Source organism: Camellia sinensis, chromosome 7 (genome assembly GCF_055761805.1).
Source record: "Camellia sinensis isolate YWXY chromosome 7, ASM5576180v1, whole genome shotgun sequence".
In the NCBI taxonomy this organism is placed as follows: Eukaryota; Viridiplantae; Streptophyta; class Magnoliopsida; order Ericales; family Theaceae; genus Camellia; species Camellia sinensis.
In genome coordinates, this window is record NC_138967.1 from 16,154,637 (window position 1) to 16,226,725 (window position 72,089).

The window sequence follows — 72,089 nt, forward strand, 5'->3', positions numbered from 1 at the left end:
CATTTTAATGAAATGCTTCAATTTTTCTTCATTTGATTGTTGTTTACTTAATTCTCCTAAATCAAGCCACCAGTAAAAGTTCTCTTCATTGAGGCTGAAAGAACTAAAACACAATCATCTGATAATTGGTTGGCAATTAATTTTCTATAAGAACTGATTGATCCTTGTTGGCACGCTCACAATTACAATAATAACCTTCGAAAGCCAAAAAGTCAACATATATTTTTGGCACGCCCGGTGGGACAAATTGAAATGGTTAGACATAGGAGACAAGGAGAAAATGAACGCTTGGAAGAAGGCATGGAAGGAGAGGTAGAAATACCTAATCTAGAGGATAATGTAATAATACATCATGTGGAAATACCCATTTTATCAGAACCTATGGTTGAACAGACCAGTACTTCGGAACAAGTACCACATGTTCATAATATTGGACGAGGCCAAGGAATTGAACCATCCACTGTTTCATCTACTCAGCCAATGAATCCATGGGGAGGCCTAGTAGATGCCATGGGACAGCAGTTAATGAACACAATGGAAAGATGGGCAACATCCTTCTTGGATTGAATGAATGCTCATCAACCAACTAATGCAAGGCATATAGAGGAAAATTCAAATGTTCCTCAGTAAAGATTGGCTAGAGACAAACAGCCTATGCAGAGTAATGGGCATACTGATGGTCAAACTAGTAACCAAAATCATGAAAGACTGCCACTTCAGCCTTGGTATGAACCTATTTCGAGGCCTATAGCAGGTCAAAATGCCTCAGTGCTTAACAGTGAAGCTATGCAAATTGGTGGATCTGACCCAGTACAAGAAAATAGCATAAGAATGGTTCTAAATCCCATGTTCGAAACCATACCTGGCACGAGCGGGTTCACTAATCCTTTATTCAAATTTATACCCGGGGGGTTAGAAGGTTTTCCTACAACTGAAAGAGACACAACACCTGTTCCAGCACATTTCGCAGTCCTTTTGCAAGAAAAGCTCAAAGGGGTCACCCATACCCCCAACAGCAGCCGGCACCACGGGGACAACCAGTCCCAAATGTACCACCTTATAGACCAAGAGGACCCCAAGCACAAGGTTGTCCACCAAATCCTGTGTTTATTCCTCCAGTAATGGTTCAACAGGCACAAAATATGGTCCCTAGGGACCAAATTATTGATATTGTTAGAGAAATGTGTGGACCAATGGCTCGGGGGGTTCAAACTCCTGTGTACAGGAAACCATATCCAGAATGGGTGGATAGGGTACATGAATGCCCAAGAGGATTCAGGATACCAGACTTTGCCCTTTTTTATGAGAATAGAAACCAGTTAACAGTGGAGCATATTGCTAGGTTTGCTGCTCAATGTGGTGAATTTACCAATAATGATTACATAAAGTTAAGATTGTTCCCAAATTCTCTTACAGGGGCAGCCTTCGTATAGTATATTAACCGTACGCTTGGCTCCATTCAAACTTGGTAACAAATGGAAGAGACATTTCATGCCCAATTCTTCCAAACGGAGCCAGAAGTGTCCATGGCAGATTTGGCAAGGTTGAGCCAAAGGCCTGATGAAAAGGCTGCTCAATTTATTGCCAGATTTAAAGGGCATGAAACAAATGTAGGGTCATCCTACCAGAGCCAGAATTCGTGAGATTGGCTCAAAATGGCTTAGAGTTTAGGCTTCGAAAGAAGTTTGACTCAATTGAGTTTAGAGACTTAGTGGAACTAACTTATAAGGTGTCTAAGTATGAAGCATTATAAGAGGAAGAATAAGATCGAATTAATACATCATACAAGACATGTTATAGAGATCCTAATTATGAGATTGATGCAGCAGAGATTGTGGGGAAAGAACCTGTGATCTGTGAGGCATTAATTCATAAGGATATAACAATTGACCAGCAGTTTAAAAAGAAAGAACTTCATAGGAAATACTCTTTTGATTTAACAAAGGCAGATGACATTTTTGATCATATGCTTCCAGCCAACTTCCTTAAGTTACCAAACGGAGTCAAAATTCCATCTCCAGATGAACTTAAAGGAAAAGTGTATTGTAAATGACATAATTCTTGGTTTCACTCGACTAAAAACTGTATTGTTTTTCGAGACAGGATCCAAGAACAAATTCGGAAAGGAAGTTTAAAATTCACAGCTAAAGTAGAAAAGGCCATGGGGATCGATAGTAATCCATTCCCAGAAGTTGGAGAAAGTGTAGCTAATGTTGTTGTACCAGACTTCCAAAATTTATCTTCGAAGGAATTGGAAGAGGTCAATGTGCAAATGCATGTTGCCAGCCAGACTATTGTCAATAAAGACACTAGAAGTTCACCAGTTATTGGACAAGGCTCTACAAGTTAGGAAAAAGACTCTGATGAGGAAGCACTGGATGATGACTCTTTAGAGGCAGCAGTTATCCAAATAATGTGTCCCAGGTGTAGGTTGAGCTATAAGTGGCTGAAAGAGCTTCAAATTGATGGGAAACAATACTACAGGGATGTGCAGAGACGTCCTAAGCCAACCAGTGCTCATAACAAAAGGCCATATCCAACTGCTCCTAGGCAACAACCAATCATGGCTGGATCAACAGCTACTAGAATGCAATCCAAGGGTAAGAGGCCTTTACATGAGTCCAGACCTCCCAACTATTACAGAATGAAAGGCAATCATCCTGAAAGAAGGACTGAAGTAAGTTCAAGTTATGGGAGCAAAGCTAGAAATTGACCCCCTAGACCAGCCTCACACAAGATGGAAAGTGGCCACCTTCATGGAAGGCCTGAATTAGGCCCAAAACAAGGAGTCAGGGCTAGGAAATGGCATTCATAGACAGCTTCGAAATTGGCTTCGAATGAAGAAAGAGACAGCTCAGTGACTGAGTTGGTGGGTTCATGGGTACCTGGAGTCCTAGATTGGTTTGTCATGCAGAACAAACCTAGGGAGATATCTGCCTAAAGAAATGCTGTTAGAGATCAAGATAGGATGGTTAAACCTCCCCGGGTGGCTCCAAATAATTGGGTGTTACTAAAGCATCCAAAAACAAAGGAACCAAACATGGTCCCAGTAATTTCTAGATCACAAAGGAGGAAGATCCAGCGTAGGTACACTCAGTACCAGAAAGACCTGAAAGAAAGTGGAGAAAACTTTTCATTAGTCCAGATAGAGGGGCAGACAGAAGGAAAGAAAAATCCAAAGTTAGACCATAGTCCAAAATCAACTCTACAAGACAAAATGGGTTGCAGCAGAGAACAGTTGCCCAAAGTTCACTTTGAACTAAAAGTCAAAAAGAGGTCCAGTTTAACAGAATTGGAGAAGGCTTTGATGGAGAGTGATAGCGAGACAGAGAGAGAAGTTGGCCTAGGCCAAAAGAAAGAAATGGTTGAGGAAGAAATGTTCGAAGCCTTCATAGCTAAACAGACATTTTTGGTTGAAAAGCCAGCAGAAGCAGACCATTCGAAGGAGTTTGTTAGTAATGAAGTGCCAGAATGCAGCATGGAAGATGTTTCTGAAGTAGTTGAACAAGGTGGCCAAGAGGAGAAACAGGTACAACCAGCCATCCAATTTGGCTCGTTTCCTCCAGTATCAGTGAATATGGTACATATACTACCACATGAATTCCAAACTGGAGATGAGAACCAAGAGGGTCAAGAAATTGACCTAATTCTAGTCTCTAGCGAAGACTTACAAGTGAGTATGGTGCAAGATGAATCCGAAATGGCTGCCCCAATGGAAACTGAATACGAGAGTGAAGAAGAGGTGAGTATTAACTTCTCATATCCTTTTGAGTATCCCACAACGTCTATGACACAACATGTCAAGCCTTTGTATATCAAGGCTTTCTTCGATAGGATACAATTGAACCGAGTCTTGGTGGATAATGGGGCAGCAGTGAATCTGTTTCCAAAATCTTCCTTGAGGAAACTAGGAAAAAGGAATCCCAGGTCAATCTCAACCAGCACAACCATTGCTGGCTTTGTTGGAGATAAACAGATGGCTCGGGGAATTTTTCCCATCAGCCTGAGTGTGGGAACTAGGGACTGCATGGCGACATTATTTGTTATCGATAGCAATGCTAAGTACAATGCTTTACTTGGTAGAGATTGGATTCACACTAACAAGTATGTGCCTTCCTTTCTGCATCAGAAGATAATGATGGCCTTGGGCAATGGGGAGACAGAGGAAATCGATGCAGATCCTCAATCCTTCATAGCTTGTGCAGACTTCGCAGAGGCCAAATTGTATATTGAAGGAGTGACACCACTCAGTATACTGAGAAAACCTGATGGATTAGCCGAAGTGACGGCTGATGAGGAATTGGCGCACCTGAAGCACTTAGTCTAGGAAAGTGCTGATGAAGAGTTTGTCATTAAGGATGACAATGATGCCTGGTTGTAGGCCAAGAGATGAAACCCAAGAAGCAAGGTCTTTGGCTCTAATTAAGTTCTCAGTGTTGGATGTAAAATCAATAGTCAAGAAGGTTCAAAGGCAAGAAAGAGAAGCCATGATAATTGGCTGTAAGAAGGAACATCAACAGGTCAGATGCTTGGCCTTGGATAAATACTGTGCTTTGGATATTGAAATAAAAATCTAAGAGATACAGGAGGAGGATGCCTTGTGGACTGACTTTGTCTATGAGGAGGAGAGTAAGGATATCGAACCAAAGTAACTGGGAGCAGAACAAAGCAAGGAGATTGCTTCAAAGTCAGAAGGAATCAAACAAAAAGTATCAGTGAGTTCTCAGGTACAAGACCCCTTGGAAGAAGTGGACTTAGGGGAAGGTTTCATACAGCAGCCCACCTATATAAGTGCTTGTTTGAATGCTATTGACAGCGACCAGTTGTTGGTGGTCTTAAAGAGATACAAAGATTGTTTCGCATGGTCTTATAATGAACTAGTAGGATCGGATAGATCATTAGTGGAACATAGGCTTCCTATAAGGCCTAATTTCAAGCCATACAAGCAAAAACTAAGAATAATGAGTCCAGAAGTGATCCAGAAAGTTAAGGAGGAAATTCTTAGACTCCTCAAGGCAGGCTTTATTAGGATAGCTAAGTACGTTGAATGGCTATCCAATATTGTACCTGTAGTTAAGAAGAATGGTAAAATGAGGGTATGCATCGATTTCAGAAACTTGAATTTAGCGACCCCAAAAGATGAGTATCATATGCCTATAGTGGATTTGTTGGTAAACAATTCAGCAGGGCATCAAGTTTTATCAATGATGGATGGGCATTCTAGTTATAACCAAATCTGTATTGTAAAGGAGGATATCCACAAGACAGCATTCAGATGTCCTAGGAATATTGGCACATTCGAATGGGTCAAAATGCCATTTGGCCTGAAAAATGCCGGAGCTACATATCAGAGGGCTATAAACACTATCTTTCATGACCTCATTGGAGGGTATTTAGAGTGTTATATTGATGATATTGTAGTGAAATCCCAATCCATGAAGGAACATTTGTTCCACCTAGAAGCAGCTTTCGAAAGAATGAGAAAGTTTTAATCCTCTTAAATGTGCTTTTGGCATATCATCTGAAAATTTCTTGGGCTATGTAGTACACAAGAAAGGAATACAGATTGACCAGAATAAAGCCAAAGCCATCATTGAAGCTAGACCTCTATCAAGTAAGAAAGAATTACAAAAGTTCCTTGGACAGGTTAATTTCCTTCGAAGATTCATTTCTAATACTGCAGGAAAAACTAAAGTATTTTCTTCCTTGTTAAGGCTAAAAGATGAAGAGGAGTTTATGTGGACAGTAGAGCATCAAACTGCTTTCAAAGGAATCAAAGCCTATTTGGCCAACCCTCCAGTGCTGATGCCACCAAAGGGTGATAAGCCCTTGAAATTGTACATAGCTGTAGCAGAGGATTCATTGGGAGCTTTCTTAGCCCAAGACAATGAAGAAGGCAAGGAACAAACTGTTTATTACCTTAGTAGGTTTCTAAAATCTTGTGAATGTAAATACTCAACTGTAGAAAAGTTGTGCCTTGCATTGTATTTTGCTGCAATGAAATTAAGATACTATCTTTTGCTTACAACTGTTTTGGTAATTGCAACCACAGATTTGGTTAAATATATGTTATCTAGACCCATGTTGAGGGGAAGAATTGGCAAATAGATACTAGCTTTATCAGAATTTTATCTAGAATATGTCCTTCAAAAGGCAATAAAAGGACAAGTTTTAGCTAAATTTTTAGTAGACCATCCATGTCAAACAGAAAGCCAAGAGATAATGGAACTTGGTATGACTAGTGTTGAACCATGGCAAATGTGGTTCGATGGATCAAAAGCCAATGGTCTAATTGGAATTGGTGTAGTAATTAAGTCACCACAAGGAGTAGAAACCACATATGGTTTCAGAGTGGATGGAATTACTTGTTCTAATAATCAAGCTGAATATGAAGCTTTAATAATGGGACTGGAAATACTTATTGGATTACAAGCTCATGCAGTTGACATATTTGGAGATTCTCAATTGGTAGTTAACTAAGTGAAATGGATTTTCAAATGTCAAAGTATAAGTATGTTGCTATACTATGTTGTTGCATTACATCTGTTTTCTCAATTTCATATAGCAAATATAACTCATGTCCCAAGATTCTTGAATAATAAAGCTAATGATGTGGCTCAGAAAGCTTCGAATTTCAAGAGAATGGATAATACTCAAAGGGACATAAGTCAAATAACATATCAGAAATTAATACCACCCTTAAATAAAATGAATATGGTCCTAGAAATCAATCATAATGACTTACAAGAACAAGATTGGAGGCATCCAATAATGCAGTATCTGGCTGGTCCATCTTCGAAGACCAGCAGAAAAATTAAATTGCAATCTATGCAATACATAATGTATGGTAATGCTCTCTACAAAAGGGGGGAGATGGGTTATTGTTGGAATGTTTAGGCCCAAAGAAAGCATTGACAGCTATGGCTGAGGTTCATGAAGGCATCTGTGGTGCTCATCAGCCAGGTGTGAAGATGAGATAGCTGTTTCGAAGACATTCCTACTATTGGCCAACTATCCTTAAAGACTGCATAGAATATGCAAAAGGTTGCCAGGCATGCCAAAAGCATGGCACAATAAGGCACGTACCTATAACTGACCTGCATGCAGTTGTGAAGCCTTGGCCATTTAGAGGATGAGCCATGGATATGATGGCGAAAATACACACACCCTCTTCGAAGCATCATTGTTTCATCTTACTGGCTACTAATTACTTCACTAAGTGGGTCGAAGCTAAGCCATACAAGGCTGTAGACCAGACTGAAGTCATTGGATTCATTAAGGATTTAATCCATAGATTTGGTATCCCACAGACTATAACTGTTGATAATGAGACTGTATTTGATGGGAAGATGGTAAAGTCTTTTGTGGCAGAGTTTGGAATTAGCGTTGTTAATTCTACCCCCTATTATGCACAAGTCAATGGTCAAGCTGAATCATCTAATAAGTCTCTGAAAAAAAGAATATAGAAAGTTGTGGAAGACAATCCTAGGGATTGACATAACTTATTGTTGGATGTATTATGGGCTTATAGGACTTCTCCAAGGTCAAGCACAGGAATCACTCCTTATGCCTTAGTATATGGGCATGCTGCAGTGCAACCTGTGGAAATTAATGTTAAGTTCTTGAGGGTGAGATGCCAGGATCAGTTAGATCTTGAGCAATACCTTCAGAGTATGTGCTTGGAGTTAGAAAGTATAGATGAAGATAGAATTCTGGTATTAAATAGCATTCTTTTCCAAAAGAAGAAAGCAGCGAAAAACTATAATAAGAAAGTCAAACACATTGGCTTTAATGAAGGTGATTTGGTATGAAAGACAATACTCCCAATAGGGATTAAAAGCCATAAGTTTGGCAAATGGTCACCTAACTGGGAAAGACCATATCAAGTTCATAGAGTCCTGCCTTTTGGAGCATACCATTTGAGAAATTTGAATGGATATGTACAACCCAAAAAGATTAATGGCAGATATTTGAAGCATTATTATCCAACCGTGTAGGAAACACAAGGGATAGAATAAGTGCTAAATAAAAAAACATGAGAACACTTTAATGATAAATAAGAATTTATTTCATAAAGAGTCAAATACATGTAACCATAGATTGGCCCAAAAGTCAGTACAATGTTTAAATTGTTCTGTTACTATAGATGCTCTATTCTTCAGAGATGGAAACAATTGAATGGCAGTAGTCATTTCTTGCTTTCGATTAGCTAGCTCTTGATTAGTGATTTGCAGCTTGGTAGTAGTCTGATTCAAAGCTTGGTTAACTGCTGATAATTCTTCCTCAAGTTAAGCCTTTTTTTCCCAACAGTTGAGCTTGAAATTGAAAGATAGAGGAATGTTGTTCTTTTAGTTCTGACACTTCAGCATGAACTTTAGAAACAAAACACTGATCTCTCAGCAGCTTCTCCTCTACAGCCTTAGCAGCATGACAGATGCTGATGTAAAAATCTATGGTGGTGCTGCTTAAGATAAATGACTTGAAACAATCATACCGGATTGCTCAACAATCTTGCAGCACTGGAGGAAGCCATTTCTTATTATAGGCCTCTGTAAGGCTTCGAAAGGGATCCTCGAGAAGAATGTCAGTAGCTCCAGACAGCTGTCCAAGTCTATCGGAGGCAAGGAAGTCTTACTACTGGTGGAAGAGCTCTAAAAAATTTCTAGCAGAGAATCAGCCAGAACTAATGGCTCAGTCTCATTGCTAGCCATTGGAGAGGTGGAAGGTATGTCGAAGAGACTAGCTAGTCTAGCTTCGAAGATGTCCACCTCATCCGTGGACATGAAAGGTGCAGAAAGAGCTTTGGTGAAAGGAAGAAATGACTGCATAGGAATTAGAGGAGATGGTGGAGTATCCTTAGTAGTCTTTATAGTTTTTGCTACTAGTTGGTCAAGAGAAGAAGGACTGGAGCTAGACAAAGGTAATGGATGATGGATTGGAGAGCTACTAGTACCCTTAATGTGAGAGTCAGCTACCATCAAAGATGAAGTAGCAGTTGGAATTTCTTTAGGAAGAGGAGGAGAAACAGTGCTTGAGGGAGAATCAAATTGAGTAAAATCAAAAGACGAATGAGGGAGGAATGAAGTTAAGCCAAAGGGAAAAGGAGTAGGAATACTTGGCCGCAAAGAGGGTATGGTAAATATAGGCCTAGAAAGTGGCAGTATTATCTGAATAGATTTCACATTTTGCGATTGATCAACTTCGACCGAAACTGAAGGAGTCTTTATTTGGAGAATAGACTCAGTAGTGGTTGCTGCAAAAGAAGAAATACAAAGTAATGTCAAGTCTTAATGCCAAGAATTTGACAAGAGAATAAAAGAATAAAGGCATGAAAGAAGTTACTTGTTTCAGAAGTGATAGCAATGATGAGAGAGCTACGAAGGAAATAATCCTCAGCAATGTGCTGCCTTCTCGCAGTTTCCCTTTGGATTGCATCAGCAGCAGCAGCAGCAGCTTCATCTCTTAATAATTGCTGCTGCCGCCTCTTCTCAGCTCTTTGAAAAACAATTATTTCTTTGGAATGTTCCTTATCTACTACTTTGGCAACCGCCTCGTAAGTGGGGTCTTCGACCAAATCAGAAGGAGAGACACATCTTCTTTCTCTTTTTTCTCGGTAATGGTATTTCCTGCTCTTTCTCAATCTCTCTCTCTCTTCAATCTGGGATTCAGACTCTTCAGGAGTGAGTTCCTTTTCTACTGCTTTGCCAGCTGCCTCATGAGTAGGGTCTTCGACCAAATCAGAAGGAAAGACAGTCATCTTCTTTCTCTTTGTTCTTTGTAATGGTATTTCCTGCTCTTTCTCAATCTCTCTGTCTTCAGTATGAGATTCAGATTCTTCGGGAGTGAGTATTAGCTTCCTTTTCTTTTTCTGCTGTTGTTTGTCTTTGAGAGTAGCTAGAGTTTCAGCTCTCTTAGGAGATTCTTCTTGTGAAGACCCTACACCAAGAGATATGAATGTAAAGGAAACAAACAAAAAAGTCTAAAAGAAAAGAAACTTGAAAATACTTACCCTTTTTTGAAGCAGCTTTTGTAACTCTAGCAAGAGGGGGTGAGGCTGCAGGAATAGTCTTGACAGCTATGGAAAGAGAGGGAATGTTCTCGACTGTTGTTGGTTTAGCCATAAAAGACACTCCTAACCCTATCAGTAAATCATGATGGTGTATTGCTAGGCGTACTTCCATATTGGTTGTCCACCAGTTTTAAAATCTTTTCAAAGCCAAGCCAGAGGGAAGGAAGGGGACAAATTTGAACTCACTCAAATCTTTCAATAGTTTAAATGTTGCCTCTTCTAGTTTTGATTTGGATACTCTCAGGTCTCTGACTGTAAGATAGACATTCGAGAGGCTGTAAAGTGGAATGGGAATCCTTTGAGTAAACCCAAATTGCCTGGGAAACTGAGAAGGGCAGTATACCTCAGATATACACTTATAAGCTTGAGGGTTTAAAGTACCCATGAACAGCTCCCTCGGTAACAAAATGGAAGCCCACATATCTTTGTGGGGTGGGATGGAACACTCTTTATCAGCCAAGAATGTTTACAGCCAAGCTGGTCCTTTGTTGGCATCAAAGGGGCAGAAGAAGATGGCAGATGGAGAAATAGGAAGTTGATGAAAAAAGGTGAGGTGATAGGCAAAGGAAGCAGGATAAAGAGCAATTCTTGCATATTTTTCCCCATAAATGCTAGAATCTTGAACTAGGAATTTTAAGCATTTGGGATGTAAATTAGTAAAGTAAGCAAAGAGCGAGAGTTGGAGCACCCAAAGGGAACCTCCTTGGTTGATATCAAGAGGTTTCTCACAAAATTGGGAACAGACTCTATAAACATGGCCTAAGAGATAAGGGGCCAAGGCTATGAGTTTCTTCAAAATAAGGGCCTTCGCAAGTGGGGCGAACTTAGGCATGATCCGTTGAGATGATGTACAAAAGAGAAATTTACATAACCAGTACAAAATAAAGGAAAATAGTTCTCTATCTCTCACGGGGCCTTCCCTTTTATTTTCAGGCTTTACAAAATCACTGTAGGAGGAATTTAAGGGTGGAAAAGAAAACTTAACAGAAAGGTCCGGGTAGCTGGGTGTAAAAGGAGTACCAAGTGGTGAAAGCCCTAGGAGATGGCAGATATCAAGAACAGTGGGGGTCATCATGCCAAACTGAAACTGAAAAAAATTAAAAGCCATATTTCAAAAGCAAAGAGCAGTAGGAATCAAAAAAGGGTCTTCAGGAATGATAAACTTGGAAAGACGAAGGGCGTCGAGAATACAGAGTTCTTGCAGGTTACATTCTCTTGCAGGCACAACTCTGTCATTCCATTCCTCCCACTCAGCCCTCAATGTCGGCCAGCAACGGTGAGGTCGGGTCATTCTCCAATTTCCCCAGTCAAGCCCCTCTTCATAGAGAAGAAAATGGTCCTCTAAGCGAGGGTATAAAGCTGGAAGTTGAGCGGGAACTTCTCGAAAGATGGGACCTAAGACATATTCTTGTTTATCGCTATGGCGAGGAACAAAGAGGCGTCCGTCTATAGCACTTGACCCATCAGCTGTAAATTTGGCGATCTCTTCCTCAATACATCTCTTTAAAGCCATTGTTGGGCTTATACGATCGGCAGTTGGTACTTTCGGAGAAGAAGAATCCATTAGTGGAAAGCAGCAAGGAAGAGAGGGTTAATAGACGGGAAGGGTTTGTGGGTTGAGCAAACAAGTGATTTCAGAGCACGAAATAAAAAGGTTCTAAAAAACCTTTGTGTCTGGAAAATATATCGCGTAATTCGTAAAGAAGTACTAAAAATATAGATACAAAGAGTTTCTTTTAATATTGATACTTTTGAAGGGAAACACATCTCAGATGCTGATGTCAGCTTCGAAGTAAAATATTTGGCTTCGAAACCAAATTTTGGTGCCAAAGTCAAGTAACAACGGCTTCGAAATTGAGAAGCCTGCTTCGAAGCATATTCCACACCTAAGGATGTAAGAATGCTCAAGTATTTGTTTACTTCAAAGGGATTAAAGACCTGTTTTAGGTTTCTTAATGAGAGTAATATCTTTCGAAGCAAAACTTGAGATCCCTTAAGGATGAGAATTGTTGTTCGAAGTATCAAAACCAATAGTTGATTTGATAATATACAGAAAAGATTGATTTTTCGGACTAAAACTGTGCAGCCCTTGAGAGGGGCTTCCATATTTTTGAAAGTATGGACTGTTGTTCGAAGCAAAAATGGTCAATTTAAAATTCATTGATCGTACTAACCATGACCATATGTTGGATATGATTAAAACAAGCATTAAGGGGCAATGTTGATAAATTCGAAGCACTGATTCTAAATGGAAATCAGCAAAAAATTGTCAACTGTATTTCATGAATTGGAAAAATTCAGGTTGGTTTTTCAGTGTTTCATTTGAGATGATTGAATCCAGATTCGAAGGATAAGATTGTAGAGTTCGAAGCCCTAAATTTGCTTATAAAGACGAACAGAGATAAAGTCAAACCATGCCAAACAAAGAGAAAAGTCTCAGCTATATTGAAACAAAAGTAATTACATCAAAAGGCCCTCATTGGGTACAAATTCGAGTTCATAAAAGTAAGGAATAAAATAAATAACAAGATCATGGAATTTAGTCCAGCTATGGTCAATAAATTTTTGTTCCTTTTTTATTCTATCCTTTATTTTCTCCAGGTTTGGCTGTTGAAGTTGATGTGCTCTTACTTGATAAAAGAGTTCTTTAGCCTTTATTTCGAACGCTGTTTCTTTTAACCCTTGTTCCAGTTCGTCCATATCCAAGTCATCCCAGTACGCAGAGTCTTTATTCTTGAAATCATCATATTCTTCGGTGAGGTTCTCTGCTTCGTACTGGGTATGAATTCGAAGGGATGAAAGTTGGTTCAAAGATTGGGTGGTGGCCACAGAAGTTCGGTGCCAATGGAGAAGCAACGGGAGTTGGTCCAAAAACATTTAGAGTTCTGCTTGGGCGATGGGGTTGAGGACGTGACCCCGAGTCATAATATCACAAGCCCATCGAAGGTTCTTGAGAGGGATATCGTCTTCAAGAACATTGAAAGGCAAGTGAGAAAAGGCTGCAAGCAGAAGTTGGGCTTGCTTTCGCTGAGTTAGAGTACGAGAAGGTGGGGGCTTATAAGGAGGAAAAACCTTGTCCGTAGAAAGGGTAACCCTCAGTCTCTCTGTCCAACAGGGATTTTGTGGAGGAGAAGGTATAGAGGCTTCCATTTCGAAAGAAGAAGGAAACTGAGGAGCATTAACACAATCAAGCCAGTCAGAAGAGCAAAGTCTCGCCTTCTGGGCTAAGAACGATGGGTTATACCCTTGTGTCTCTTCTGGGCGCCGGGTAGCTTGTACTATCTTTGTAGGCATGGAGGATGTGTACCATGTTACAAGCAGATTGTCCTCTAAATTGCGTCGGCAGTCGATGGGAACGTAAGGATAAACCACCGATCTTCAAGCATCAGAAGGGAATTCTAGAGGATCAGTGAACTCGACAAAGTAATGATTAACTCACTCCCTTAACTCACATGCCTTAGGTTCCGACCAGCTTCTCCAGCCAGAAGCCCCAGAGGAAGAAGAAGCCACAGTCTCATCCCATGTAGAAGATTGTGGATTAGAAGAAGAACTTCCCATGTCCATATTTGCAAATTTCTGAATCAAAGGATTGTGGACAGTGTGTTCGTAGTCCAAGGGTTGATAATTTGCAAAAGCTTCCATGACTTGAATATAGAAAGGTGGGTAAAGGTGGCTAATCAATGCATGAAGATTCTTTCGAGGACGAACGGTATTATCAAACAACTCTTCATATGCTTGATCAAGATAAGAAAAGGTCTGTTTATCCATTGAATTGGACTTTTTGAATATTGAGATAGTGAGCTTGTTTAAGGGATCAAAGAGGAGTTAATGCAAAGGTTCATCATTGAATGGCGGTTGTGTTTCTAAAAATGCAAAGCCCATGCACGTTCTAAAACGTGGATAAAAGACCTTGATCCACTAATATCACCAAGTACTGGGTATATTAGTGCGGGGGGTAATGTTGGCTACATATTTTGTATAAGCCAATTACAATGCAACGCGTGGCAAAATAAGGGCAATACGGGAAGACTATTCAAGTTTTCGATTGTAATCGTACACGTGACAGTTAGTATTAGTTCTTACAAGATCTGCGTAGCACTGGATCAGCAAAGAGATGAAAAGTGATATGGTTTCAACGGTTACTCACATTCAAATTCAAAATTAAGAGGGAAGCGTAACTGCAAATGATGGCATAGTGGAGCTAACTATAAGACAACATGATCAACGATCATGGAGGAACGATTCGACGGTTAGAAGTGCAATTCGATGGTCATCCTTGAGAAGCATAAACAGCAGAGAAGGCCCCAGAAAAAATCCCTAGACTCAGATCTAAGAAACCAGTTTTTATCTATTTTATTTCCTTTTCAGTTTTACATTTCCTGTTCTTTGTATTTCTGTACTTTAAAATTTCTGTACTGCACTTCGTTCATAGGAGTAGATTCAAGTAGATTATTGCTGTAAACCTCTATGAGGTTGAGTTGGATCATTGTAAGTCTTTCATTTTAATGAAATGCTTCAATTTTTCTTCATTTGATTGTTGTTTACTTAATTCTCATAAATCAAGCTACCAGTAAAAGTCCTCTTCATTGAGGCTGAAAGAATTAAAACACAATCGTCTGATAATTGGTTGGCAATTAATTTTCTGTAAGGATTGATTGATCCTTGCTGGCACGCTCACAATTACAATAATAACCTTCGAAAGTCAAAAAGCCAACTATCCCAAACAACCTCCACTCTCTCATGGCCATGGCAACTCAAGCTTCCCTCTTTACCCCAACCCTCACCACCCCAAAATCCAGCGATTGCGTCCTCGTGCCCTGGAAGTAATCACTAGCTTTGTCTTTTCCTAGTGTCAAGCCTGGCAAATTCACTGTAACACCGCGACCCATTAGGGCCATGGCAGTAGAAGGAAATGTCGAGGCACCAGCGAAGGAGGCTCCAATGGGCTTCACCCCACCCCAATTGGACCCGAGCACCCCATCACTAATTTTTGGTGGTAGCACCGGAGGTCTACTTCGAAAGGCCCAAGTGAAGGAGTTCTATACGATCACTTGGGAGTCCCCTAAGGTGCAAATTTTTGATATGCCCACTGGTGGTGCAGCCATAATGAGACAAGGCCCAAACTTGCTCAAATTAGCTAGGAAAGAGCAGTGTTTGGCGCTTGGGACTAGGCTTAGGTCTAAGTACAAGATTAAGTACCAATTTTATAGGGTGTTCCCTAATGGAGAGGTGCAATATTTGCACCCTAAGGATGGAGTGTACCCAGAGAAGGTGAACCCTGGCCGACAAGGTGTTAGCCTGAATATGAGGTCGATCGTAAAGAATGCTAACCCAATTGAGGTCAAATTCGCCGAAAAACAAGTGTATGACTTGTGAATGTTGGAAGTGGGTTGTGGACATGAATATGTATTTGTGATTATATGTGATTATTTTTAGCGTTTATTTGTGGTTGTACTTTGTATTTCCTTCTTTGTTCTTTTCGTTTTTTCAAGAAACTAAATTATGATGCATGCATACGTTGAATTCTATAATTATTATGACACAAAAAAATAAATAAAAATTATGCAATTTGTGTTATGAATTTATAATAAAAGTCTCCAAATATATCCGGTCACATATATGTTATAAAAATTACGTCTGTTTCATTTGAAATTAACCGTAACGGCACTTTCATAATAATTTTAAAAAAAATTTGCCATGTAAATGTCAGCAAATGACACTTAGGTCCACTCATGGTGGGGTGGTAGACATCCACCCCTACCCATCTGTTGCCATCTCTAATTATTAAGGGTTTTAGTCTCTATCCCAAACATAATCAACTTTAAGTAAATTAATGATTATATTAAATTTAAAGGTAAATTATACAAATAATCTATATAGTTTACACGATGTGTTAATTTGATCTCTGTTATTTTAATTTGTTCGATTCTACCCTTTAATTTAACGGATTGTGTCATTTTTGTCAAATAAATAACAGTTGTTAAGTTTGGTAAATACAAAGTCAAACTACGTGTCAATTTGATTCATATAATTTACAAAATGTGTTAATTTGATCCTTATAAAAATTGAGTAAATTAAAATAACAGGAACCAAATTGACACATTGTGTAAACTATAGGGACCAAATTGACATATTATGTAGACTTTTCGTCCACCAAAATTAACTGTTATTTATTGGACTAAAATGACATAATATGTTAAATTAAGGGACAAAATCGAGTAAATTAAAATAATAGAGACCAAATTGACACACTGTGTAAACTATAAAAACCATTTGCATAATTTACCCTAAATTTAATTTGAGTCTCCTCAACTTTATTGAAGCTCAGCCTATCATTAGCTGCCACAAGCAAACAAATAAAACAAAATAGAACCTCTAATTAGAATAGGATAATATTAGAGATATTAAATTTTTTACTAAATAAATGATCAAATATTTCACATGATATGATTGAACCAAAGTCGTTAGCACAAAACATGTGATAATAATGATGTTTTGTTTTTAAAATAGAAAAATTACAAAGTCTTACCTTTTAAAATAATTACATATTCATGAAAAAAAAATTATGATTATAATTATTAAATTTGTAAAATTTATCATAAATCTATAAAAGCATCACTAATTCGTTATTTTCACCTTTAAAATATGAGTCAATTAATTAAATCATAACAAGAGTCCAAAGGTATGAGAGAGATATAACCATCCATCAACTTCACAACATTAAGATATGGACACAAGTCATTATTTACTCCATAGCCCTTAGAAAAAAATGATCGCGTATCTTTATCTGATACCCAGATGGAGGACACAATTAACAAGAATCGAAACCTACGTGCACAAGCCTTTTTTTTAACATTACTACATTAAGCTATTGAGAACATTATTGTAATGCAAGAAGAATTGACACGCCTTTTTTAACATTACATTAAGCTAAAGAGAACATTATTATAATGTAAGAAGAATTGACACGAAACTCTTAAGTTTTCTTTATTCGTAAATAAGTACATCTAAAAAACTTATTATTCTGCACATATATTATTACAACCATGCATATCACCTTTATAATAACACTACGCATTGATTAAAAAATATTTAAAAAAAATGTTTAAAATTTGAATAGTATGAATCTGATTTCATTCAATTCATAATATATTCAAATTCTAACACTTTTTTAAATATTTTTTTTAGGTGCGTAGCCGTTTGGAATTTGCTTAAACCCGAAGAGGTGCTGTAGCAAGAATGGCATCCAACTGGCCCTTGGTTCGATTGAGCCTTCGATCGTTGCCGTCTCCTGTGCCAAACCATATTTCTGGAATTGCTTGAGCCAAGTTGTTTACAGTCTCTAATGCATAATCGGCTTCTTTGATCTTCCCTGATTTTCCAACCTATACGACAACCAAACCAAAACATATGAGCACAAATATGATCAAGAGTGTAGTATTATCATGACTTGTGATGAAATTTGTATAAATAGAATTTTATGATTAAGGGGTTGTTTGGGGTGTCCTAAATATGTACATATTTTTACTTTTTATGAAATATGGATTGGGTATGGGGGTTGGGTTTGAAATGATGTGATAGAAAAGTGATGTGACTTAAATAAGATGATGTGACTTAAATAGGATAGTGACTTTTTGACTTTTTAAATTTTTTTGAGGATGCCAAACTTGACCTAAAAACGCATTACGTATAAAATATATATATATATATATATATATATATTTGAATTGAAAATGTCAAAACATAAGTGTATCACCAAAAGTTCTTTAAGGACTCATTGGGGAGTAAGTATTTTAATTAAAAAAATATCATAAGTTGTCACATCATTTTTTTTATTTTTTTATATATTTTTTTATAAAATATTATTAAAACAACTTGTTTTCAAACGAGACTTAAGTATAAAAATAAAAATAAAATAATGTCTTGAGTTCAAAAAAAGAAAAAAAAAAGAATAAGAGTTTGAGTAGATGGGATTCGTGCATATCATCTATTGACAACTCACATGTGTACATGTATAGTTTGTAGACTAATTTTTTAATTTTTGAAATGGTTTATTACTTTTCATATTATTAAAATTAGTTTATTTCAAATTTGAAATAAGGTGAATTTTTTCAAATTTTGCACAGGAATTCTCAATTTTAACTTTAATTTCTTTAGAGATATGACTTTCAGCAATGCAATATCTACCGAATTTGGTATCACCCCAATTGTTCGAATTTGTTTATGCTGATTGTTCAAATGATAGGATGACGACTGTTACAAATGAGAGTGAAGTCGATCCGATCGTTCGATTAACACATATTAAAGCGATTCGGCCGATAACAAATTTGGCACATAAATCATCTCACTGTAACTTATATTTTACTTCAATATAGGGTTTGTTTGGAGTGTCGTAAATAAGTGTACTTTTTATTTTTTTGAACTAAAAAGTTGAGAAAAAAAATATAGATGTTTGGGTTAACTTTTTGACTTTTTATGAAAAAATGTGTATTAAAAAATTGTATAAATTAGTTTATAGGAAAAAAATTAGGATTGAGAGTTGTGCAGCCGTCCTTTTTAACTTTTAGTAAATAGTGATAACTTTTTAAGTTTTTGAATAACTTTTTAACGTTTTGACTTTTTTTTAACTCGCCAAACTTAACCATAGTTTCAACTTATCTATCTTTATTCCTGACCTCCCCTGTCTATAATCTCCCAAACCTTTTCTATTCAAATAGAGTGGGGTCAAATACAATAAAATCTGATAATTGTACCATTTCATAGCGGTCTCATTAATTTGTAAAAAAAATTATCTATATAATATTTTTTAACTAAATGCCAAAAGTAGTCGTAGAGACATGAGTTTTAAATCAGTAGCTTAATATAAAATTTTACAAATAAAACATATTAACCTATTTTACCTTTTAATAAATTAAATTAGTTATAACTAATTTTTCAAACGAATGTAATTTTTATTTGATAAAAAAATATCTAATTAACGGGATAAGATAGTTGGAGAGTATTTAATAATTTTGCAAACAAATATGGTGCACTGGAAACAAATTATATTTATTTTTTGGTTGGTGTGTTTGGGCACTAAGGATCCTCTAGAAATTTTTTTTTCTAAATTTTTTTAAAATAGTATATTATATAGATGAGATTTAATGTTAAAAATTATTATAATTTGCCATTAAATCTCAACCATACAACACACCACTTCAAAAAAACTTAAAAAAAAAACAACCAACAGATCCTTGCTCGTGTTTGGGAAGCAAAGTTACGAGAACAGTTCGGAGACCCAAGGCTTTCCCAGCTGCAACATTCCGGACGCTATCATCAAGAAACAGCTGAAAAGGAACAAAACCATAACACGTCATTCAATCACAACCGTTGATCAAAGATCATCAACAACATAACAGTTATGGCAACAATTACAAAGAAACAGCATGTGCTTCGCGTCGTACCGTACGACAAGGATCGACCTCTGCGACGTCGATGGCGGTTTTAATGGCGTCCAATGAGGGTTTCAGAACTACGGGAAACTCATCAAGGCGAGTCGATTTCGAGAGGTTTGGATTCAGAGTCTCGAAGCATATGATCAGCTCGAAGCAGTCTCTGATTCCAAGTCGATCCAGTGCCTTCATCGCATGATTTCTATCCGAATTGGTAAAAACCTGTAAATGCAACATATAATCAATACACACACACACACACACACATATACATATATATATGAAAATCTATGTATAATGTATAGAACTTACGATTTTCCTTTGATTGATGCTGCGCAAAAGGTTTCGTAGTGGAGCGTCTGGTTTGATCGAATCGTACGGCAACCTTCCGTGCACGAAACTGTTTGAGAAACAGATTTTTAGTTGAATTGGTCAAAATTTTGGAAATCTGAAAACTTCATTGAATGAAGATCAAACGGTTCAAAGTTTGTGAAACTGCTTAATTCTGACCTGTGATAGTCGTCAGCGTCGATGTCATAGCCCAATGCCTGCAAAGAAAAAGCAAAATCAAACACAAATTAGTACTAGTTTGAAGAAATTAGCGAAATGAAGACTTTCAATTTAGTCAGTTAGCTTACTCGCAAACCGGCGAGAGTGCTTCCGTAAGTCTTGAAGAGCTCAACGCGGAGAGTCGAAGCTTGTGTCTCAGGGAATCCACATTTTTCGACGAGAAAATCTGCATATCACAATAGAAAGATTTCGAATTCCTGATTAAATATCTCATAGAGCTGATTTTTTTTTTTTTTTGAAATCAGAACTCAAACCTTCGATGTTTCGCTTGGTGGCTTGGCCAAGCCCCGCCTTGGAAGGATACAGAGTGTCATCCAAATCTGCGAGAAAAACGAGTCAGATGGACGATTAGAAGTTAACAAGAGTTATATATGCACTGTAATATCCATTATGTATTTGAATACAGAGAGAGAGAGAGAGAGAGAGAGAGAGGTACCGAAGAGGATGCAATCGAAGGGAGAAGTGGAGTCTCTGATTGATTTGCTGCAAGAATCCATGGATGAAGACGAAGAAGAAGAACTGCGAACTGAATTGAGAGAGAGAGAGAGAGAGAGAGAGAGAGAGATATAGAGGAGCTCAACGTAAAAGAGTTGGATATGAATGGAAATGGAGGGGGGCTTTGTAGGAGGGGGGAGGGAAGCCATTAATAGGGTGAGTGAGACAGGGAGATACGACGCGACGTGACGACGCGTAGAGCGAGATGAAGAGAAAGATAGATAGAGAGATGGTGGTTGGTGACTTATGAATCACGTGACTTGTCTAATATTTTTTTGGTTGTGACGAAAATGGCCCTCACTCGAATATAGACCTTCTATATATAAATTATATAAAATTTGTATACTAAATAATGTGACTGCTCAAGTGTGAATTTTTGGTTTTAATACAACACACTTATAGAATGGTAATATCATTCTTATAAAGTTCTTTATATTAATTTTATGTATAAGTAAATTTTTTCCACCTTGGATGGAATGTTTCCACTGTGAGAATTAAAATAATTATAATTCAGAAAGAAGAATACATCATGCCATGATGTTCAAACCTTAGAATCTTTATTCTTGAATGATCAAATCTTGAATATGTAAAAAGCCGAATCCGGATCCTCGGCCGCCCTACCCGGCAGCCCTACCCGGCAGTCCCCCAAAACGATGTCGTTTTGGGGTTTTTTTTTTTTTTTTTTTTTTTATTCTTTTCTTTTCTTTTTCTTCGTTTTTTCCGACGAGCCGCCATAACCAGAGGGGAGGGGAGAGGGAGAAGAGGGAGGGAGGAGGCTGCGAGCTTGCCATCGCAACTCGTCGCAGCAGCTGCACCGCCGTCGCCTTCGCCTCCGCCTCTGCCTCTACCGTCTCCTCCTCCTCCTCCTCCTCCTCCTCCCCCATTGGTTATGGCCCCCTCCAGTCCGGCCCTTCCCTTCCTCCTCCTCCTCCTCCTCCTCCCTCCTCCTTCCTCCCTCCCTCTTCCTCTCCTTCCTCCCTCTCTTCCTCTGCGTTTTTTTTTTTTTGAAAATATGCCCCCAAAACGACGTCGTTTTGGGGGCTACCGGGTAGGGCGGCCGAGAATCCGGACTCGTAAAAAGCCCACTCACAGAACACTTTTACAGAACCATATGGGAAAAGTGAAAGGGACAGAGTTTCAAGCCTATTCTATTTACAAAACAACGTCTGTGTTTGATGGCTATCACGGACATATATATAGATAGGCTTGGGCCCATATCCAAGTGTAACTCCTTATAACTTCCCACCATCAGGATAGTTGTAAAGTCTCATGAAACCACCATATGGGATAGTGAACAGACATGAGTTACCCATTAGTCATTAAACCAATTAATTAGTCATTAAACTAATTAAATATATATAATATAAATAAATAAATAAAACAAACATGTAGCATATGAGCCACTTTATGGATATTGTTACATTCTCCCACTTGGCACATATAACACATGTTGTTGACTGTCGGGTAACTAACAAACTGATGATGATCATAAAAATACCCAAACCTTAGATGTATAATACACGAATCATGGCAGTTATACTCTATCAATTAAGTATTTCCTTCCATGTATTACATTGTATCACACTCTCAACTCTATGTGGTGTCATTCTTTATAAATAGCTTTTAATAAGTTATTCTGGGTCCAATGATCCCTATGGATAAGTAGTCCCAATGGACTGCATAGCATCACAAATACTTTAGGTGCACAAAATGATGCTTTTCACTAATAATAATCAAAATGTCATGACAAAACAAAATAAAACAACAAGTAGAAAAATTATTGAGCTAACCAATCAGTCCCATGCCATCAACGTGTTTTGAAAACTCCTTTACAGAAAGACCTTTGGTCATGGGATCTGCAATCATCATATCGGTACTAATATGCTCAATGTTGACTTCTTGCTTCTTAACACGGTCTCGAATAGCAAGATACTTTATGTCAATATGCTTGCTTCAGCTACCACTTTTGTTGTTGTTAGAGAAGAAAACCGCAGCCGAATTATCACAGTAAACCTTTAATGGCCTAGAAATTGAATCCACAATTCGAAGCCCTTTGATAAAATTCCTTAACCAAATAGCCTGTGAGATTGCTTCAAAGTATGCTATAAACTCTCCTTCCATTGTTGACGATGCAATTATCATCTCTTTGGCACTCTTCCATGAAACAGCACCGCCTGCTAGCAGATAGACATATCCTAAAGTGGATTTTCTAGAATCTTGACAACCCGCAAAATCCGAGTCTGAATATCCAACCACCTCAAGACAGTTAACATGCTTGTAAGTAAGCATGTAGTCATTGGTTCCCTTTAAGTCTCATGATTTTCTTTGCAGCCTTCCAATGTTCCATTCCTGGATTACTTTGGTATCTTCCAAGCATCCCAACTGCAAATGCAATGTCAGGTTGTGTACAAACCAGAGCATGCATTAAACTGCCTACAACAGACGTATAGGAAATGCTAACCGTTTGTTCCTTTTTCCAAATCATTCTTCGGACATTGACTTAAATTGAATTTGTCACCCTTTAAAAGCGGCGCTGCATTAGGAGTGCAATCACTCATCTTGAATTTCTCCAAAACTCTTTCAATGTAGGCTTTATGAGATAGTCCTAATGTCCTTTTGGACCTATCTCTGTGAATCTCTATGCCAATGACATAAGAAGCTTCACTCATATCCTTTATTTCAAAATTTTGAGAAAAAAATTGTTTTGGTATCATGCAACAATCCCAAATCATTAGATGCAAGTAAAATGTCATCCACGTATAGAACTAGAAAAATGTACTTGCTCCCACTAACCTTAAGGTATATACAGTTGTCCACAACATTCTCCGTAAAACCATATGAAGTAATAACATTGTGGAACTTTAAATACCACTGTCAGGAAGCTTGTTTTAGTCCATATATGGATTTCTTGAGCTTGCAAACTAAGTGACTATCTTTATCAGAACAAAAACCTTCAGGTTGGTTCATGTATACTTCTTCCTCAAGATCCCCATTTAAAAATGATGTTTTCACATCCATTTGATGTAGCTCTAAATCAAAATGACCTACTAATGCCATGATAATTCGAAATGAATCCTTCTTAGAAATCGGAGAAAACGTATTATGATAATCGATGCCTTCTCTTTGAGTGAAACATTTAGCTTCGAGTCTAGCTTTATATCGTTCGACATTGCCATTTGAGTCTTTCTTGGTCTTATAGACCCATTTACAGCCAACCGCTTTAAATCCTTTAGGCTACTCGACAATTTCTCAAACTTGATTCTTAGCCACAGATTCCAACTCTTCCTTCATGGCATCATACCATAATTTAGAATCATCTCTATTCATGACATTGGAAAATAAAATAGGATCATCTTTAGGTCCGATGTCAAAATTAGACTCCATTGAGTATACAAAATAATCACCATAAATTGCTGACTTTTTAGCTCGTGAGAATCTTCTTAATTCTGTAGTCTCAATTGGGCTTGAGCTACAGCCTCTATGTTGACTTGTTCCTCTTGTGGTGGAAGTTCTTGAATTTGTTGATTTTCAAGGATATTAGGTTGATTATCCTGAAAGACAACCAATTCACCTATATTCACAGGTGTTGTGTTTGGATCTCGTGATTCCCTCCACTTTATCTTTCGAGGGTAACTCCCACTAGGGTCAACTTCTTCAATAAACTAAGCATTTCTGGCTTCAACAATTCTAAGTGAATTTGAAGGACAATAAAATCTGTAACCCTTGGAGTTTTTCGCATAGCCTATGAAAAAATCACTAACTGTTCTGGGGTCCAATTTCTTTAAATGTGGATTATACACCCTCACTTCAACTGGACAACCCCAAACGTGTAAGTGTCTTAAACTTGGCTTCCATCCTTTCCATAACTCAAACGGTGTTTTGGGAACAACCTTGGATGGAACCCTGTTTAAGATATAAACAGCGGTTTTCAAAACTTCACTCCATAAATTTATAGACACATTAAAATAACTAAGCATGCTTCTTACCATGTCCATAAGTGTTCGGTTCCTTCTTTCAGCAACACCATTTTGTTGTGGTGTGCGAGGCATTGAATATTGTGTAATAATGCCTTCTTCCTTAAGGAGCTTATCAAATGGACCTGGTAATTGTGCCAATTCTGTGTACCTCCCGTAATATTCTCCACCCCTGTCTGACCTCACAATTTTAATTTTCTTTTCTGTTTGTTTCTCTACCTCTGCTTTATAATCTTTAAAGGCATCAAATGTCTTGGCCTTATCAAACAAGAGGTAGAGATACATGTATCGTGTGAAGTCATCAATAAATGAGATAACATATCTCTGACCATTCAGACAAGGTGGAGTAAATGGTCCACAAATATCAGTGTGTATGATTCCAAGAATTTCCGCACTCCTTTTGGCAAGTTTACTGGTCTTGTTAGTCTGCTTTCCCTTTATGCAGTCCACACAAATACCAAAGTTGGTAAAATCAAGAATCAGGAGGACTTCATCATTAACCAACCTCTTTATTCTCTCAATGGAGGTATGTCTCAATCTCCTATGCCAAAGAATAGAGGAGGACTCATCAACAATATTACGCTTAATGCCAATATCACCATGCAAGATTAAAAGATTTTGTTCACAAACAGGATCCAGATTTAATTTGTACAAACCATTAATTAAAGTACCAAATTTTACAAAAATAGAGTCTTTAAACAAACTAAAATTTGCACCAACAAATTGAAATTCAAATCCAAACGGTACTAGTCTAGAAACAGAAATTAAGTTTTTTGAAAAGATAGAATGTAAAATGCGTTTTCAAGATCCAAAACAAAGCCATTTTTTAAAACAAGTCGGAAAGTTCCAATAGCTTCGACGTGCGAACGCATCCCATTGCCCGAATAGATGCCTTGTTCACTTCCCGTCGATTTCCTTAGGCTGAGAAAGCCTTGATTGGTATTAGCAATGTGAATTGTAGAACCTGAATCAATCCACCAATCATATTGATGAGAATTAACAAAATTAGATTCATAACACACAAGAGATATGGGATTACCTTTCTTCTCAAGCCATTTCTTATACTTGGGGCAGTCTATCTTTATGTGATCCTTTTTCTTGCAGAAGAAGCATGCGCCCTTATTGCCATGATTTTTAAACGGCACTTTACCAAGCTTATTCCATTTTTGATCACCTTTGCCCTTTTTCCATTGCCTTCCTTTATGTGTTGCTAAATGAGCACTTTTCACTTTTCCATGCTTTAATCTCTCCTCCTCTTGAACACACATGGTCAAAAGTTCATTGATAGACCATTTTTTCCTTCTGTGTGTTGTAAAAAATTTGGAATGCTCCATATTCCACAGGAAGAGAATTAAGTATGAAATTGACAAGGAATGACTCAGAAATCTCAATCTCTAAGGACTTAAAACGAGCTGCAATGTCCCTCATTTCCATAATGTGCTCATGCACACTCCTAGAATTGTTATGCTTTATTCCTGATAGTTTGTTCATTAGGGTACTTGCCAATGCTTTGTCAAAACTAACAAATTGCTCTTTAATAGCCCTCATGTAGTTCTTGACCTTATCAGATGGTGGGATTGAGCCCCTAATGCTCGGGCTAATATGTGACTTTATGAGCATTAGGCTTAAGTGATTGGATCGCTCCCACTTATCATAAGCACTCTTTTCTGTAGCGGAACTCTCGTCTGTGGGTTCAGGAGGTTCATCCACATGGAGTGCCAGATCGAGGTCCATGCACCCTAATGTTAGAAGGATTTTGTCTTTCCAGTCCGAAATATTATTATCGTTCAAGAATGGAATACGAGAAGACTCATTAGATAGTACAGAGGTAGAAATCGCTGCAATTATCAAGAACATTATTAATGCTTTGAAACAATAGCTATAGTCTGAATCAACCAATGTCAAATTCAGTAACAAATCTAAACCTTCCTGTGGGTAGAAGTCACTAAACTGTATTAGATTTGCTATTACTTTATAATAAGACTAATGGGTTCCGAAATATGTAAGGAAAAGAAAACTCATACCTGTGGGTTTAGAGTGTTCAATTCCTTTAATACCTAATCCATTATCTTATTCCAATTAAATTTCATAAATAATTACTTTCCTGTGGGACCAAGAAATTATTTATAAAATATAATTGCAATGTAAAAATTCCAAATTAATTTTTAACTTTATGTGATCAAAATACTGAGAATCACATCTTTATGTCTTAAGATGCTGTGGCTATTCTTAGAACAGAATAAAATTTTAAATATGGCATAATTTATTAATGTGAGCAAATCCTTATAGTCGCAGCAAATACATAATCTTTCAATGCACATAATGTATAATATATACAATCAGAGTAATATCACATGAAAAATCTCAAGACCAAATACATGTAATTCAACCTTATACTAGAATTTGCTTTAAAATTGGACCAAAATAAATTCCATAAGCCCAACACATAGTGTTAGGGGTGAGCAGCGGATATACCGATCCGCCAAAACCGACCGAACCAAACCGATCTGCCGTGTTTTGGACGGATGCGTGATGACGAGCGGACGGTTGCGGATTGATTTTCTCCAATCCGTCAATTTGGCGGACGGATGGCGGATTTGAGGTCCCTTTGGCCGCAACCGAACCGCCAAACCGCGAGCACCCTTAATAATTTATAAGATTTTATGTTTTCAATTTATTTAAATATTTTGTTTGTATTTTCAATTGAAAAACAGTTTAAATATTCAGTTGAAAAAAAGTTTTCAACTTGAATATATTTTTTGAATTGAAAAAAATAAACGTATTATTTATTTATATTTTTTGGTTTTTAAATCTAACTCTAAAAGTAATAAATAGAAAATATGATACATGCTGGTTGGTTTTTGTTTTCAAAAACATATATAAATGTAACAATACAGAGACATACAATCTCTACTACTGCTATGTTCATGGTTTTGGTGGTTTGAATTGTTTTACATATTGTAATATTTTATGTGGATAAGGCATGCTGTGATTGTAATATGTAGATGAGGCATGCAGTGATTTTGATATTCGAAAGTTTCAAACTTTCTTTCTTTGGATAAGGCATGCAGTAATTGTAATACTTTTTTAAGTCATTGACTGTAATACTTTTTTTTTTTTTTTTTTTGAGGAAGTGTACAAGTTGAACTATGTTGAAAATTTATAAAATTTCAAACCGCCAAACCGATTCGCATCCATCCGCCAAACCGCCAATCCGCTCAATCCACATCCACCGGATTGGCGGACGGATGCGGATTGATTTTCTCCAATCCGTCAATCTGGCGGACGGATGGCGGATTGGAGGTTCCATGGCCGCAACCGACCCGCGCCCACCCCTACATAGTGTATTCATACTCTTATTTCATATGAATTTTTAATGCATAAATAATTACTTTAATAGATGTAATAGAATATTACATTAGTTTAGATAACATGCCAATGAATCTCAAAAATTATAAAAACTAAAAGAACATGTTATAATTCACTGTATGAGATTCAATTGAATTTGCTTACTATTTAAACATGCAATGATAATAAACAAAATATCTTTAACAACATGTTAAAATTTCTTTATGAAAATTCTAGAAATAAATTCAAGTCTTTCATGCCTTTTTTTTTAAAATAAACCAAAGAAATCCAAATAAAAGTATGAGAATTTCTAGATTTTATACAAAATCAGATTAAATATTTGCTCTTTAAGGTGTGTCAAAAAAAATAGTTAATGACACACAACAAGTCTTCTAAATAAAATAGATTTAGAGTAGGAGAAAATCCTAAATAAATGTAAATACCACTAGCACAAATCACATGTATAGAATAGTGCAACAGTGCTTCCTTTTTCTTTACTAGTGATATTCAAAAGTTATGCAATACACATTACTCATTCTGATTCTACAATGATTCTGAATTGTTAAATTTTATGGTGTGAATTAATATACAAATATCACATGTATAGAATAGACTTGATTCGATTCACGAAATTGATAATAGTTTGATGTAAGAATTTGAAATAAAAACTAAACAACATAACAGAAGGTTGGCTCTGATATTAATTGTGAGAATTAAAATAATTATAATTCAAAAAGAAGAATACCTCTTGCCATGATGTTCAAACCTTTAAATCTTTATCCTTGAATGATCAAACCTTTAATGTGTAAAAAGCCAACTCACAAAACACTTTTACAGAATCATATGGGAAAAGTGAAAGGGACAGAGTTTCAAGCCTATTTTATTCACAAAACGTCTGTGTTTGATGGCTATCACAGACATATATATAACATCCCACCATCAGGGAAGTTGTAAAGTCGCATGAAACCACCCTATGGGATAGTGAATAGACATGAGTTACCCATTAGTCATTAAACCAATTAATTATATATAATAAATATGTATAATATAAATAAATAAATAAAACAAACATGTGGCATATGGGCCACTTTATGGATATTCTTATATCCACTTCTAAAACAAAACAAAAAAATAGTAATAGTAATAATAATAATGTTTGACATCCGAAAATATACATTTTAAAGGGTAAATTATAGTGCTGGTCTTTTAATTTGAGCAAAATGTCATTTTGATTATCATAATTTTAATTTAAACAATTTGAGTATTATATTTTTAATTTTGTGGTCTCTAATTTATTCGCCGTTAATATTGTAAAGAAAAAACAACAATGTTGATGGATCAAAGTGGAATTCAAAACTAGGTCTCTATAGTCCTTTTTGAATTCTAATATGGTTCCACAAGTTTTGCACTTGGTCTTTTTTTATTTACGACACATAAAAGAGTGATCACATTATAATAAAATTGAAAATATAGGGTTTAAATTATTCAAATTCAAACCATAGAGACTAAAATGACATTTTACTTAAATTATAAAGACTAATTATATAATTTACCCTTAAATTTACTTGCACTAATTTGGTAAGAGATTGAGAATTACTTGGCTAATTCTTAAAAATAATAATAATTGACATGCTTGTTCATACTATTGAAAATAAATTTAAAAATAATATTTTAGAGATCCTAAGCATCTTCCTTTCATAAATACTTAACCATTGTAAATTAGTATTGTCTTACTCATAAACTTTTTTCCTATGTCATTAGTAAAAATATTACGTAAATAACATTCCATGATATTCTAAAACTACTTCTAAAATATTAAAAAAAAAAAAAATTATTGAAAACAATAAAAATAAAAATGAAGGTGCAAGTTGGTATGAATTTTGATGTAAGTACAAAAATATGACTTTATTTGTATTAGAGTATAGGCTTCACTTGCACTTTCATATTTTTATTATTACCATCACTTTTTTTTTTTTTCATAATTTACATTTTCTCAAAAAATTATTATATAATCATTTTTTATACAAATTTGAAATGAAATAGAAGATGTTTATGAGGGGTGGTATAGTAAATTCATCAATAGGAGGATTTTAGCAGTGGGCACGAACGCGCTCCATCGAGTAAAGTTTGTGAATTTTGGCATGATTCATAGAATGTGGAAAGCGTGCGTGACTAATTACATTCCCTCCTTTTATTTATTTATTTTTATGTAGAACGTGCACCACATTATGCTAAAAAGAATCGGTAAATTATACTTTGATAGATTTTTTTATTGGGATATTTACCAATAAATTTTATCTTATAAATTTTTTTATCGATTTGTCTTAAGGTTATTTCTATTGTTTTGATTAGTCTTATTAGTGGGAAAATATCTTACCAGTTGATCCTATTTCCTTTGTTTAGTAACATTGAGTGGTCAATTATACCCTTCCGTGTGTGTGTCGTATGACATACATCATTCCAAGGTAAAAAATATATAGAGTCTTAGTTTACTTTAGTGATGTGTGGCACCCGTTGTGTGTGCCACGTGACACTCCAAGGCAAAAAGCATAAAGAGCCTTAGTGTACTTTGTTGATGTGTGACACCCATTGTGTGTGTCACATGGCACTCCAAGGCAAAAAGCATAAAGAGCCTTAATGTACTTTGTTGATGTGTGACATCCATTGTGTGTGCCACGTGACACTCTAAGGCAAAAAGCATAAAGAGCCTTAGTGTATTTTGTTGATGTGTGACACCCATTGTGTGTGTCACGTGACACTCTAAGGCAAAAAGCATAAAGAGTCTTAGTGTACTTTGTTGATATGTGACACCCATTGTGTGTGTCACATGACACTCCAAGGCAAAAAGCATAAAGAGCCTTAATGTACTTTGTTGATGTGTGACATCCATTGTGTGTGTCACGTGACATTCTAAGGCAAAAAGTATAAAGAGCCTTAGTGTACTTTGTTGATGTGTGACACCCATTGTGTGTGTCACGTGACACTCTAAGGCAAAAAGCATAAAGAGTCTTAGTGTACTTTGTTGATGTGTGACACCCACTGTGCGTGTCACGTGACACACCCTCATAAAAAGTCTTGGTGTACTTTGTTGATGTGTGACACCCATTGTGTGTGTCACGTGACACACCCTCATAAAGAGCATGCATCTAATAACATCTAAATGAGGGCATTAAGGTCCCTCAAAATATCCAAGAATTAAACGGTTTATTAGAAAAAAATTGGGACCAATTGGTTCATAAGTTTAACATTTGGGATTTATTTGTAAATCTCCCTTTTTTTATTTTGGTTTTTAAAATTTATTTATTTATTTATTTATTTTTGACTTTTTATATTTTAAATTTTTTTTCACTTTATTTTTAAACTTTTGTCTAAAATTAGACAAAAAATATCACAATAAATGTCACATAATATAAAAAATATGTTATTATATTAAAATTTAAATTTATATTAGAGTTGCGAGTCATATATAATAAAATATTTTTATATCACTTGACTGTTAATGTGTTATTTTCTATCTAATTTTTAATAAAAATTAACTTTAAGAATAAAGTGAAAAAAAAAATTAAAATATAAATAGTCAAAGTGAGAAAAAATAAATTTTAATGGCTAATGTAAAAAATTAGGTAACATAAAAGGGGCAAAATATAATTTATCCCAAAAGAAATGATGAACCATATCACTGATGACCACATGCTATTATAATTAGGGTTGTGTATTGTACAGTTTGGATAGTTTGGGAGTAAAATTATAAATTAAATGGCGGATTGACCAAATCGAGTTTGTATAGATTGGCGGATTGAAAAATATTCTTAACTAATTATTAATTATTTGTATAATATATAACACTAATTTGTATAATATTTTCATATATATATAACACAAGCTAATTTTACATAATATTTTTCATATATAACTATTAATTTGTAACAAATTTCACATCTTAAATCTCTATTACACTCATTCTTCCTTGATATTTCATTAGAGGTTAAAATATATATATATATATATATATATATATATATATATATATATTAACTATAGCGAAGTAGAGTGATTTCAAAAATGGATTATATATTTTAAAATTTAATCCGTGGTTAGCAGATAGAACGATACAGAGTGGTGCAGATCGGTGTAGTATTAACGAGTTGAACGATATTTTGTACAACCCTAATTATAACAATGTTTTAAAATCAGCAAAATGTGGTTTCTACCAAGTAAATTATTTTTTCAAAATAAAAATGCACATAAAAACAACTAAATCTATCCATTTTTTCTAATCGATTTTATTAGAAATATTTAAGATTTTGTTAATGTATGAGTTTAGGGTACATGATAAGAAAAGGGAAACTAGTGGGTTTTGTACTAATTAATGAAAAAGTTTATCATTACACACTACAATACTTGAAAAGTTTTTTTTTTTTATTAATTTATAAATATTTTCGTAAGTGTAAACTGACATGCAATTTCTCCATAAGAAAATGAGAGGGTAATTTATAAATAACTATTAGACCAAGCTACGATCCTATTCTGGGCCGGGCTAAAGGTCGGGGTAGGGATTTCGAGTAGCTCGGTCCCATTTTTACCATACTGGGATGAAGGGTTGACCGAGCTAACTGAAATTGGGATTGACGGCTGGTCGAGGTGTTTTTATAAAAAGGAGGCCGAGCTAGGTGTAGATCGGTCAATGCCCTCTACGTCATAGCTTAGTTAAGAGCATAACCAATATAAGCTAGCTTGGTTAAACCAGCCTAGACAAAGAAGAGAAGTATCTTACTTGGTTGGTGGTAAGTAGAGTGTTATCAGGATAGACACTCTTCACTAGGAGTGTGATTCCTAGCAGGACTCTGCTAAAGAGAGTTGGAATCCTACTAGGATTGTGCCAGGTGGAATCTATAAATACACATGACAGGACCTATGTACAGGTATCACAATCTTTACTCTCTAAAACACAGAGCTTTTTGTCTATTGTCTATTTGCTGACTTAGGCATCGGAGAGGTATTCGACATATACCCGCCGGCTAGCTCACGTTTGTGTTTTCAAGAAACAAAGCGACAACGTTTAGAGGAGGGCAAACTTGATCAACAGGATAATACGAGAAGATTATTTCGTGCTTGTACAATTGGCGCCGTCTGTGGGAAGAGCACAAAGAACAAAACCTTTTGATCGAGTTTTCCTCTCTAGTTGAAATCAATAGCGCACAATGAAGACTTGCCGCAATCTACTATTGACGGGCAAACCCCGGAGGGGGGTGGGAGGCGCGAAGGTTTACCTTCTATCCCACCCATGGCCGAATTAGAACCCCCGCGACGGAACTCCCGGAGGGACACACGAGAGAGGCAGGGCACTAGTTCCCGTCGCTCTCAAAGTCCTGAAAGACAGAGGTGGAGGTTGGATCCTCAAGTTCTGGAGGATCGCGTGAGGGAGCAAGATGAGTTAATAAGAAGGATGGGGGCAGACATGGAGACAATGAAGTGCTAGATCAAGGAAAAAGGGATGGCGATAGAAGAAGGGCGCAAAGGCAACACGGCCTCTTACCACTCGGAAGATCGTGACAGATATGTCACACCATCGCAAGCAGAAAGTAGGAGCCTTAGAACAGGCGACACTCAATCACGGACTTCTAGGACTCGTTACTCCAGGTCTGAAAGAATGAGGACTGAAAGGTCGTATATAGAGGAAAATAACTATCGGCCCTCGCACACGCACCAAATGACATCTAGGCACACGGAGTTGCCTAGGTTAGCGGACCTATGAACAATGCTCAAAGAGAGGGCTCGATGGAAGGAGGACACCAGGGCTCGCGACCCTCGCAGGGTTTCAGCCCTACAGCGGTTGGCCCCTAGGACGCATGGGAGTGTCAAGGTAGGGATGCCAGTGCCGCGCTTTGCTTACGAACCAGCAGATAAAGTATTACCAAGGTTACAAAGCTCGCCGTTTATTCTGGCAATTGAGAACGTACCACTACCCTCAGGCTTCCACCAGCCCAAATTCACCACTTATGAGGGGAAGTCAGACCCTTACATGCACTTAAGCCACTTTCGCCAGGTTATGGCAGTACACCAGCGAAACGAGGCTCTAATGTGCATCCTATTTCCATCCAGCCTTGGTGACCTAGGTTTAACATGGTTCAAAAGGCTGCCAGAAGGCAGCATAGCCTCGTGGGCACAATTAGCTAAAGCATTTTTGACTAGATTCAGAACGAATACCAAGACGCCAGTGGAGATTGACTAGCTACTTTCCATTGACATGGGTGAGAAGGAAACATTGAGGTCTTACAACAGTTGATATTAGGAGACTTTTAACCAGATTGGGGATTGCCCTATAAATCTCGCCATCACGCAGTATAAACGAGGTTTACCGGTCGGTAACAGGTTGAGGGATTCCATGACGATGATGCCACCCCTCACGATAGAGGCCCTAATGGAGAGAGTACATCAGCATATCCGAGTAGAAGAAGATAGTGCCTGCGCAAAAGCAAATCTGGCACAACGGCGATGCCAGATAAAAAGACTACAACAAAAGTCAAGCAACCAAGCAAAAAGGGGCGAGACAGACGAGCGAATAGAGAGGACCCCCAAACAAGGAATTTAAGAGTCCGCACTGCCATTACCACAGTATTCAATAAACCTATCTACTGGATTCTTAGTGAGATACGCAATGAGCCCTTCGTTCGATGGCCAGCCAAATTGGGGGAAGCACAAAAAGGTTATGATGAGAGGCACCGTTGCATATTCCATGATGAGAAGGGGCACCGCACTAAAAATTGCACACCATTAAGGTAACATCTGGAGGAGTTAGTGGCTGCTGGACACCTGGACCAGTATATAGAAGGGGGAACACAGCTAGCCCTCCAGGACTTCAACAAACTAAACGGGATGCCGATCGACGGCCCACCTCAAGGCGTAATGAACGTTATACATGGTATTGTCGAACCTGAACGGGTATGCGAGCTCAGAGGGATGATAAAAAAGGCTGAGCACTTGAGAGAGGTATTTTGTGCACAACCTACCATCAAAAAGGGCAGAATAGAGGCCACGAACATCATATCCTTTTTAGACAGGGATCTAGCAAAGCTACATTGCCCTCACAATAACGCACTGGTGGTCACTTTGCACGTCATGAATTTCGACATCAAACGGATACTGATTGACCAAGGAAGATTATGCGAGATAATGTACTACGAGACCTTTAAACAACTGAAATTGGAGGACAAGGACTTGGCACCTGCGACATCTCCCCTCGCTGGTTTCAACTCAATGCCAGAATGGCCAGTGGGCAAGATAATCCTCCCAGTCTAGGCAGGAACAATGACACAACAGGTGGAATTTTGGGTATTGAAGGTCCCTTCCACCTACAACATAATCTTGGGAAGAACATGGCTGCATGCCATACGCTCGGTGGCATTAACCTACCATCAGGCATTGTGGTTCCCTAACGAAACCGGCGTGATTGAAGAAGTCTTAGGAGACCAAATCATGTTGAAACAGTGTTTCTTCACTGTAAACGGTAGCCGTGCTGCAAAAGGGTTTGTTTAGATGGTGGAGGAGCCAGAAAGCAATGAACTGTTTGCAGATGTCGGCAAAGCAGCAGAACAGAAGGCAGTGGAAGACTTGGTTAAGGTGAGGATAGATGAAGAGAACCCAGAAAAGTTCTTTTTTCTCGGCTCGTCTTTGTCCAGCACTGAGAGGATAAAGGTCATGGAATTCTTAACCTCTAACATCGAAGTGTTTGCATGGACACCATACGACATGCCTGGCATTGACCTAAATTTCATCTGCCATCAATTTAATGTCCACCAAATTGCAAGGCCAATCATTCAGCGAACTCGCCGATTGGCACTCCACCACGCAGAGATAGTGGACAAAGAAGTAGGAAACCTGCTGGAGGCAGGAGCCATCAGAGAAGTATACTATCCCAGGTGGATGCCGAGCTGCTTTTGAACAAGTCAAGAAATACTTACAGAACCCACCCGTGTTGTCACCGCCAGAACCGGGAAGACCGTTGATATTGTACCTTTCGGTAACCGAGACCACAATGGGCTGCATGCTCGCGCAAGAATCAGGGGACAAAGTGGAGAGAGCCATCTACTATCTGAGCAAGAAGATACTAGAGTATGAGACTCGCTACACACCGTTGGAGAAGGCTTGTTTAGCTTTGGTATGGGCTACCAGGAAGCTGCGGCACTACCTGTTAGCTCACTCCGTAATGTTGGTTTCACGACTCGATCCCATCAAATATCTTTTCGAGAAACCGACACTTACGGGTAGGCTAGCTCGTTGGTTGCTGTTGCTTTCCAAATTCGATCTGAAATATGTGACGCGCAAGTCAGTCAAAGGAAGAGCAGTAGCAGAATTCTTAGCCGACCATCCAGTTGAAGGGGGCGAAGCAATTGAGTACTTATTCCCAGATGAGGCCATTTTGCATATCGACGATGAAACTTGGACGATGTACTTTGACGGAGCGTCAAACCAGTACGGGTATGGAATAGGGGTGTTACTGATAGCACTCGACAATTTCCGTATCCCTCTAGCATTCAAACTTCGATTCAAAGTCTTGAACAACGAAGCAGAATATGAGGCATGCATTGCCGGTCTAGAAGCAGCCCTAGAACTAGAGGCAAGACGGTTGGACGTCATCGGGGACTCGAACCTTGTTATGTCTCAAGCAAAAGGAGACAGGAAAGTCAAAGAAGAAAAAATGATGATGTATCACCGGACCTTGGACTTGTTAATTCCTCGGTTTGAGAAGCTAAATTTTGCTCATCTACTAAGAGAGAACAACAGGTTCGTAGATTCTTTAGCAACTCTATCTTCCATGATAGACATCCCGTCCGGAGTCCGGATGCGTCCAGTCATCATTGACCAGAAATTTGCGCCAGCCTACGAGTCGATCGCCGCCATAGATGAGGTTCAGGACGAAAACCCCTGGTATTACGACATTTGGAACTTCTTGGAGAAGGAAATGTATCCACCGAAGGCAAACGCCAAGGATAAAAGGACAATCAGAAGAATGGCCGTTCAGTTCATCATCTGCGGGGGTAAGCTGTATAAGAGAGGTCACCTGGGAATGCATAAGCTATGTGTAGAAGTTGAGGAATCAAAGCGCCTGATGGAGGCCATCCACGGAGTAGAATGTGGAGCACATATGAATGGGGTAATGCTAGCGCGGAAGATCCTCAGACAGGGTTACTACTGGTCCACCATGGAGGAAGATTGTATCGGCTTTGTTCGGCGATGCCACAAATGTCAGATCCATGCAAATCGCATGAACATTCTGCCGTCGAAGCTGTACAATATGACTTCGCCATGGCCATTTTCAGTTTGGGGAATCGATGTGATCGAGGCTGTTACCCTGAAGGGGTCGAATGGGCATGAGTTCATCCTGGTCGCGATAGATTACTTTACGAAGTGGGTCAAGGACCAATCTTATGCGGTGTTGAAGGCTTCACATGTTGCGAAATTCATCAAAAACAACATCATCTGCCGCTTTGGGGTCCCAAACGAGATTATTTCAGACAATGGTTCCCATTTCAAGAAGGAGGTGATTGATTTGTTAAAGAAATACAATGTGGCTTTTCATAAGTCGTCCACATACCGGCCGCAGACCAACGGAGCAGTTGAGGCTGCCAACAAGAACATCAAGCACATACTGCAGAAGATGGTGGAAACCTACCGGGACTGGCCAGATAAGTTGCCGTTTGCCCTGTAGGGCTACCGGACTTCAATTAGAACTTCTACTGGGGCGACTCCGTATTCATTAGTATATGGGATGGAGGCCGTTCTACCTATCAAAATTGAGGTTCCGTCATTGTGAGTATTGGCTGAGTGTCAAATAGCTGAAGCAGATTGGCAGCAGAGCAGATTCGAGGAACTCGTGTTCATTGATGAGAGAAGACTGAAAGCATTGTACCATGTTCAAGTTTATCAGCGCAGAATTGCCCGGGCTTTCAACAAGAAAGTTAAGTCCAGAAATCTTAAAGAAGGAGATTTGGTACTCAAGGATAACCGAGCCCCCATCCATGACCCAAGGGGCAAGTTCAGACCCAATTGGACTGGTCCCTACATCATCAAGTCAATCTGGTCAGGTGGAGCTGTGGTTCTAATGGACCTAGATGGCTTGGAGTTCTCGCAACCAATCAACATGGACAAGTTGAAGAAATATTACCCCTGAGAGGCTCGCTAGGCCGAAAACCCGAAAGGGCGACCTAGGTAAAAGTTAGAGCATTAAAAAAAATTGAAAAATATAAAAACTGAGCTCGCAAGGTTGAAAACTCGCAAAGGACGGCCTTGGCAAAAGTTAGAGCGTAAAAGGAGAGTGAAAATACTCGAGTGAACCTGAGCCTGAACTACGTAAGGCTTGATTCCCATCTTTGGGATGCGTAGGCAACTTCATCCTGGAGTTCAGCCATAAACACTTCCCCGATCAACTTTGTCCATTTGATCGTCTCGGCCATCTTTGTCTATTCAGCATTCAAGGGTTCGGTTATGATCTCCGGTGCAGTGCTCTTCAGACTAGGGGCAACTTTCCGTTGCTGCGCAGTGCTGCGGTACTCTTCAGACTAGGGGTAACTTTCCAGTTGTTGGGATCCGGAGTTGTGCACCTCAGTGACAGATTTCAGACATGTCCAGTTCTGATCCATATCGAAAATGGTTTTGAAAAGTTTTAATAAAAGTTGACTTTGTTCAAAATTAATCTTTTTACGACTTAGACCATTTTTGGACCAAAGTGGAGAATTTTCAGTACCCACAACCTTCAATTTCATTGATTTCAATACAAAGTTCTCCTGCTCTTGCATACAAATTGAAGTTGCTTTTTATTACATTCATAAAGAAAACTTGAAAGTTCTAATAAAGCAATAAATCCGGGGCATGGCTAAGTCAGATGTTCTTGCGCCCCCTCCCAGAGCTGGTCGAAGCCTCTGATACCAAAGTGGGCCCTTCCTGTGCCTCTTCATTGAGCCAATCCAAGCACTCATCAGATAAGGTGCAACTGAAAGTGGGAGCAGGGGCCAGGAGCTCTCTAATCCTCCATGCTGTGGCATACCGGGCAAGTTGTGCACCTCGAACTGGGAATGCAGCAGGATACTCTATCCCATCTGGCGGGCAAGTCTGATCATGACCAAACTGGCGCCAGAACCGGAATAGAAAGTAGAACACACAGTGAGTCAGACCAATCAACTGGATCCCGGTCTGCCGGGACATGCTATAGCTCATTGCCGGGAGATTGAGCCAAGGACAGCACCAAGCAATGCGATTTACAGACAAATCGCACATCCAGTCGAACCACCATCCCTCATCAAGGGCATCGACTAGTCGTTGTCGGAAGAAGTAGCCGCGAACTGAGTAGGCTGGGCAAGAGTCCACAACCTGCAATTTATCCATCAACCATACCTGGAGAGGGATGAAAAATGAGATAATAAAGAATAGAGAGATGTACGATGAGAGAAAAGTAAGAAAAGGGTTTTGTGAGGAAAACCGAGCCTGAGGGCCGAGTGATGTGAGCAATGTATATGTGAGAAAGGGTGAGAAACATTACCTGTAGCAGTAGTGGACTCCCCGCCAATCTGGTCGTCTCTCGGTGATAGAAAGCATCCAAGCCCATCAGCGTCTCGGCCAATGTCATGGCAATGCAGCTCTTTCCTTCTTTCAAGCCTTGAGCAACTTCAATCAGACGAATGCTAGATCCGCTAAAGCCCGGGGCAAGCAAAAAGTGAGATAGTATGCACAAACAAAGGGCGTGTTGCCGAAAACCTTGCCAATGATGGTCGCCGCGGTTACCGACATCGGAAAACCGATAGATCAAGCTGGGAATGTCCAACATTCCGTCATAAATCAGAGATCGAGCGTCACGCATAGTGAGTCCACACATTCGCCCTAAGGCTTGGACATGGCCAAAATTAAGATAGGGTAGGATTTCCTCGTCACGCTCAGATTCCAGTAAAACTCAAAAATCTTCAAAGGTAGGACACACTTCTTGCCTGCTAAAGTTAAAGACATGTGTCACCAGATTCCAAAACCTTACCGCCACATGGAGAAACGGGAGGTGTAACGAGGTACGACCCAGAGTGAATAGTGCGTTTATGCCGAAACCCCAGAAATTCAGCTTTTTCGAGCCATCCAAGTTGTTAATCTAAGTTGTGAGATTTTGGGCAAGAAGCGCTTCCATTTGGGGCAAATCAGTGTTGAATTGGGAAGAACCACGAAGCTGAGGCCTTTTTGTAGAAGATAAGGTTGAGTAAAGGACAGATGTCAGCATTCTGCTGATTCTGACAGTTCATGGCCGGCCGGCCAAATATAGTGCCGACCGGCCACCACTTTTGGCTGATTGATCAAAGTTTCTGGCCGATGGCCATTTCTCACGGCCGATGGCCTTTATCTCTGGCCGGTGGTCTTCCTCTTTGTTCTCTGAGCTGTTTATGCTGAGGATTGGGGAATTCCACCACCTCCAATGCCCTCCGGTGATCAATTCTTGCGGAGTCACGCCTATTTGCTTATCGAGTTGTTGTACATTTGCTTATTGAGTTGTATGTCACTCTCTTCAAGTCTTTGATTTGCTTATCGAGTTGTACTCACACTTGGTTAGTTATATCGAGTCTCTCTGTTTTGCTTATCGAGTTGTAAATCGGCTCACTACTTGATTATTACGATGCGAATGCTCTATTTTCAAAACGAATCTCATCTCATTGTTATGTGATACCATGCGATGCAATGCATAGAATGTACAAATGCAACACCTTTTTGAACAAAATAGCAGTTTCATTCCCATCACATGCTTTACAAAAATGTGCAGTTTTGAGAAAAAGTAAAACCTGCCTGAGGCAGTGCAATGTGCTTAGACTACCAGTAAAAAGGAAAGTAAAGCAAAAAGAAGGAGCAAGGCAGCAAAGTATCAGGATTGATGTCGGTAACCCCTCCCTTGTGGTCAATACATCTCTCGCGTCCTTGTTTGGATCAATTGTATGGTTCGGCACCTTCATTTCTCGAGGCAGTGCAAGGTGCTGCCTTCGAAACATTCATAGATCTCCGAGTTGACCTCAAGTTGTGTTTTCTATGAACAATGCTCTGTACATACGAGAAACATCCCTTCCCGTATCCTTTATGTATCTTGTGAACTTCACGAATCCTTTCAATCATACTGTGTTGCAGTACTTTGCATTTCAACATCATGAAAAGCTCGTCTTTGTTCAATTTCAAGTTCCTATACACATTGCGTGCATACGTGCATTGCTTTACTTACATGTGTTCAATTTCAAGTTTCTATACACATTGCGTGCATACGTGCATTGCTTTACTTACATGTGTTCAATTTCAAGTTCCTATACACATTGCGTGCATACGTGCATTGCTTTACTTACATGTGTTCAATTTCAAGTTCCTATACACATTGCGTGCATACGTGCATTGCTTTACTTACATGTGTTCAATTTCAAGTTCCTATACACATTGCGTGCATACGTGCATTGCTTTACTTACATGTTCAATTTCAAGTTTCTATGCACATTGCGTGCATACGTGCATTGCTTTACTTACATGTGTTCAATTTCAAGTTTCTATACACATTGCGTGCATACGTGCATTGCTTTACTTACATGTATTCAATTTCAAATTCCTATACACATTGCTTGCGTAGACCGCATGCTTTACTTACATGTGTTCAATTTCAAGTTCCTTTTTATACATATTGCTTGCGTAGACCGCATGCTTTACTTACATGTGTTCAAGCTCCTTTTTATATACATTGCTTGCGTAGACTGCATGCTTTACTTACATGTGTTCAATTTCAAGTTCCTTTTTATACACATTGCTTGCGTAGACCGTGTGCTTTACTTACATGTGTTCAAGCTCCTTTTTATACACATTGCTTGCGTAGACCGCATACTTTACTTACATGTGTTCAAATTTATTCATACGCATTGTGCACGTTGTCACGTGTTCTTTACTTATATGTGTTTGTGCTTTCACAGCATTGTTACGCGCCCCACTCGACTTGCGTTGTCACGCACCTTCGATTGCATTATTAAGCATGTTGCTAACAATATTGTACCTGTTAAGTTTGCTTTCTTTGCAGGCACGATATTGTATGTACGGTTCATTTGAGGCTGGTGCAACCAGACGAACCAGACAGGTACCGTATTCTCCGAGTAAGACGTATCGAGAATTGCATAATTCTCTTACATCCTTTCTGCATTGTAGTGTAGTTTGGTGTATGCTAGCTTAAAACTGTCGCATGTTATGCTTCGTTACAGCTTTCTTTGCATGACCATAAGTTATGCTCGGCTTGGTGCATTGTCTTGCATTCTACCCCTGCCCTCGGGCACATATCTTTATCTGCAGCTTGTATGCCTTGTCTAAGTCTTCGGTTTGATCAAAAATGGGTCGTCTCTGGACTTTGACAATCACTCCCGTCATTGTTATGACTTTCGAGTTCTGTCAAAGAGGGGCAACTGTAGACACCCTATTTTTGACCGTCCTCAAGACTTGGACGTCACCGCTCGAACACTCGGTGATTACTCATGTTTGTGTTTCGTTTTGAGTTCCCGGAGGTCTCGGCTACGCGCTTTGCCTTAGGATCTCTCAACTCGACTGTTCTGTGTTTGGTTTTGCACCAAACAGTTGTGTTTTTTTTGCTTCTAAGGGTAGAAAGTAGCTTGTTAGCTATCCCTGACACCCACCGACCTTGGTTTGAGGCCACCGGCTATGTTTTGAGGCTACCGGCCATTGGTGAATTATACCATTGGCCGGTCGGCATTCAGTATAGCCGGTAACCTCATTTTCTGGCCGGTAACACCTTTTTACCTTTTTCAGGCATGGTGCATGCCAGCTGTGCCAGCTGGAATGCACCAAACCTACCCCGGGGCATACATGTGGCTGTTTTGCCCCTTTTGCCCCCTTTTGGTCAAAGCTTCTTGAGGAAGCTTGACCCTTTGGCAAAGCTTCCTCAAGAAGCTTGCTAGCTGTCCTAGCTTCCTCAGGAAGCCTTGCTCCCTTTGCCCCCTTTGACTCTTTTTTGTTTAGCTTCTTTGAGAAGTTTCAAAGCTTTCCCTTGTCTATATAAGAGCCTCTCCTCCTCCTTTGTTAGGGTTGAGCAAAAAAAACCTGAGCTATACACATATATATCTGATATATATCATCCTTTCTCTCTATATCTCCCTCTCTCTCTTCATTTTGTGTGGTTTGAGGGCCTAAAGTGTGTGTTTGCTCTTAGTTTTGCACACAAACACACACTACTACACCATACTTCGAATTTGAGAGGCTTTGGGGGTTTGTTCTTGAGGTTTTGGACTGGTTTTGATCAAAAGAAGAAGGCTGCACTTGCTGTTCATCAAGGGTTCTTCAAGGGTAACTCTTTTACTTTAGATTCCCCAATCTTGCACTAGACTTTTGCCTATCTTGCTCATTGTTTTAGACTTTGTGTATAACTGAAAAAAGGCTTGTATTTGCATGCTTAAGATATCTCATTAAGGTTGTTTTGGCATTGGGGGTCGACCTCCCCCTCTTAGGCCTTGTTTGGCCCCTTTTTGAGCTTCCTTTATTAAGTTTTGATTTCTTTGGTGTATTCGCCTTCTCACCACTGAAATCCAGTGAATTTTCAGTGGTGAAGAAGGGGGTTTGAGGTCTTGCATAGGGGAGGGACACCCCTCTCCCTTGGTCTCTCATTTTGTTCATGTTTTGGCTCATAAGGGTAGCATGTATGCTTGGTTGTATTTGGCCCTATTCCAGAGGTTTTTGGGTGTTATTTGGGCATTTCTTACCTCTATTTTTGGTCGGATTTGTGGTCCCTTACATGCATAATATACTTGTTTTGTATTCCCTCATTTTGTCTAGAAGTGCATTATACATTTAGCCTACCATGCTCTTATGTTTTAGCCTAACTTTGTGAAGTTCTTAGCTATGTCTTACCATGCTTAAGGTCTGTTGGGTGCTGTTTTAATCGTATTTGCCATGTTTGGTATAGCCCCTTTGTATTTTGGCTTGTGAGCCTTGAGTGTGTGAGTCACTAGTATGCTTTAGTTGGGTTGTTTCAATGATTTGGAGTCATTTCATATGCCATTTTAGTCCCTAATCCATGCTTGTATGCTCACATTCATCATCACTTTCTTGCCTTGAAAGGTTGTTCTTTTGTGCCTTGGAAAAGGTCATAATGCATGCCTTGTGATTAAGTCATTTGGGCTGCCATATCAATGGGTTTTGGGGGCTCATTTTACATATTGAAACTCTAATTTGTATTGAAAAGTGCATGCCATGAGTGGTTGGGGTGGTTGTAGTAGGATACTCTCTTTAGTGGCCTTGAATGCTTCCTCTTCCGTATCCATTTCCTAGCATGCTTTGGTGCCATCTTTTGCATGCATTTTAGAGTCTAACATGAGTGTTTGGTATCCATGTACCTCACCTTTGGGTGTTCTTGAGAATGGCCCTCCATGCCTTAGCTTTAGGCCCCTTTGATTTGCTTGTTTGGCATGCTTGTTGTCCATCATTTTGGCATCTTTGGCCACTGTTTTGGGGTGTGGCCAGGGCCTCCCATTTCAGCCTAAGTCCACTCTTGTATATGGTTGCATGCTTGACTTGTTACCTTTAGTTGCATGCTTGCATTGTGCCATGTTTACATTACATTCTAGGTTGTATTGTAGCATTGCATGCTTGGCACATTGCACACTTGCATAGTAGCTTACATTGCATTTGGCATGTTTTGTAACATTAGTCTTTTGTACACTTGAGCCTTGTTTGTATACATGCATTACATTGCTTGGTTTGGGATGTCAAACCAAGCACGAAGATTGAGGAGTGTTCGTACTCAAGGTGACGCAACACGTCTCAATCCTCGGTCGCCGACCCCCTTGACCTCAACATGATAGGGTGTTGGCATTCATGTGTTTTGTTTGCATGCATTTACATCAAAGTTGCTAACTTGGCCTCTTAGGCCATCATGCATCAAAAATGCATAGTTGATGGCCCGAGGGTCGAGGGTCATGCTCCCTTGAGTCCCTTGCATGATAGGGAGTGTGCCCATGCTCACATTTGCTTGAGAATTCCATGTCATGCACTGCTTGCCCTCTGTTGCTGTCAACTGCAGGTTTCAGCAGGAGGATTTGGCCGGCCGGCAGTGTTGAGTACCGACTGGCAAAGAATTTTGGGCGAGAGCACAATATTTAGCCGATAACCTCATTCCCATGGCCGGTGGCCTTTTGATCTGGCCGGTGGCACTCCACTGCACTCAGAATGAAGTTCAAAGCAGTTCTGGAGACTTTCATAAATTTCAGAGGGGTGAGGCAGTGTAAACGGAGGCAACAGTGCTATGGCAGCGAGTTTCCGGGCGGGACGAGTCAAGCATGCATTATCCACGCATCCCGAGGCGGGGCTGTGGCCACCTTCTTTCTGCATTTAATTTGTTAATTAATTAGAAATTTTGTAATAATTAATTTAGTATTATTTATTCAGATTGTAATATTTATTCAGACCCTCCGAGCGAGGGCAATTGTGTAATAAGTGTGCGTGAGTGTGTGTATGTCCCCCAACCCCACGTCTTTCTTCCCTTTTATTTACTAGCTTTCGATGGTTAGCCTAGGGCATGTTTCAATTAGCATACAGTATGATAGCATGCATGCATCATTCATTAGTCTTGCATGCACCAGGCTCGCTATGTCATTCTAACTGCATAAGTATTTCAAATCTAACTTGAATACATGCTACTTGTGCATTTTCACATATCATTTATAGACTAGCCGAGCCTACTCTAGTGACATTCTGTATGCGTTGCATTAGCCACTTAACATGGACTTGGATCATGCATTGATTGCTAACATGTTTTTGTTTTGGCTCAGAGTACTAGGTAAGCATTTATGCTTTAGCATACCGCATGCGTGTGAGTGTTGCCATAATAGCATGATTACCATGAGGCTAGATGCTTATGTGATATAAACTACTTGAATGCCTGTGGGTGAAGGTTGGATTGTTTGAGTTAGAACAACTCGTTGAAGTCCGTGCTTTAGCTTACTTACGAGTAGCAAATTTCAAACTATTTTTCAAACAAGCGGATATGCAATGCTTCGTTCCAATTCAGGCGATTTGGTCTATACTTGTTTGTTGTGCGCATAACGTAGTAATTCTAGGCTAATAACCGGAATAAGAACACATAACGTTTTCAAAATCGGATATCACGGTTAGTAGAGGCCGATCTTCGGATCGAGCGAGAGGGGGTGCTCATAGCTGACCTTCCCCAATCGTACCCAAGCTCCTGAGCCGAGGCAACTTTGGTGATGACGGACACGTGGCCTTTGGCACCGAGTAAGGGTTTCCTAAATTTCCCCATAAAAAATATTTAGGTGGCGACTCTATATCTGGCAAAGCAGTCCATGTTTGGCACTTCTTTCAAAAATCTGTTTCTCAAAACGATTTGCCGGATTTGAACTCTTTGGTTCAGATTAAGAACCGTGACAATTTGAGAGTCCTGAACTGTAGTGAACCCAAAACGAACAGAACAGGGGGGGATTCCCTCCTGGGGCGTTCGGGGACGTCTACAGGAGGTGATGGTAATGGTAGTGGTGGGGCAGTGGTAGTGGTGGTGATGCAGTGGCGAGCTCGACGGTGATAGAGTAGCGGTAATGGTGGTGGTGAAGTAGTAGCAGTGGTGGTGTAAAGGTGATGGTTATGGTGGTAAAGTAGCGGTGGTGGCAGTGGTGGTGGAAGAGAGTTAGCGACGGTAGTGGTAGAGTAGTGATGACGGTGGTGGAAGATACATGGTGGTAGTAGTGATAGTAGTGGTGGAGTGACAACAGTAGTGGAATAGTGGCGACAGTGGTTGTGGAGTAGTGGCGGTTGTGGCGATGGAAGTGAAGGAGAGGTAATGGTGGAATGGTGACAACAGTAGCGGCGGTGGTAATGGATCCATGGCGGTAGAGATGGTGGTGGTGTTGGAGTGGTGGCAATGGTGGTAGAAAAATCCATTTAAACAAGTACTCAAGTCTAACCCAAAGAGGGCTTTGCAAAATAGGAACTGATTTTGGCTAACAAAGAGGGCTTCTCACTTATAGTATAAAATGACGCGCGTCGTTTTTCATAATAAAACTATAGGGGACGAAATTATTTTCTCGCAGAAAATCTTGTACAATGGTGACGAAAATTTTCGTCTCTACAATGGCACCCAAATATTCTGCGAAATTTTCCAAGGGCGGGAATTTTTTTTGCGACAAAAAATAAAATATAGAGACGAATAAAATTTTCGTCACCTATTGTTTTATTGATTTTAAGCATTTGGTGACGAAATTTGGTTTTTCTCTCTAAAAATATTACAATTGGAGACAAAATCTTACTTTTATCTCTAAAACATGTATATTTGGAGACGAATTTTTTTTCCGTCACGCGTTTTCGTCACCAAAGACCTTTTTTGTTGTAGTGATTTCTCACCTAAACCTTTATTCTAAATGTTGTTAGAATGTATTTAATATTTAATTAAATCAGTAGTTCAAACAGCCCAAAACAGAGGTTCAAACAGCTCAGCACAACAGCAGTTCAAAAGGTTCAAGTGGAAGATATTCAAATTTGTAATAATGGAGTGGAAGATATTCAAATTGGTAATGATGGAAGTACAGTGGCTATAAACGATTATAAACGGCTATAAATTCAAATGAATACAACGACTATAAACGATTATAATTTTCATTATATATACTAAAGCCCCTAATGTAAACAAGTTACAAAAACTTGAAAATATTCTTTCATCTATAATCACTCACATCTATTTTCAGAAATTATACACTGAGTCTTATAGCTTTAAGCCCATCTTTTCTGTGAGAGGTTTACAGAAAAACCAGAGCTTCATTTTTATATCTATCTTTGAGAGATAATTATGGTAGCTTTCTGTGAAAGCAAAAACACCTTCTTTTCAACCTTGTAAGAGTGTAGTACATTCAGTGTTCTTGACTTAGAAAGTCAGTGTAAATCCTGTGGATGATTGCTCCATTTGTGAAAAGGTTGCTAGCAACCTGTGAAGTTAGAGTATAGTGGAAAATCTCAAGTGAAACTTGAAGAGTGGACGTAGGCCGAGTTGAAACTGAACCACTATAAATTTGTTTGCCTCTCTCTCTCTTATCTCTTTATTTTATTTTAAATTGCCATAGCTATATTTCACATTTTTACTATGCTAAAATCATTAACTAATATAATTATTAAGACACTCGTTTTAATTATTTTTATTTCATTAATTATATTTATCTATTGTGCTAGTCGTAATTCTTATTAGGATATTATTAATTTTAATTATAAAAACATAATTCACCCCCCTCTTAGGTTGTCTTTTAGGTAACAAAATTTAAAAATGGTGGGGGTCAAAATTATCAAGAAAATATTTTATCTGAAATCGGTTCCTCTACTCCTCTTTTACAAAACCAAGATACTGTAGTTTTTGAACCTAGAAGGAGCATCATGTTTTTAATGTAGAGGAAACTCCATTAACTTTGCAAGAAGCTTTGGCATATCCTGACTCTGTTTTTTGGAACGAGACTGTAAATGATGAGATGGAATCATTATTATCCAATAAAGCTTGGGTATTAGTAGATTTACCACCAGGTTGTAAAACTATTGGCTGTAAATGGGTTTTGAGGAAAAAACTTAAACCGGATGGAACTATTGATAAATATAAAGCAAGACTTGTTGCAAAAGGTTTTAAACAACAAGCATATCTTGACTTTTTTGATACATTTTCTCCGATTACTAGAGTTACATCTATTAGATTATTAATTGCAGTGGCTGCAATTCATGATCTAAACATTCATCAAATGGATGTTAAAACAGCATTTTTAAATGGAGACCTGAGTGAAGAAATCTATATGGATCAACCTGAGGGTTTTGTGGAACCCGATCAAGAAAGCAAAGTGCGCAAGCTAGTTAAATCCCTATATGGCTTAAAAAATGCCCCTAAATAGTGGCATGAGAAATTTGATTCCTGCGTGATTAAGAATGGCTATAAAACGAATGAATGTGATAAATGCATCTACTATAAATCTGAAGAAAATTCACATGTCATTATTAGCCTCTATGTGGATGATTTACTTATATTTGGCTCTAATTTACATATCATCGTGGAAACTAAAAATATGCTTAGTAGCCATTTTGATATGAAAGATCTTGGTGAGGCTAATTATAGTTTGGGAATGAAAATTACCAAAACTTATGATGGTATATTTCTTGATCAGTCGCATTATGTTGAGAAAATTTTGAAAAAATATAACTTCTATAAGTGCAAGAATGTTCTTACTCCTTTTGATCCTCATGTGCGTTTATTTCCTATTGAAAATGATGAGGATATAATTAATCAAAAGGAATATGCTAGTATGATTGGTAGCTTGCGTTATGCGACTGACTGTACTAGACTTGACATTACCTATGCAGTTAGAGTACTTAGTAGGTTTACCAGCAAGCCTGGTAGTGATCACTGGCTAGCCATTGAGCAAATTATGAAATATTTATCTGGTACCATAAAATATGGCTTGTTCTATAATAAGTATCCTGCAGTACTTGAATGTTACAGTGATGCCGATTGGAATACCTTGTCAGGTGATTCATTATCAACCACTGGTTACTTATTTACATTGGGAAGTGGTGCTATAAGTTGGAAATCAAAAAAATAAACCATTATTGCTAATTCAACAATGGAAGCTAAGCTTATTACTTTAGCTACAACTAATGAAGAAGCAAATTGGTTGAGAGATTTGTTAAATGAAATCTCTTGTTGGGAAAAACCGATCCCACCTATATTGATTCATTGTGATAGCACCGCAGCAATTGGTCGAGTTAATAACCATTATTATAACGGTAAATCCAGACCTATCAAAAGAAAACACAGTATTGTGAGATCTTATATGAATAATGGCATCATAAATGTGGATTATGATAAATCTGGTGATAATCTTGCAGATCCATTAACTAAGGCCTTAGCAAGAGATAGAGTATGGAATATATTGAGGGGGATAGGGTTGAAGCCCATTGAATATAGCAGAAGCCATATATGAGGATACTCAACCCAGAGACCAGAGATTCTGTAACTGGGTTCAATGTGAAAAACGATCATATGGTGGCCGTGAGAAATGCACTAAATTACTTTTTAGCCGTCCTATGATGTAAGTGCATTTATCATGTAACGTTGTAGAGTTTAAGTTATTAAAAAATTCTTAATGAATTTTTGTAGCTCTTATTGAGTAGGGTGTTATAGTTACAGGAGCACCCTTGACAGAATTCACCTATGTGAGTGTAGTAGTGGGGCCGCTACCTATGAGATTTGGGCTAATTCTCAAACACACTCATGAATCTTGGTATCGCACAAGACCGTAATGTGCTGGCTCTTAAAGCTTATGTGAACACCTGGAATATTATGTGTGTGCAATAATTATTTATTTCCCTTAAGTAGTCATAGTTCAATGCTGAGCATACTATTGGCTCTGGAGTAGATATTATTGTTTCACTAATGGAGGTTCAATGCAGAGCACACCTACCATGATGCATAATATCCTTATTTGTCTAATAATCTCAGTTTTTGTTACTTATAATATTAAAATAGGTGGAGGAATGTTAGCAGATATTTTAATATTATAATGTGTTACTGATTTGATTTGTTTGCTTCTTCTCCAAGTCTTCCAAGTCTTTCATGTCTCCAAGTCAAGTCTTCTTCTCAAGTCTTCCAAGGAAATTGCCCACCAATTTCCTTTCCTCTTCTTATCCATCAAGTCTTATCCTCCAAGCAACTTCCAAAGAGCCTCCAGGCAACTTCCAAGAATCCTCCTAGAAACTTATCCACTAAATTTCTTCTCCTCCTAGACACTTGCCTACCAAGTTTCATCTTCTATAAATTGATATAACTTTTTATCTTGGCAGTTAAAAGAAGTTTTTGTTGCTTTATTATGTTTTGTGTGAGATTATCAGGCAAATAAAAAATGATGTATGCGATAAAACTTTTGGTTTAACCAATTGTGCAGTATTGGTGAACCATACGACTTAGTCGGGCTGTTGTATCCTGGGGGGATAAGTCAAGGTTTTTCTGCTGCACCGGTGTGAGGCTTTGCCTAACTACAGAGGGCTTGAATTTCCTTAAAGATATCAAATTTCCCGCGCCTCAGCTCTTTCAATAATTATTGTAATTTTTATTATTTGTGTTTTCTAATGTTTTATTTATAATTGTCACCGACACAAACTTTTGAAATTAAAAAATCACCCATCATAAACCCCAACAAATGAGGCAATTTTTTGGTTCATAAAAAAAAAAGTGAGGCGATTTTTTTTTAATATTATTGATATATGATATTACAATAATTCCATTTATTACAATTATAATAATGATTAAATACAATGCACAATTAATATAAGAAATGTCTCAAAATGAAAAAAAAAAAAAAAAAAAAAAATCTCAAAGACTCGTGTGTAAACAGAAAGATTCAAACCATAAATTTCTTAATAAAATATAAAAATTTTGATCAATAAACCAATACAAATTTGAATGAGCAAAAGTGAACATGCCATAAATGTTTGTTAACAGCAATGCTTTTTAAAAACGTTTGCAAGGTGGGTGAGAAGTCACTGTATGTGTTAATTGGATGCTGATAAGGGCTGGTGCCCACCACAATACATGACACAACCATGCCTCCTACACTCATCACTATAGGGTACAAACAGGGGCGGAGCTATCAAGGGTCGGGGGTCACCTTCCCCCCCTACACTCATCACTATTGGGTACAAACAGGGGCGGAGCTATCAAGGGTCGGGGGGTCACCTTTCCCCCCTACACTCATCACTATTGGGTACAAACAGGGGCGGAGCTATCAAGGGTCAGGGAGTCACCTTCAAACCCCCCCGGGGTTTTGCAATTTTTTTTTTTAAAGCAAACATAAAAAAAAAAAATTAAATAAAAAAATTTATAAAAATATTATTTTAAATGTAAATGACATTTTTAAAATAATAAGAATAATAGTGGTTATTTTGATTGAAAATAAAGTGATTACGATATTATTATTTATGAAAGTTTCAATGTAATGGTGATGTCTATCCCTATTGACATGCAAACATAATTAATCTCAATAAAAATATAAAATTTATTAAATTATTAGTTACATTTGACATGCAGCGTTCATTCTTTATGTGTTTCTTTAATATTTGTTGGTGATATCACATGTTAATAATGACGTGGTATAACTATTATATTGAATTTTTACGCACATTTTGTATAAAAAAATTACTTTATCATTATATAATTTATTTTAAAACTTTATATCCATGACTTTTTTTAATATTGTCTATGATACACTAATTACAAATAATATTTAGCTTATTTGGTTCTAGTTTTCAGAAATAGTTTTCAAAAAATTCTATATTTTTATTTTCCATATTTTAATGTTTTCACTAATTTTTTTTTTTTATTTTTAGACACACCTAACATAAATATACCTAAAAAATATAATATTTGTGAAAAAAAATCTTTAAAAAATACACTAAATACCAAAAAATATAAAAATAATATGAAAATTCAGTACATTTTTTATATTTTTGTGTATTTATTAATTTTTTAAAATATTTTTTCACAAATATTTTACTATTTGGATACATATCTAAGTAATATGCATCTAAAAAAGTAAAAAATTGTTTAAAATTTAAAAAATATTCACTAAAACCAAAAAAATACGAAAAATAAAAAACTTAGTTTTCAAAAAACTAAATTCAGAAAACTAAAACCAACACACTGATTAAATTTTTTTTTTTTTTTTATCTTTCTTGAAGTTAATGGTAAAAATTTATGTTAAATATTTTTATAAAAAAATTTAATATTATAATTAATAAGTGTTCCATCTAATTTAATTTTTTAACTCCGCCACTTAGTACAAATCTAAATTTTTATAACAGTTTTTCACAATAATTAGTCCAATGTAGATAGTGGGTATATAGTCACTTGTACGCATGAGAAGAAGAATCATGAAGAAACAGATGCCAACCCTATTGGATTGGTGGTTTGTGCATACTTTGAAGACCAATAATGACTTGGATCTCATTTTTTTTTCATCCCCTTATCCCTTCTTCTCTTGATTGGTCACTTTTTTTTCTTTTTTTTCTTTTTTTTTCAATCACCACCACGTGCATGTGAAGTGGTGATTGGAAGGAGTCTCAATCATAGACATAACATAAAAATGGGCAATCAACAAAGAATATTCCTAATGGATATGTGGTTTATGCATAGGTGTCATGATGTCAAATGGGCCAGCATAGAACATTTGGATATCTTATCATCCACAACTTTATACCATTTTGTATGTTTGTGTGTGTGAGAGAGAGGGGCCAACTGATCTACTTTTTAGGTTAAATTGTCGAAGTGAAAAAAAATAATAATTTGTAAAACCAATTTATCAAAGCAAGGTTTCGATCCAGGGACCTGTGGATTATGGGCCCATCACGCTTTCGTTGCGCCACTTTGATTTGTTGCGCCATTCTGATTTGTTGAAATATTATTGATTCTAATCAATAAACCAATACAAATTTGAATGAGCAAAAGTAAACATGCCATAAATGTGTATTAAGTTAACATCAATGCTTTTTTAAAATTTTTGCAAGGTGGGTGAGAAGTCACTGTATGAAAATTGGATGCTGATAAGGGCTGGTGCCCACCACAATACATGACACAACCATGCCTCCTACACTCATCACCATTGGGTACAAATCTTTTATACCAGTTTTTCACAATAATTAGTCCGATCTAGATAGGGGGTATATACTCACTTGTACGAATGAGAAAAAGAATCATGAAGAAACAAATGCCAACCTTATTGGATTGGTGGTTTGTGCATAGTTTGAAGACATGAGATAAAAATGGGCAATCAACAAAGTCCATTCCTAGTAGATATGTAGTTTATGCGTAGGTGCCATGATGTCAAATGGGCCAGCATAGAAAATACGGATACCTTATCATCCACAACTTTATACTGTTTTTTATGTTTGTGTGTGAGAGAGGGGCCAACTGATCTATTTTTTTGGCTAAATTGTAAAAATGAAAAAAAAAAAAAAAAAAAAAAAAATTGTAAAACCAATTTATTAGAGCTAGGTTTCGATCTGGGATATGGGCCCACCACGCTTTCGCTGCGCCACTCTAATTTGTTGAAATATTATTAATTTGTATTTATTTTATTAGATATCTCCATGTGCTGGTCTTGATATGGAATATCTATTAAACAAATGCATACATAGTAAGAAAAGAAAGAAAAAATGATGTATAAATACTAGTATAGAAGCTACAAATAAATAACTATTAGTAATTTTTTAATTTTTTATAAGGTACAAAAGTCAGCATGTATAATGTGATTTTTTGATTTTTTTTTTTTTAACTAAAAAGTTGACTGCCAAGTGGGGATATGTGACTCTCTCTCTCTCCTCAACTGTATTATTTTACCAATTATTTTTGACAAAATATTGTTCTTCTTCACTGTTTCATTCACAAAAAATTTCTAAAAAAATAAAAAAATCAATCATGAGTATTCATACAAAACGATGATATAAAATAATTCACACAACATTTTATTTGATTGCTTTTATGAACATTCCCAACTATTTTTTGACTTTAGTTTGGGAAATTTGTTAAATCTTCTAAAAATACAAATTGTCTACTTCACTCCTCAACATGCTGATTTTGTTCATGCTTCTCCACCCCATGCAAATGAGCAACTCCAACATGGCTTATTTATTAAATGAATGAGGTAATCGAGTTGAATTTGAGTAAACACATACTCGGTAGGTTAGTATAAATATATAAATTAATATTTATTTATAATAATAAATCAATTATATTTTCGTTAATTTATTTTATTTATTTGTTTCTGGTTAATGTTTGTGTAAATTTACATATATGATTGATGAAATTGATTAATAATATGAGATTTTTTTTTAATAATTTGTTCATAATATTATTATATTTATTATTATTTTTTTAACCTTGAGCTCAAGCTTGGGTTGTGTGTATTATTGAGTTGAGCCAAACTGAGTTTTAGTTTCTTAAATATTGAACAAGTTAAGATTGAATAATTTTTATCGATTTGAGCTTATATTGTAAAACTCAGCTTAAGTTCGTTTATTGATAACTCGAACACTTTGGCTTTATTTGAAAAGTGGGTTGACTTTTTAATTTTTTGGCTATTTTAGCTCGGGGCTAAAAAGTCTAATTTGGGTTGGGATTTTTTATTTTTTTAACTTTTGTGAGAGAAAAAATGAAATAATTATGATTGAGATGTGATATTTTATCTTATTAACTTTTTAGTTTATTTTATCTTTTTGTAACTATTTTAACCTAGTAATCCAATACCAAATGAGGGCTCTAATGATTTTGATGAGCTAGACACTTTCAAATTATATTTTAAGTCTCCTCTTTAGTCTGATTAGGCCAAGTTTGGCATGTTCCCAAAAAGTTAAAAAGTTACTCAAAAAGTTAAAAAATTATCACTATTCATAAAAAATAAAATAAAAAAATTAATTTTCCATAGTTGAGTACAACTCAGAATCTGTAAACTTCAGCTCTATTGATGCGTTTGTTAAGAAAAATTGCATAGTTTGGGTACAATTTTCACACACTGTTATTTGGCCCGTGGGGGCCCATCACAGGTCCCATTTTGATAATCTGAACCGTTTAATATATAGAACTCGTCAAGTACTATATATCTATAAAAAATCATATTGATCAGATATCGATAATTACATGATCAAATCAGTATTGTATAAAAAAAATGGATGGTGTTATATTTTTAAATTGTAAAAAACCAAATCTGATCATATAGTTATCGATATCCGATCAACGTGATGTTTTATAGACATATAGTACTCAACGAGTTTTAAACATTGAACGGTTCAGATTATCAAAATAGGACCCGTGATGGCCCCATGGGCCAAACAAAACTGTTCAGTGCAATGCTCGAAAAGTAGCCAATCATTTTTTAACATCAATTCAACTACCCAGCAAGTACGGCTGCACAACTCTCAATCCTAATCTTCTCCTACATACTAATTTATACATTTTTTTAATACACATTTTTTCATAAAAAGTTAAAAAGTTAATCCAAACAACCATATATATTTTTTTCTCAATTTTTTAGTCTAAAAAATAAAAAAATACACTTATTTAGGACACTCTAAATAACCCCAGTTGGTGTCAAAATCACATGGTTCCATGATAAAGAAATGGGGGGGGGGGGGGGGTTAAGAGAAAAATAGAAAAACAAACAAAATTAAACAAAATAAACAAAGCAAGATTGCTTTAAAATAGTCTTCTATGTCTCTTTGCTTTTAGTAGGAGCTCGTTTTTTCTTTCTTTATTTTTATCCTTCCTTCTCAGGCTTGATTGTGTTTGTAGTCAGTACCATGAACCATGGATGAACCCGACAATTTCCTTTCCTCTGTATAAACGTGGGTCTCAGTGTCCTTTCTGTCAATTCCCATTTTACATTATTTAGCAGCTAATAAATAACAAAACCACGTAGTCAGGAAAATTAGTTAGAAAAATACATTTAAAAGCCACAATCATTCTAAGTATGATCCAAATTATACTAATTTTAAATGTACGCCATACAATTCATTTTGGGATAAATTTTGAAGCAAAATTTTATGGTGCATTGCATTTTCCTCTAATTAAAATTTGACAAAGGGTAATGCAAACTTGCACCCTTTTATAGTCCATAGCATACTTATGTTGGCGGACTCGAAATTGTTCAAAAACCAAGGTTAAATTATTAGATTTTTGAGGGTTAAATTTTAGGGAGTCAAAATGCTAATTTCTTTTATAAATGCTCCAAATTGCATACGTTAATGAGTGTTTATTTTATTTTATTTTATTTTTTTGTGAAGTTTGTGAGACAGAAGAAAAATTATATAGATTTTGGGGGCCCAAAATGCTAATTTCGTAAAATATTTGTAATTGTTGGATTATGTTTTGAGATTTCTATGCATTAAGATTTTCATAGGAGTCTATTTACACCTAAAAAATTATTCTATATGCCCAATTTCTTAATACGCGTTACTAAATTATTTAAGGTTATAATTTAAACTCAATACACCCTACATTTTTTTTTATAAATTACCCTTCAAAATAAAATTTTAATTTATAAAACACCTAAACAATAAACAAATCAATTTAAAAAAATCTTCCTCTTATTGTTGTCAAAGACTCCATCATCGAAGTGGTTGGTGCTTGAAAGGTTGTGAAGTTGGCAAAGGATTTGGGTGTTAGGGATATATACTTATCTATGAAGTACGGATACTCTAAAATGGCCATCGTACACGTATCAGATACGGCAAAAGGAGTATCCTATTTTTTTTTTAATTTTTTAATTTCGGATACGTTTGGGATATGCGAAGATACTTCAAGGATACGGTCGGGATATTTTCGGGATATGGCGGGGCAAAAAAATAATTTAAAAAAACTTATAATAAGGGTCAAACTATAAAATAACAAAAGTAAGGTAAAATAAAACAAAAAAAATAAATCAATCAAAACCTACCTAGGTAGCGACAGCAAAGGAGGAGAGGAGATGAGTTATCTTTATCAATCAACCAGCAAGGAGTTGTCGATCAAGTTCGCGAAACAGCAGCTCGTCGATCAGGTTCGTTCCTCCCTCTCTCTCCCTTTCGCTCCCTCTCTTTCTCTCTCTCTCTCTCGCCTGATCTCCTTCTCCCTCTCGCTCAATCTATCTGGTTTGGATGGACAGATCTCACTCAATCTTACTCTCTCTCTCTCTCTCTCTCTCTCTTGCTCAATCTCTCTGGTTTGGATGGACAGATCTCACTCGATCTTACTCTCTCTCTCTGTCGATCTCTCTCTCCATCATCTCTCGCTCTTTCTTTCGATCTCTCTTCTGGACACATTTTTTTCGTTTTTTTGTTTTTTATAAGTATACTCTGTTGTAGACTGTAACCTGTTTTGGCCCATTTGATATACAATTTTTTTTTTATAAGTATATTTTCTGTAACCTGTTTTGGCCCCATTTGATATCAATGTATCGTATATATATTAGCTTTTATATTTATAAAATTTTTGATTATTAGTTTAAAAGAATTAAAATAAGTTGTAAATGTATTTGGTTATGAAAAAAGTTGAACCTGTTTGGCCAAATAAAGTGTCACTTCTTTTTTTTGGTGCAAAAAATATCAAAAATGTCCTAAAAAGTTATAATTAAAATAAATATATGCCACTTTATTTGTTCATACATATTTAAGGATTTCAATTATGCTAAAAAAAAACCCACATAACTTTGTAAATTCCTCTCCCGCTTAATTTGAATTGCATTATGGTTGTTATGGGTGATGCTATATTGTTGAAATTGCTGAAATTTAATTGAATTGATGAATTTTTTATGTGTACTACATTACTAAAAACTGTAAAAATAATATTTTTTATGAACGTATCCTCGTCGTACCCGTATCTTAATTTTTCAAATTTTGTTGTATCGCCGTATCCGTATCGTATCGTACCTGTATCTCGTATCCGTATCCGTATCCATGCTTCCTAGATACTTGTGTAGGTGATTTTCTTACCACACTGCCCGCCTAGTAATCAACTGGAGAGCACCGGCAGAATAGATGGCTTCAGTAAACCTGTAACAGAAAGAAAAGGCTCCGGTGGTGGCTCTTTCACCCGGGGGCACTCCGACGATCAAATCAGTATATCTCTCAAATATAATCAAGTGCTAAACTCACTATTCAAGGCATAAAACTGCGTACCTTAGACCCACGGGGGTGCCTCTCTTTTATAGTTTACTCAATCCTAGTCCCACTAGAAGCTTGACTTCTATGGACTCCAATTCTGTACTTACTTTGGATTTCTTGAAGAGATAAAGATAAACTCCCTAAGAGCTTTATCCTTATCTTAGCAAAGTCTTCTCTTTACTCTAGGACTCTTGCCCCTTATCCTTTATCCGCTTATCTTGGATTCCGATATCTTTGGAGATAACATCGGTGTCACAACCAGAACATGTGGCACTTCGACTGACACGTCGGCGTCACCTTGCCACGTGTTGGTATTCAGAAAATACATCTCCACAACTGCCCCCTAGGTTCTATTACCTCGGCATTCTGAGGTGATAGAACCTATATCTGTATTTTCTTCCAGTAAATCGGCTTAAAATTTGACAGCCAAGATCATTCATTTCTGGCCGACATGCTTTCCCTAAAAAATCAAAGATTTTTAAAGAACTTTTTACGCGCATGAGCTGTCATGCACTTCAATTCAACCGTTTTAGACACGCATTTCATCTTTATTGGTCCGTGCCTGTGACGCGCTTGTAAGCCATTTTAATCTGTCTGCGCCGTCTGACGCATGCGTTTTTCCAAGTGCAGTAAATGCCTTATTTTGCCGCCGTTTCACGTTTTTAACAAAAACACTACCTTTGCCTTTGTCTCTTCACTTTGCGCTTTGATTCACTTGCTTTTTCTCTCTCTAAGCTCTGTCTCTCGAATCCGCCATTGCTCAAGCTCTAGGCTCTGCAACTTTATTCATCTCTCTGGTGAGGCTCTCGCTACTTTGTCACTTCTGTAGCCGTCGTCTGTCTTCGGCGAACTTCATTCCGGCTTCAATTTCTCTAGTAAGCCACTATTCTTTATGTATTCAGTTCACTAATGTTCTTCTATCTTCTTGCTGCCATTACTGTTCTGTTTAAACTGTTAATTCCGTGAATCATATTTATTGTTCACTACTTCTTGCATTTTTGCCACTGTTCTTGGCCCTGTAGTTCTTGTTTTCTTTATGCTTTTGAGAACCCCACTTCTGTTCTTCATTCTGAAACTGCGTTTTGGTTTCTTTTTCCTGTGTTGTTTTCCAGATCTCTGCCTTCAATTTTTGCTTTCAATCTTTGCCTTCATAGATTTAGGTTTGGGATTTATTTTATAGAACCTATCAATTCTTAGGAAAAAACTGAAACAGTCCTTACCAGCATATACCTAGGGTTTCACCGAGGTCCTGATAACCCCTTAAGAGCATCTTTTTTTCTGAAACTTGGCCCTCTGATTTTACGCCGACATTATGGGTATGTGGAGGCACAGGGTAGATACCCCGACCAAACTTGAGTACTTTAGGCAGGAGTTTTCCATCCCTACCGATGTCCACCTGAGACTGGCTGGGGATGATGACTCCATCATGCCTACAGAAAACGTCATGCCCCTTCCCATTATAGCTTTTACTGAGTGTGGACTCCGGCTCCCACTTCACATTCTTTTTCGCGAGATCCTTCACTATTATAAGTTGAACCCCATGCAACTGGCAATCAATTCTTATCGAGTGATTTTTGGTATCATCGCCTTAGCTAGGCAGGAGAACGTTAGGATTACCCTTGCCGACATCCAATGTTGTTATACCATGTGCGCTCTTAACCTGAACGAAAAAGGTTACGTCTATTACCTCAAGCCGAGGTCTACTGAATTCAAAATCGTAGCCGACCTTCCAGACTCCAACAAGGGGGCTGGAGATGATTATGTTATTGCTTCAGGAAATTGGAAGTTTGGCGCAGACGAGGACGCCCATCTCTACCCTCTTCCTCGATCAGTTAAAGAGGGTAAGGGTAAGAGCCCAGTGTCAATACTTAGTTGTTTCTGTTCAAGTCTTCAATATTTTATCTGTTTCTAATGTCTGTTTCTTCTTGCAGACGTTCGCAAGCCAGCGAAAAACTTCCGCCAATCTTACGTTCCCAGTGAGGACCTAAAAAACTCCTGGACTTGCCAGTTCACAAAAGAAAAGCACCTCTTCTTCTCAACTTCATTCCTACATACAAATCGATTTTGCCCGACGTCCCCAAAAGAAAGAAGAAAAGCCTTTCTCCTCCTACTGCCACAACTCAAACCGTCTCTACATCAAGAACAGATCAAGAGTCAACATCTGATCCAACCAATCAACCATCTACTTCAGCCCCATACTTGGTCCCAATACAAGAACGAAAGCGTCGACGCGGACTTGTCAAAACTGCTGAGATGGGTCACCCAAAACCCGTTGCTCAAGACCTCCTTGCCGATCTCCCTGTTGACGTCGATGCTCAGCCGACGCAAACCATGCCCCCACCAAAGCCGAAACGAACCAAGAAAGCCCAGCCAAAGGCTAAAGCCACTGAAGTTGAGGCTGAGGATACCCTGACAATCTCACAATTGGCACGGAGTGAGAAGACGGCTTCCGTTCTCAAAAAAGGTCTGCTGGGACACAGCCATCAGAGTCCACACAATCAAAGAAGCCGAGGTCATCGTCTGCGACGACCTCGGGGTCCAGAATACCAAAAGTCCCCTGGACGCTTGAAATTACTTTAGAAGATAAGCCTGTTCTTGCCAGTGATAGTGCCGACGACATTAATGTCGGCGTAGCACTTAGTACTGCCCTACTTCTCCCAGGTGATCTTGAGCGGAATGCCAAGATGAGTGAGTACGAGAACTATGCTTTTATGCTCCAACGTTCTGTTCAGGTAAGTGTCTTTTCGTGGAAACTTGTCTTCTCTTTTACTTTGTAAAATTTTGTAATAATTTTTGCCCTGTGCTCTTTCAGGCCATTCAATATGTCCACTATCTCTCTATGTAAGCTTTTGAAAACAAGGCAAAGTTGGCCGACATGAAGAGGGAGGTTTCTGCCCTTAAAAAGGAAAACAAAACTCTTCAATCAAAAATGATGAAATTGGAAAGCCAGGCTGAGGCTGCCACCAAAGCCCAAACCCTAGCCGAAGAAAAGGCCAAATCTGCTAAGGCCATCAAGGAGGTTGCCGAGGCTGAGAAAAAAGAAGCCGAGGACAAAAAAGCCCAAGCCGAACAAGAACTTCAGGAGGCCTTGGCCACTAAAGATGCTGAAATCAAAGATTTCGACGAAAAAGCCTATGTCCAAGGAATGGCCGATGTTACAGAGGAATACAAATTACAAGTTAGGCAGGCATGCAACAGGGGCTTTTCCCTTGGTTGGATGTCCCTGGCCAAAAAGCTCAATATTCCTGAAGATTCACCTCTGCGCAAGACCGAAGCTATTCCTCTCCCATTCCCTCCTCCTCCTGCACCCTCAAGTCAAGCTGAAGAAGAATCTGAATCTGAGTCTGAAGATGAGGAGGAAAGTGAGGATGAGGCTTTAGTAAGAAAGTCCAAGGAGGCTGTTGGGCCTAAGTTTCCTTCTCTGAATGAGCAGGTCTTGAACCTAACTCAAGATGATGATGGTGATGCAGTTACCAAGGAAACTACTCCTGAACAGGCCTCATCTGACGTTCCTCCAGCCGAAAAAAGTCTTGACGAAACCCTTGCGCAGATTGACGCCGAAATCGAGGCGGAAAAGACTGCCGAAGTAGCTTTCCAGAAATCAGCCGAGGTAGTTCTCCAAGAGTCGGTCGAGGTCCAATCTCAAATTGCTCCTGAAGTAGAAGAATCATAACTTTGATGTTTGTCTTTTGTACTTTTTTGTTTCCTGGAGAGTAAAAGCTTCTCTGTACGGTCGATGTGCCTTCTATTTTTGTTGGATATTTTAACATAACTATCTTTCTTTGAATGACTGCATTCTTTTTTGCCTTTTCTTTGACTGCCTCTGTTTGATTCTATACTTAGAATTTTTTTGTATGCCTTTCATACTTTGCCTCCTTTGTGCAATCTTCTCGGGGTTACATACCTCGGGTATAATGGCTACAAACTTTTACTTCGACAAGATACTGTCCTGCAAACTTTTCATAAATTCTAACAAGTGTGAAACATATACTACTCAATGTTAACTTTACAAACTTTTTCTCAAGTTTTAACAAGTGTTTAAACGGTGATCTCGGTCTAACCTACTTGTAAATTGCTGCAAATTTCAACAAGGATTAACATAACAAGTGCTAAACAATAATCTATTTGTAAATTGCTACGAATTTCAACAAGTGTTTAACATACTCAGTTTTTTCCTCAACCTGTAAATCGCTGCAAATTTCAACAGATGATCATATGTCGGCTTAACGTTATCTTGTAAATTGCTACAAATTTCAACAAGTGTTAAGCATCTTCTTTGGTTTAACCAACCTGTAGATTGCTACAAGTGTTTAGCCATAACCTCAGCTTTGCTTCATCTCGTAAATTGCTATGAATTTAAACAAGCGAAGAGAAACAGTAATCTTGGCTTAACTTCAACTTGTAAATTGCTACAAATTTCAACAAGTGAAGATAAGGAACCATCTCGGCTTAACTTCTACTTGTAAATTGTTACAAATTTTAACAAGTGAAGATAAGGAACCATCTCAGCTTAACTTCAACTTGTAAATTGCTACAAATTTCAACAAGTGAAGATAAGGAACCATCTCGGCTTAACTTTAACTTGCAAATTGTTACAAATTTCAACAAGTGAAGATAAGGAATTATCTCAGCTTAACTTCAACTTGTAAATTGCTACAAATTTCAACAAGTGAAGATAAGGAACCATCTCGGCTTAATTTCAACTTGTAAATTGCTACAAATTTCAACAAGTGAAGATAAGGAACCATCTCGGCTTAACTTCAACTTGTAAATTGCTACAAATTTCAACAAGTGAATTAAGTGTCTCTGTCTTCTCTCTGCCCCCAATGTGAACCTGAGTTCTACTTGGGTTCTCATTATTCATGTCTCCAAAATCACCAATATGTAGCTTTATCAATCATATGTGTTTAAAGAAAAAGGGAAAAGATTTTATTGATGACCTCGGCCAAAAATAATGTACATCTAATGATAGAAGAATTTAAAATTACAAGTGTTCCAAGGTCTTGGCAGTGCTTTGCCCTCGTTATCCTCAAGCCGATAAGCTCCATTGCCTAATACCGAAGTAATTCTGTAGGGTCCTTCCCAGTTTGGGCCAAGCTTGCCCTCTCTGGGATCCTTTTTGTTGCCGACAACTTTTCTCAGGACTAGGTCGCCAACTTGAAAATCTCTTGGATTGACCTTCTTGTTGTAAGCTCTGGCAAGCTGTTGCTGGTATGTTGCGAGCTGAATTACAGCTTTCTCCCTTCTTTCTTCTAAGAGATCCAGATCTCGGGCTAGAAATATATCATTTGTGACATTCTCTACTCCTTCGGTTCTGATCCCTGGGATGCCGATCTCCAATGGGATGACTGCTTCTGTGCCATAAGCCATGGCAAAGGGGGTTTCCCCTGTTGATCTTCTCGGCGTAGTCCGATATGCCCAAAGCACGTTGGGCAATTCGTCTACCCACTTTCCTTTTGCTGCCTGCAGCCTCTTTTTTATTCCATCCAAAATTACTTTGTTGGATGCTTCTGCTTGCCCATTACTTTGGGGAAAACTTGGTATTGAAAAGTAATTTTTGATCTTGAATTTCGCACAAAAGTTCTTGATGAGTTTGCTGTCAAACTGTGTTCCGTTGTCGGCAACTATTGCTCTTGCAATCCCAAATCTGGTGATGATATTTCTCCACATAAAGTTATTGACGTCCACATCTCGGATTTTGGCAAGAGGTTCTGCCTCTATCCACTTCGTAAAGTAATCTGTTGCTCCCAGCAAGTATTTTCTCTGCCCAGTTGCCTGGGGAAGTTGCCCAATAAGATCCATGCCCCATTGGGCAAACGGCCAAGGGCTGGATACTGGGTTTAGGTCAGCAGCTGGCTGATGTATCAAAGGTGCAAACCTTTGGCATTGTTCACACTTCTTCACATAGGCTTCAGCATCCTTTTGCATGTAGGGCCACCAATACCCCTGGGTAATGGCCCTGTGGGCTAATGATCTGCCCCCAGCATGGCTTCCACAAATTCCTTCATGAATTTCATATAAGAAATCTTCAACCTGCAAAGGGTGTACGCACCTTAAAAGGGGTCCAGTGAAGGACCTTCTGTAGAGGTGTCCATCTGCTGTCAGACTGAATCTTGCCGATTTCAATCTGACTTTGTGTGCCTCCTTACGATCTTCTGGCAGCTTTCCTTCTTTCAGGAATGCAATAATTGCATCCATCCAGCTTGGCCCCATGTCCATACACATTGTTTCCTACTCTGTGCTCTGTGGTTCTATGCTCGAACCCGACATATAGTCAATCATAATTGTCCTTGTTTTTTCAGTCTGCATTGAGCTTGCCAGGTTAGCCAACGCGTCGGCGTGGGTGTTGTCATCTCGGCTAACTTGGAGTAGTCGGCAGTTCTGAAATTGGGCTGCCAATCTGATGACCTCTTTTGCATATACCGACATCCTTTCGTCTCCGGTTGCAAATTCTCCTGTTGATTGGTTAACAATAAGCTGTGAATCACAAAAAACGATTACCTCATCTGCTTCTGCTGCTGCTACCAGTTTTAGCCCTACAATTAATGCTTCGTATTCCGCTTCATTGTTTGAGGCCCTGAACCCCAAACGGATAGACTGTTCTATTATTTCTCCATCTGGAGATATCAGCAATACTCCTGTCCCCGCTCCTTGTCGGTTTGAACTTCTATCGACAAACTGTCTGAATGAGTCGCCGATGTAGATGCTGCAGGATCTGAGTTTTTCCTTCCTTTGCTCTTTTGCCTTAGGCTGGGATTCTCCTTGCTTGCTGGGACAATACTCATCCTGGCTCAACGGAGCCCGATGTTCGATGGTTTCAGGCGTGAATTCTGCCACGAAATCGGCCAAAACTTGACCCTTTATTGCTGTTCTAGGCTTGAACTCCAAGTCATACTGGCCCAAGGCAACTGCCCATCTTGCGATTCTTCCTGTTAAGTCTCTTTGTTGTAACAGGGACTTCAGTGGATGCTGTGTGAGTACCACGATCTTGTGCGCCTGAAAGGAATGGTTCAATTTTTTTGAGGCCATTACTAAGGCCAGCATCAATTTTTCTAGTGGTAGATACCTTGTTTCTACGTCGGCCAAGGTTTTACTTACATAATAAACAGCCTTTTGTTCTCCTTGTTCTTCTAGGATTAGCACTGCACTTACTGCGTGTTCTGACACAGCTAAGTACAAAAACAGCTCTTCCCCAGGTTCAGGTATCGAGAGGACCGGAGCCGTGGTCAGATATCTCTTTAGGTCGGCCAAAGCAGCCTCACATTCCTCAGTCCATAGGAAGTCCGTAGTCTTCTTTACCAGGTTGAAGAAGGGTTTACATTTGTCTGAGCTTCGGCTTATGAACCTGTTTAGGGCTGCGGCCCTTCCAGTAAGCATTTGTACCTGTTTTGCCGATGTTGGGCTTTGTAGGTCTAGGATGGCCTTGATCTGATCTGGGTTGGCCTCTATGCCCTTCCTTGTTACCAGGTACCCCAGAAATTTACTAGATCCAACTCCAAACGCGCACTTTGATGCGTTGAGTCGGAGCCGATATGTTATGAGGATCTTGAATACCTCTTCTAGGTCAGCAAGATGACTCTTAGGCTCCTTGGTCTTCACGACCATGTCATCGATGTAGACTTCTACTGTTTGGCCAATCAGGTGTTTGAACATTTTGGTTACCAGCCTTTGGTAAGTTGCTCCTGCGTTTTTCAACCCAAAAGGCATTACCTTGTAACAATACAGTCCTTTCGGGGTGATAAACGCTGTCTTCTCTTCGTCTGGAGGGTACATGGCTATCTAGTGGTATCCTCTATAAGCGTCCAGGAAGCTCATTCTTCCATGTCTAGATGTGGCGTCTACCAACTGGTCAATCTTGGGTAGAGGAAAGCAGTCTTTGGGACAAGCTTTGTTTAGGCTTGTAAAATCTACGCAGACCCGCCATTTACCATTCTTCTTCTTTACCACTACTGTGTTGGATAACCATGTCGGGTAATGAACTTCTCGGATGGCCCTGGCCTTCAGAAGTCTGTCCACTTCTTCTTCTACTGCTTCGACGTGCATCAACGTCGGTCTTCTAGCTCGTTGAATCACAGGTTTTGCCGACCTGTCGACATTCAGTCTATGGCAAGTGACCTCAGGGTCAATGCCAGGCATTTCGTAAGGTGTCCAGGCGAACACCTCAATGTTGGTTCTTAAAAAAGTCTCTAACTCTTTTTCCTCTTCTTCGGCTAAGCCTGAGCCGAGAAGAAAGAAGCGTTCTTCGTCTCCATCCTGGACGAGGATTTTCTTTAGCGTCTCTTCACTCTTCTCGGCTGGTTCTTTGCCGACGTCTTCTAGTACTTCCACGTCCACATCTTCAATTTCTGCTTCTTTTGGCTCTCGAATGCTGCAAGTAGACTTCATTGCTGCCATGGAGCAACTTTTTGCCTGCAGTTGATCTCCTCTGACTTCTTCAATCCCATGCTCTGTTGGGAACCGCAGTAGTTGATGCAATGTTGAGGGAACTGCCCCCATTGCATGCAACCATGGTCTTCCCAAGATGATGTTATATGGTGAAGGTGTGTCAATCACCATGAATTCTGTCCTGATCTTCTTAGTGCCAGCTTGTACTTCCAAGCTTGTTGCGCCCAGTGGCCACGTCGACGTTCCATTGAAGCCGACCATCAAGCCATTCGATTGCTCCATGTCGCCTGGGTGAAGGCCTAGCTCCCTGTAACATCTAACGTACATGATGTCACAAGAGCTGCCCTGATCTATTAGGATGCGTTTCACTTGGCACTCCCCAACCTGGAGGGATACTACCAAGGCATCATTATGCGGATGCTGCACCATCTCTAGGTCAGCTTCAGTGAAGGCTATCATCGGTCCTCAGCACTCTTCAGGCCGAGGTCTTTTATGTCCGACTTGGTTCACGTGCTGTAGGTGTTTTGCTCTTTAGGTTTCTCCCCGAATGTCGCTTTCGTTCACTTTTGAGTGAATTACATTAACCACCCTAGGTCCCCCTCCCTGTGGTTGTTGTGCTGGGGGAGGAGGGGCTGCTAGTGCTTGAGGCAATCTTGCCTGCTCTTCTTTTGTCCTGGCTTCGTCGACGAGGTCCCTCAGATGGCCTTGCCTTACTAAGTCCTCTAAGTATGCTTTTAGGGCTCTGCAGCCCTGAGTTGGGTGCCCTTCTTCATTGTGGTAAACACAACGCCTACCAACGTTCCTTCTCATGTATTCCTCTGGGGCCTTTGCTGGTGCTCTGAAATAAGGTTGATTTCGAATTTGCTCCAGGACTTTGTGTATTGGGATTCGGAACACAGTCGTCACTGCCTGTTTACCCCTCAATTCTATCTCCGATTTGTTAAATTCGTTGTCACCTCGGCTTCGCTTCGGCTCGCCGTTCCCTTTTTCCTGCTTTACCTCTTTATTCTCCGACGTGTCCTCCTTGGCTCTGGCATATTTCTCAATTCTCGCCATGAGCTCTTCCATGCTTTTTGGCAGAGTTTTTGCCAAAGACTTCCGTAGTGGACAATTGTTTTTCAGGCCGTTCTTGAATGATACGACCGCTACTTCTTGATTACATTCTGGTATTCGATTGAACACCTCATAGTACCTTTTCGCATAGGCCCTAAGGCCTTCGTCTTTGCTGATCTTCAGAGCCATCAATGCGTCCACCCTCAATGGCTGCAGTTTGTTCGTCACAAACCTGGCCACAAACATCTCGGCCAGGCCTTCCCAAGTCTTTATGCTTCCCTTCGGTAGTGTTAATCATATTATTTAATTTTGATGATGTCTAAAATATATTAGTTAATATACATATTATTTGACACAAATTATTATCTTTTTTAAAATATATATATTTGTTAAATATTATTTAAATAAAATAATATTATCTTTTTAAAATATATATGTTAAATATTATTTTAAATATTTTCAAAAACTTTACTATTCACTTTTTGAAAAATAGGGTTAATTACTATTCATCTTTTGACAAATCGATTAATTATATTATTTTGACAAAAATGATTATTTTAAATATTTTCAAAAACTTTACTATTCACTTTTTGAAAAATAGGGTTAATTACTATTCATCTTTTGACAAATTGATTAATTATATTATTTTGACAAAAATGATTGATTGGTTGTATTATTTTGACAAATTTGATATTTATGGGTTGTCTTATTTTGACAAAATTAATATGGAGTGGTAAAATACATTTAGTTTAAAATCTTTACAACATATACAATATTTTAAAGATGACATATATTTTCAGATCCATCATAAATATTATTTATAGAGATTTTTCTGTATGCAAAATTTTGATCAGAACTTATATAACATTATATGCAGAATACATCACGTGCGCTATTAAATTTTTTACACTACATTAATTACATCATATTATAATTAAACAAGAAGAACAAGATGGAGTTATGTATATATGTATATATATATATATATATTATAAACTAGATGGAGAAAATTATTTGTTTGTTTGAAAGTTGTGAACTTTGTATTAAATTGTCTACAAAAACGGTGGCTCCATGTTTGAAAAAAAAACAAGAAGAAAAAATCAATCTTATTTTTATCTTTTTAATTCTTATCATTTGCTGACTATTTAAATTTAAGGAGTGTGCTTATGTAAGCAATGACATCAAGAGCCTGCTTATGTAAGCGATGACATCAGGAGCGTGCTTATGTAAGCCATGACGTCAGGAGCGTGCTTATGTAAGCCATGACGTCAGCAAGGAGTGTCCAACGGGTATATTTTTGTGTATAAATAGAGGTGTTGGATGTGGAGAAAAAATCAAGAACTTGAAGAGAAAATATTTCTGTGAGCTCCAAAATTCTGAGTATTCTGCTCTTTCACTTTCAGATCTAAGTCTAGTTTTTGTTCTTACACTTTCATATCTACTCTTTGTGAGAGAATTATTGTAAAAGTGGGTTCAATTACCACTTATTCTTATTCCTTATTTTTGTGAGAGATTTTGTAAGGGTAAGGCATTTATTGTTGAGTGAGGCTCAATAGATAAGAGTAAGTCCTGTGCCAAATCCACAAGCTTGGTGGTGTATTTATTCAATTGATAGTAAAGAAATTCTCAAGGAGGTTCCTTGGGGAGTGGACGTAGGCCTGGCGTGCCGAACCACTATAAATCGCAGTGTTTGATTTTCTCTCTCTATCTCTTCTACTTTTATATTGATAATTATTATTCTGTTTTTCTTTATTTATTAAAATTCTGAATATTGTGTTATTTTTAATATTGTGAAATTTTTAATAACCCAATTCACCCCCCCTCTTGGGTTGCCTATCTGGGATAACAATTGGTATCAGAGCCTAGACTCTAGTTTTTGTGACTTAACCGTCTCAGAGTAGATCATGGCAACCCCTAGTTATTCCTTACCCGAGGGACAAGCATCTAATAGGCCACCTCTATTTAGCGGCACAAATTTTAGCTATTGGAAAACTAGGATGACCATACATATTCAATCTAATGATTATGAATGTTGGAAAATTATTTGTAATGGTCCAAAAATTCCTACCAAAACTATAGATGGACTTAGGGTACCAAAACCTGAAGATGAGTGGGATGAATCAGATACTAGAATGGCCCAAATTAATGTCAAAGCTACAAACATGTTGTACTGTGCTTTAGATGCCAACGAGTTCAATAGAATTTCCACATGTAAAACCGCTAAAGAAATTTGGGACAAGCTTATAGTGACTCATGAGGGAACCGAACAAGTTAAAGAATCTAGAGTCAGTTTGCTAGTCCATAATTATGAACTTTTTAAAATGAAGCCTGATGAAACTATTCCTCAAATGTTTACTCGTTTTACTGATATTATTAATGGTTTAACTTCTCTTGGCAAAATATATACTAATGCTGAAATTGTAAGAAAAGTGCTTAGGTCATTACCAAAAAGTTGGGAGACAAAAGTCATTGCCATTACAGAAGCCAAGGATTTATCAAAGCTAAGTCTAGATGAGTTAATGGGATCTCTCTTAACTCATGAGCTCATAATGCAAGAAGGAAAGGAAGAGGAGGACAACAACAAGAAGAAAGGAATAGCTTTCAAATCCACCTCGAAACATCAAGAGGATAAGGAAGATGATTCAGATGAGGATGAGGAAATGGCATTCATCACTAGAAAGTTCCAAAGGTTTGTGAGAAAGAAACAAGGTGTACGAAATTTTTTCAGAAAAGACTTCAACAACAGGGATTTTCAAAGAGGAGAAAATCACAAAAAATCTGAAGTAACCTGCTATGAATGCAACAAACCTGGACACTACAAATCAGAATGTCCAGAACTTAAGAAAAAATTCAAGAAGGACAAAAAGAAAGCTATGATTGCAGCATGGGGAGAAGATAGTGATGAAAGCGACACAGAAACCGAAGTTTGCAAAAACGAGGTTGCTAACCTATGTTTAATGGCACTTGGAAATGAAAATGAGGTAAATGACGAATCCTTTACATTTGATGAATTACAATTAGCTTTTGATGAATTACATGCAGAATTTAAGAAACTTAGTTTGAAAAATAATTGTCAAAAGAAAATAATTTCAAGTTTATCAAAAGAAAATGAATCATTGACTTCCAAGATAAATGTTTTAGAAAATGAAGCCATGAAAATGAAAAAGGAAAATGAGATTTTAACTCAAAAAGAGTCTTCAATTTCTGAAAAACATTTAGTTGTATTGCAAAAAGAAAACGAGTCTTTAAAAAATGAGCAAATTATTTTGAAAGAAAATATTGAAGACTTGAAAACTACTCTTTCAAAGTTCACTCAAGGTAGAGAGACTTTAGATAAAATTCTTAAAAACCAAAACCGTACTTTTGGTAGAGCCGGAATTGGATATAAACCTTTTTCAAAAGTAAAAACTGTCAAAAATGGTTTTGTATATGCATCTTCTAATCACTCTCATCTTACATGTCATTTTTGTGGAACAAAAGGTCATATTTCACCTTCATGTCCTATTAAAAGAAATCCTTTTGCTAAAATAAAAAAGATGTGGGTTCCTAAGGATATCTCAAGGGTATCAAATTCTAACTTTTATGGACCCAAGAAAAAATGGGTACCAATAGAGAAATCAAATTTTTGTAGGTATGTTTCAAGACAAAATCCAGTAACGATAGATGGTATCTCGACAGTGCATGTTCGAGACACATGACTGGAAATAAAGCTATGTTCGCTACACTCCAACCAAAGGATGGCGGATATGTGACTTTTGGCGACAATAGCAAGGGTAAAATCATTGGTGTAGGAAGTATTGGTAAAAATCCCTCTCCTATTATTGAAAATGTTTTATTTGTTGAAGGTTTAAAACATAACTTGCTTAGTATTAGTCAATTATGTGATAAAGGTTATAGAGTTATTTTTGAGAAAACTCATTGCACTATTGAAAATACCTTAGAAAACAAAACTTTATTTGTAGGTTATAGACATGAGAATGTATATGTGTTTGATTTACATGATTTATCTTCTCATTTTAACATTAAATGTTTATCTGCTATAAATGATAATGGTTG

General features: G+C 38.0%; 2 protein-coding genes and 1 pseudogene across 4 annotated transcripts; 1 reads left to right on the top strand and 2 right to left on the bottom strand.

The window, feature by feature from the left end:
- Positions 1-14,809: 14,809 nt before the first annotated feature.
- Positions 14,810-15,445, top strand: LOC114307653 (photosystem I reaction center subunit II, chloroplastic-like; annotated as a pseudogene).
- A 1,586-nt stretch (positions 15,446-17,031) lies between these two features.
- On the bottom strand, positions 17,032-20,850 carry LOC114307725 (Haloacid dehalogenase-like hydrolase (HAD) superfamily protein). 3 transcript variants are annotated; one of them, XM_028253139.2, is made up of 8 exons: positions 20,507-20,850; positions 20,325-20,390; positions 20,139-20,236; positions 20,011-20,048; positions 19,813-19,900; positions 19,513-19,722; positions 19,330-19,395; positions 17,032-17,454 (listed from the first exon to the last, which is right to left on the bottom strand). In XM_028253139.2, exons 1-8 carry the CDS (start codon positions 20,712-20,714, stop codon positions 17,281-17,283), a joined length of 948 nt encoding a protein of 315 aa, XP_028108940.2. In that variant the 5' UTR covers positions 20,715-20,850; the 3' UTR covers positions 17,032-17,280. The 3 variants fall into 3 exon arrangements, with proteins under 3 accessions (XP_028108940.2, XP_028108941.2, XP_028108939.2); XM_028253140.2 differs by having other exon boundaries at positions 19,292-19,395; XM_028253138.2 differs by having other exon boundaries at positions 19,347-19,395; positions 20,507-20,779.
- A 4,967-nt stretch (positions 20,851-25,817) lies between these two features.
- LOC145795629 (uncharacterized) lies at positions 25,818-26,396 on the bottom strand. The gene has a single exon (XM_082880469.1). It carries the CDS (start codon positions 26,394-26,396, stop codon positions 25,818-25,820), a length of 579 nt encoding a protein of 192 aa, XP_082736595.1.
- Between the last annotated feature and the right edge of the window lie 45,693 nt (positions 26,397-72,089).

Excerpts from the sequence above, each read along its gene's own strand:
- LOC114307725 (XM_028253138.2), bottom strand. The coding sequence starts at position 20,714 with ATGGCTTCCCTCCCCCCTCCTACAAAGCCCCCCTCCATTTCCATTCAT. Across the intron at positions 19,901-20,010 it reads GACGCTGACGACTATCACAG|TTTCGTGCACGGAAGGTTGC; the intron begins GTCAGAATTAAG and ends TTTCTCAAACAG. Across the intron at positions 17,455-19,346 it reads TGCAGCTGGGAAAGCCTTGG|GTTGGAAAATCAGGGAAGAT; the intron begins GTCTCCGAACTG and ends GTTGTCGTATAG.
- LOC145795629 (XM_082880469.1), bottom strand. The coding sequence starts at position 26,396 with ATGTTCTTGATAATTGCAGCGATTTCTACCTCTGTACTATCTAATGAG.